A 56,196-nucleotide genomic window follows, 5' to 3' on the forward strand; every position below is an offset into this window, starting at 1 on the left:
TTGTCTCATTTAGTTAAAACTGGTTTATTGGGAAATAAAAATGTTGTTTCTAATGCCTCTATGCCATGTTATGTTTGCAAATTGGCTAAAAGTAAAACACTTCCTTTTCCGTCTGGTGCTCATCGTGCTTCCACTTGTTTTGATATGATTCATAGTGATGTATGGGGAATGTCTCCTGTAACTTCTCATGCTCATTATAAATATTTTGTTACATTTATTGATGATTACAGTCGTTTTACTTGGATATATTTTCTTCGGTCCAAATCTGAAGTGTTTTCTATGTTTAAGAAATTTCTAACATATGTTGAAACACAATTTCAAGAAAGTGTTAAAAAAATTCGCTCTGACTCTGGTGGTGAGTATATGTCTCATGAGTTTCAAGAGTATCTTCAGCAAAAAGGTATCTTGTCTCAACGATCCTGTCCAAATACCCCCTAACAAAATGGAATGACAGAACGTAAGAATCGTCATTTGCTTGATGTAACGTGCACCTTACTTCTTCAAGCTTTTGTACCATCTCGATATTGGGTGGTGGCTCTTTCCACATCTGTCTTCCTAATCAATCGTCTTCCTTCTAGAGTTATTGATCTTGACTCTCCTTTTTTTCGTCTTTTTAAAATTCAGGCTGATTATAGTGATTTACATACTTTTGGATGTGTGTGTTTTGTTCACCTACCTCCCTTTGAAAGACATAAGTTTGGAGCACAGTCTCCTCAATGCGCATTTATGGGATATAGTCACTCTCATAAGGGTTTTGTGTGTTATGATGTTTCTAACCAGCGCTTTCGCATTTCTAGGAATGTGACATTTTTTTATAATCAATTTATGTTTCAATCTATAGAACGTTTTAAACCAGGAAATGTGGATGTTAGAAAACACAAACAGCAGGTTATAACCTCCCTTCTCGACCCTGATCCACCACCTGATCCTGTAGCGGTTGCACCACGACATTCTGATAGAGCATCTCGTGCACCAAATAGATATTCACCAGACAGGTATAATTTCTCACATACCTCTTTGTCTGCATCTCTTTCTAGCATATCTATTCATACTTGTTACTCACAGGCTATTAAAGATGTGCGCTGGATAACAACAATGAATGAGGAACTTCAGGCTCTTCAAGAGAATTTCGTGTGGGATATTGTCTCTTGTCCTCCTTATATCAAACCCATAGGCTGCAAATGGGTGTATTCTATTAAATAAAATTCTGATGGGTCCCTGAATCGATACAAGGCTCGATTGGTTGCTTTAGGAAACAAACAGGAATATGGAATTGATTATGATGAGACATTTGCACCGGTATCCAAAATGACAACTGTTCGCATTGTACTCTCTATAGCTGCTTCTAATGGGTGGACTCTTCATCAAATGGACGTGAAGAATGCATTTCTTCACGGTGATATCACTGAAGATATTTATATGACTCCTCCTCAAGGTCTATTTTCTTCATCTCATGGTGTCTGCAAGCTCAAACGCTCTTTATATGGTTTGAAACAAACACCTCGAGCATGGTATGAGAAATTTCGTTCCACTCTACTTGGTTTCTCTTTTACTCAAAGTCAGCATGACTCCTCTTTATTTATTCATCGCACATCTACCGGCATTGTTCTACTCCTCCTTTATGTTGATGATATGGTCATTACTAGATCTGATCAGACATCCATCCGGGAACTTAAACATCAATTGCAAACTGCATTTCATATGAAAGATCTTGGTAACTTGCAATATTTCCTTGGCCTTGAGGTCCATTCTACCCCCAAGGGTATATTTCTTCATCAACATAAGTATGTGACATACCTTATTTCTATGGCAGGCCTCTAATCAGCTAATCTAGTAGATACTCCTCTTGAGGTTAACGTGAAATATCATCGAGATGATGGTGATCTATTGCCAGATCCTTTATTGTATCGACAACTTGTGGGTAGTCTTAATTATTTGACAATTACCCGACCTGACATATCATTTGTTGTTCAACAAGTAAGTCAGTTCATGCACTCTCCTCGCCACCTTCACTTGGCTGCAGTCCGTCGCATAATTTGTTATTTGCTAGGTAGCTCTCAATGAGGTCTCTTATTTCCCATGGGAACAGTTCCCAAATTGATTGCCTATAGTGATGCTGATTGGGTTGGGTGTCCCGACACTCGGCGATCTGCCACCGGTTGGTGCATGTTTCTCGGTTCTTCACTAATATCATGGAAAAGTAAGAAACAAACACGAGTCTCTAAATCATCTACTGAATCAGAGTATCGTGTTATGTCTACTGCTTGTTCTGAGATAATTTGGCTTCGTGGTCTTTTGGCTGAACTTGGATTCCCTCAAACAGAGCCGACGTCTCTCTATGCTGACAATACAAGTGCTATTCAAATTGTTGCAAATCCTGTTTTTCATGAGCGCACCAAACATATTGAAGTAGATTGTCACTCCATCCGTGAGGCCTATGATAATCAGATTATATCCATCCCTCACATCAATACTCAGTTTCAAGTTGCAGACATTCTTATCAAAGTTGTTCCTCGCTCGCGCCATCAGTTTCTAGTTAGCAAATTGATGCTCCTTGAGCAGCCGCATCAATTTGAGGGGGGATGTGAATTAGGAAATAATATTAATTTGTAATTATATTTATCAGATTTCCAAAAATAAGTTAGACAAATCAGGATTTGATTTGATCTCCTTGATTTGTAATTATGAGATGTAAATGTGGTAACAATTGTTGAGACAAACTCTCTATTTTAAAGTTTTGATGAAAATAAACAAAGGTTAATTAAGAATATTAATTATGATTCTAAATGTTATGTTAATTTAACTTGTGTTCTTGAGTGGTTTTAATTAAGAGCAGAATCAAGCAAATACAAGAAAAGACAACAACAAGATCATTCTGCATCATAAACAGAGAATGATCTTCAGCTTCACCGAACTATCTATCACAGCATGTTGTTCAAAGTTTATCTACATCGTTAACAAAGAATCTGCTCTGGAAATCATTCATATCTAACAAGTACATGGCAAGGAACAAGTACAAATAATCCAGACTCAAAAAGGACATTTGATCGCAAAGATCAAAGAGTTCAAACATGGACAAAAGTCATGACGACTTAAGAACTCCAAAATTCAAATGTCAAGAAAACTTGATCAAACTGGGTATATGACAAGACAAGAACAAAAGAAATACAGAACATTCAAAACGGGAACTCCAGAATGATTATTGAAGCTCAAGAACGTTCAAACTGATAAAACCAAGAACGTTAATCATTCTCCGTTTTCTGCACATCAACAGCAGCCTTGCATCCTCTCTGTTTCAGTCTGCAATTCGATTCAAATCTTCTCCAACCTCCTCTAGCTACACTCAAGACTCAAGACAGATAATGTACCATCCAAGATCAATGAAGAAATGTCAAAGAAAGGACAGAAATGCTTTCAATGCTAAAACATCAAAAGTCAAAAAGCTGTTTTCAAAGAAGTATTATTTTTATTCTAAAATAATGTTTTAGTCAAAAAAGCATGGCCTCTCCAACAGCTATTTCGTACATCTCCAGCCTATAAATAGAAGGCCATTATCTCAGTTCTAAGCAAGAAATTCAAGTGCCAAGTAATCAACATTATACAATCACACTTAAGCTTGAAATTCTGCAAAACAGAGGCAACATCACTTTCTGCAATTCGCGAAACAGCCACTGCTGCTCATTCATATATCAGCTGCAAAATTGTCATTAGATACTCTGTAAAGAATCTATTCTCAAACAAGAGTTGAGCAATATCAGATTCTGTCAAATTCAATCATTTGTAAAAACTCAAACTATAAGAGTTTCTTTATAGTTTGTTTAAGATTGCTTCCTATCAAGGTTAGATAGGTGTTGTGATTGCTTTCTGGGTGGAAAGTAATTAAGAAAGAAATAGATCAAGGTTGATTTATTCTAGGTGTTGTAAGATTAAGAAGGTTCTTCATTTTAAACACTTAGTGGAAAATCTCACAGTGTGAGGACTGGACGTAACCCACGTTGGGTGAACCAGGATAAATCTTTGTGTGGTATTCTCTTTCTTTTCTCCTTCTTTATTACACTGCATTAATCATTTGAGATAAAATATAAACTGATTTTCTGCTAATTAAAGAACGTTCTCTGTTTTATAACATAAACCAAGAACGTTCTCCGTTTTCTGTTTCATAACCAAGATCATTCTTGAGTTATTTTCTTAAGTTTTAACAGGAATTTTTAAAAAGGCATATTTACAATTCAAACCCCCCTTTCTTGTAAATCGACATTGTTACTTCAACGATTATACAGAGAAATATCAAAGCAAGAGGGACATCAAACCCTAAATTGTGACATATACAACAAGCATAAATTGAGAAATAATGTTTGTAATCCATTTCACTCCCCTCTCATATTACTATCACCATTGTACCCTTGCCCATAAATATTTAAAATATCAAGACCATGTCGAGAAAGAACATCACAAATGGTACTTTTAAGAGTAATAGTCATTTGCTCCTTTAAAGTTTCATTACGTGGCTCATATTATGCAAAATTAAGAATTCTCAATCTCTTCTCGAATATAGCTTTTCACTTTACTAGACATGATATGGAAAATTCCTTTTGAACTTTAGGAGAGGTATACTTTAAATTATATGGAGCATTCTCTAGCACTACTTTTGCAAGTTCATCATTGTATGATGCTAAGAGTTTGACCAATTCAAGAAAGTTTTTACCTCTATTTTTTTCTCCCAATGATTCGTCATGGCCTCTAAAAGCACAAGCTTGAAATGTGAGACAACGAAATGAATCAATTGAGCTATTGAGACAAAGTCTACTTTTGTGATTAGATCGTCACTCTACACATTTAAGTCATTTATGATGTGCATAAATTGATTGAACAAGTCTTGAGATGTTTTCATTGCATTATTGTGAAACGAACAAGGATTATCTCCAATATGTTTAAGAATAGCACAATTGTTTCCGACATTGACCTTTCTCCATGTTTTAAATCATTTTTTAGTGAAGACGCCGGGGGTAGAGTTCCCACTTGATTTTGTATTGAACAAGTAACAAAACAAACAATAAGTAACATCATTAGTCGGAAAGTACTCTAGCCATGAAGGGAACGTTTTGAACCAAGATGCTTGAAATCATCTTAGAAGCTTGTCTCCATTTAGGGGATACTTTTCAACTACACATTGATAAGGACCTCAATTAAGATAAGCTCTTTGAACTTCATCTCTTTGATTCATCGGATAATCTCAAATTCGGAGACGTTTTCTGGGGTCACTTTTAAACAACTAACATCAAATTTATCCATGGTGACTTTTTGAATCTTGCAAAGCTGCTCAATTGGTTGAACTGTTTGATCACAAGAATGAGGTTTTTCAAGTGTGGATGTTGAAGCTTTACAATTCTCATATTTGTCAGAAACTTTCTTCTTGAAAAATGTATCAATTTTTTTATGTTTAAATATTGTATCACTCGTAAAAACAAACACAAATTAATTACACAACACTAACTTAGTACATAAAAAAAACCGAATTACAAATACATTCAGACAAACAGTTCACAATTCTCAAGGTTACAACTCACATTCACAAAGTAAAACAATTCACAATCATATGTCCACACTAACAAAAAACAGTAAACAATTTACAATCACAATACACACATTAAAGTTTACAATCCCAATTTGCACACTAAAACCGTTCACAATTCATAAAGTCACAAATACAATTCAGACACTACTACTAGTTCATAATTCTAAACTAAAATAATTCACAATTAACAAATAGTAGAATAAGAAAAAAAATAAGTAAGAACCTGAAAACCATAAGAATCAGATTGAGATAGTCCAAAACTGCGAAATGAGACGGAGAGGCAGAGAGAGACGAGCAGGCGGCAGCGCTGGTCGCAAAAGAGAGAGATCGAAGAATGGAGATGTCGAATGTGAGAAGGAGAGACAAGTGTCATCGTCGTGTCACGTGTGGAATATGAGAGATGGCTGAGATGGAGAGATGAGAGAGAGGTGTGTCGTGTGGAGGCCGGTCGTGAATGAGAATGAGAGACGAGAGAAAGTCGCCTCGTGTGGACTGTGGAGCCAATGGAAGCCGGTTGCGAATGAGAGAGACGAGAGAAAATCGCGTCGTGTGGACTGTGGAGCCAGTACAGGCCCACCGTGAATGAGAAGGAGAGACGAGAGAGATTATTTCAAGTTTGATTAATCGTGTAATTTGACTTTAGTTTCTATCATTCTTAACATGTTTTGTGTTAGGAATGTCATTAATATATATTTAGTTTAATTGCAGTTTTTGTCTCCTATTTTAGTTGAATCGCGAAAGTAGTCAACTTATTCTAGCAAAAGCGATTCCCATAGTAGCGGCGAGCGAAATGAGAACAGCCTAAACCGTGAAAATGGGATTGTGGGAGAGCAATACAAGCGTTGTGTTGTTAGGCTTTCTCTCCAGTTTTGGTCCAAAACTTGATAAAATATCATTTTTTTAAGCCACACCACATCATTTATGAACATAGATTCTATGTACAATTGTTGCACTACGAGATCTTGAGGCATGGTGTGACTTAAGTAAGCTCAAAAAATGACATTTCATCACGTTTTGAACTAAAATTCTATTTGAGGGACCAAAACTGAGAAGAAATAAAATGGAGGAACTATTTTTGTGATTCAACTAAAATAAGAAACCAAAGCTGCAATTAAGCCTATATATTTTAACCGATTCGAAAAAATATATATTTATCAATATGAATATTAAATAAGAGTATCAATATGAATATTAAACAACAGAGATCATAATTTAAATTTGTGACATTTTATTAAGAGATAGGCACAATTTTAACAAAATATTGTGTGAAATCTAAATATGATATACTATACTTCTTTTTGTACTTGATGCTAGATATGATTACTTATTAGCATATTCAACCGACGATCCCATATTACATTGAAGTTCAAATTTAATTTATATACACTATCCGTGTAAATAATTTTTATATTATCAATCAATCACAATTGTTAGATCATTATAAATATTTAACTTTTGTTATAATTATTTTTAAAATCACGCACATAGTTGGTCATAATTTTCCGTTTTGTAAAACCTTTTACATTTGACAATTAAACTCTTGAAGTCATGAGTGAAAATAACATTTGAAATAGACTTATTATAGGTAATATTTTCAAAATATGTTATAATCACGTCTTGTAAAGTATAATCTTGTCTATTATCACCCCCTAATGGAGATTAAACAAAAAATGTATGAAATGTGATTTTGCAATAATTTCCATTTGTAAATCTATGCAAAAATGAAACAAAAACAAAACCAACAGCCACAAATATATAACATAACAAAATATACAAGACAATAAATACACAATTCATTAATATTTTTTTTTCACTTGTTTGTGTCTATATTTGCCACCATTTCCTCCTTTCCATGGTCTTGACGAGCTCATTTGCTAATGATGCAAAATTTTCAGCTCCATTTTGCAGTTCTGCAGTGCGCTGGCTTATTCTCTGCATCAAATTGAACAGTAAAAATGCAGTTTAGTGCCATTTAGACTCATGGTAATGACACTTTCAAACGTAACAGTTTGATGACCTTACATGTATGACTAGAGAGAGCACAAATTTGTCATTTTGTCAATAATTTAACAATAATAATTGAAAACAAAAAGAGAAACATGGCAAACTTCCAAATCAAGGAATTGAGGGTTGGTAAAAAGTCTTAAAATTTAGGTTGGGCTTCATTCACCCTTACAAAATCAACATGTAAAGTGAGGGTTATCCATCACTTAAAAACGCATTTTCAAGCCTTATATCATCAAATGTGAGACTCTTAACAGACCCAAGACTAAATATCTTGAGTGCAACCCGATAGCCATTGGACAGATAGAATGTGGCCAAATGGATAACTCAAATTTGGGTTATACAAAACTATTTTGTAAGATGAGGACTACCCACATCTTATACACATATCTTTAGATCCTATCTCATCAAATGTTACTCTTAACAAAAAGCAACCTAGTTCATATATACCAATAATAATGATACCAAAATTATCATCCACCAATGATCACTTCGTAACATCATTCTAAAAACAAACAATAGCCAAGACTTTTGGAAAGAACTTATCTTATGTCATAAGTACTTAATTAAGTGTTTCAAAGAGCTAATGAAAATAGCTTATTATATATCTATAAGATGTTTTCAACTTATTTTCATAAGCTATTCCAGATAGCTTATTTTTATAACCTGTTTTCAACAATAGCAATGTTTACTCTTATTCCCTCTTCGAATGCAGAAATAGTTTTTTATTTAATATATAATATAGGGGTTCGCTAATTTACACCCATCTCTTTTTTTGAAGTGTTAAATTAGCAATCTACACATTTTTATTTGAACAAAAAAACCATTTCTTACTATTTTAAATAAGTATAATTGAAGGGTAGTTTTGTAAGTTTCATTTTTATTATTAATGATTAGAAGGGGTGTAGGTTGTTAATCTACACCTTCTAATTTTTAGGGGTAGATTAACAACATACACCTTTTCATTTGGACAAAAAAAACCCTCTTTACTATTTTAAATAAATAAAAAATTGAAGGGTAATTTTGTAAGTTTCGTTTTACATGGGAAGTAGACAAAATAAATTAAAAATAGTAAATTACATCTTTACCCCTCATTGATGAAATTTTCTATAACAGATGGTTGGATTCTTTTGTCCAAAACAAAAAGGTGGACATTGTTAATTTACACCAACTAAAAAATGAGTGGGTGTAAATTAGCGAATATAAGCTCTTAACATCAAATGCCCCCTTAGTGCATCATATTCTTTTCATTTGTGTTTTACATGTTTGTTTTGAACAATTAGGTGCAACAAATTTTTTCATAAAAGCTATGTAAGTTGAGATGATTCTCATTTAAAGCGATATGTATATCAGATAAATTTCTACCTCCAATTTTTCCTGCCTCTCCATAAGTTTGTTTCTCGTTTGAGCGGCAACCGAAGCAGCATCCTGAAATCAGGAGTTAAATATTTAGCTCTTTGAAATCAATAGAATATGAAAAGAGAGAAAGGATAGACACAACTTAGCATTACCCCGGTTTTTCGATAAGCAGCTATAATTTCTTCAGCTGTTCTGACCCTTGGTGTTACATCATCATTATTAGTCCCACCTTGAAATAATTTATCCCTATCACTTCGTAACTTATCTGCAAGTAAAAGGAAAATAACTGTCACTAATCTTTGTAGATAAAATATGAAACAAAATTTTGAAAGTAATTTACCTTTCTGTTTGTTTTTAACATCAGGAGATGAAGTAGAAGGCATCGTTACAGGCTCATCAATGTGAATGTCATCTGAACCAAAATAGAGAACAAGTTTTTTAGGTTTCCTTTACAAAGTGCAGAACTGTTCAAATTATTGAAGAAAAAAAACTACAAATAAAAAGCAAAATAATGAAAAGGCATTTCAGCAGCAAACCTATATCAAGCTCCACTACTTTTTCATCAGCCACCACCGCTACTGTTGGAAGTGAATCTGGCAAAGAGGGCTTGAAAAAAATGTTTTCCAAATGACCAAAATTGGAGGTTGGAATTTTAGTTAAATCTACTTGAGAGGCTTTTCCTCCTTTCAATCCTTTGACAATACCCCCTAGAATGGCCGGTACAGTTGTCTGTTCCAAAATAGTTAAGCTTATGAAACCGGTTTCTAAAGATGGGAACTTTAGGATCTAGAGTAAGACAAATCCGAGAAACTAAAACCTGTTTCTTCTTCTGATTTGAAGTTGAGAATGTAAATGCAGCGTCAGCAGCAGCTGCAAGAACTTCATCGTGAAGACAAGGTAAATGGTCCAGACTCCTAAAACAAAATAGAATTGTTCGTTCAACCTTTTCTTCCTTGTATCCACATTTTAACAGCTAATTTACACTGTTAATCTCTTCATTATTACAGAATAGCAAAGATACCTGAATTCATTTTCGCCGGCTAGTAATGATATGAATGCCAATTCAGAACCATTAGCCTGTAAGTTATCATCAACATAAAGTTGGTGCTTTGAAGCAAAAGTTGCATGCTTTTGAGAGAATAATTTTGGCCACAATGCTAAAATATGTTTTAACATTGTCCCAAAAAAATAGGGAAGAATTAAAGAAATAGATAGTTTTGAAGCGTATTTTACCAGCACAATCTGTCCATTGTCATCAGAACACATAGTTTTATCCATGTTCACTTTATAATTCCACCTTAAAATCGACAATAACGAGCTTTCTGTTATCAGTTCCAAATCCGGTAAAGATCTGTACACAGCCAATTGCAAGTTTATAAATTTATCAATTTATTAATTGTACATAATGGACAAAACCAATAAATTTAGTATTGCAAAGTGAATTTTAATTTGCTAGCGCATTCACCTTATTTCAAATGTTCCGGTCTGAAGCAATGACAGAAGCCCGCAAAATTTGTCATCTTTCTTCAAAATTGTAGTCCAACAGATAGATTTCGAATGTTTCACTTTTCGAATCGGTTTCTCAATTCCCTGTAAGAATATAGCATATTTATATCAAATTCATTTCCGATAAGACTTACAGTGTGAATACAAGTTTTAGGCAATAAACTGATAATAGAGTAGATGACCTGTATCAATGCTTTTGCGGACAACAAGCGCAATGAATTTTCACAGCAAAGCAGGACAAGTGGATCCAAAAGGACTTCTCCAGAGTGTGTGGTTTCTGAAGAGGAAACTTCAGCCTCTGATGAATTTACCACAGTTGAGCTACTTTCTTTCACAGGCTCTTCGGCGTGAGCACCAGCAGTATTCTTCAACGATTCCTCCTGCTGCTTGTCGTTTGACGTTTCGAAGGTTGAGATGCTATCATCTGGAGTACAAAAAATCTCTTAGAATTTCCAATTATATGCCGAGTACAATAATACTGAATTCATATTGTGTTCGAGATGAAAGTTGTACTTGCCTATAACATACATTGAGATTGCAGTTGACTCCTTCACATGTAATGGCCGGCTAGAGACCATTTTACCGGTATCACCCTCAACTACATTCATTTTTCCATCCCTAGATAGGATAAATAGTATCTCTTCAAGAGAGTTGCCTGAAGGTGTCTCTGGTTGCTTTGGACTATTTAAAGCATTTTGCAAACATGCTTCTTGTTTCCAAACCAATGAAGTAATTGGTGAGGTAGAGCTAGGTACACCGTCAATCAAGAACAAAACCGACAATGATTTTGTATCGCAGACTGCAACCTGAAAGAAGCAATTTATCCAAGATTAATTGATTGAGAAATTCGACACATCTATTTATTATCAAATTTGTATTAAAAAAGGAAATGTGAATTAACAAGTAGTCAGATTATACTCACATGGCCACTTAAAAATCCAATAGCGAGTTTGGTTCCAGAATTTGCAAAAGATAATGCTTGTACTGGAGAACCAACAAGAGAAAAAACAGCACTACAATGAGGTCCTTTTCCTTGTGGAGAGTCATGGACTGCATACAAGTTATTGAACAATATAAGTCAAGGGTATAATTTTCATTTTTATGCACAAATATCATAGTTTGGCACACAAGCTGCACAAATAGGAAAAAAAGAGAACTTGAATTAAGAAGGTAGCCTTCTACAATGGTGACAGAATAAATCACCTTCACTTTTTGATTCTGTGACCAACTGGAATTTTTTCCCATTAGAGCCATCTTTAAGGTCATAAATGCGGACCTACAAAAGTTGTCACAGCGAAGGAATTAAGTATAGAATAATAATAAATTGCCTCAAATAGGGTACCAATTAAGAAAGATTTCTGACAAGACCACATTCATTGCCCACAGCCAAGAGTAAGGAAACAGAACAAAAGTCCAATTTTGTCACTGGAGCATTTGATCCAACCACTTTTACACCATGAACCTACAAACACAAAAAGATTGTGAAAAGTAAGTAAAATAAACAGAACATTTATTGAATGAGCCAACATAAGGGTATTGTTTTTATTCCTATTTATTTGGGGACAACATGGGCCTGTTTGTTTCACTTTCAGCTTTTTTTAAGAAAAATCACTTTCCTTAAAAATAAAATATGTTTTTAGCATTTTTTTTCATCTGTTTGTTATAGCTATTAAAAAAAAAGTACCAGAAGAAAAAAAAATATAAAAAAAGCAATTTTTCAAATGATTTTTTTATATAAAAAAGCGATTTGTATTATGGTAAACAACCATAAAATAGTTTTTGCTTTTCTTAGAAAACCTCTAAATTATTGAATAACAAAATCACTTTTTTTTATAATTCGTAACAAAAGGGCCCAATATTGTGGAATTCATACCTCTCCATCTATGTAGCAAATATAAGACAAGATTGGATGTGTGGCATCACACAAAAGGACAGATCCATTAGAATATCCCACAATATAAACTCTCTCAATGCCACCTTCTTTAACTATGGACAAGTGGCTTGGAACACCTCCAGTTAAGGGCCAATTTGCACTACTAGCTGAACCAGGTGTTGAGCAAGTTCTCAGAGCCGGGGCTACCTACGATAAACCAAATAAGAAGTTGAAAAACCACACTATGGACAAAGATCAGCTGAAAGTATTGGCAGACAAAAAAAAACTTACTTCAGCTAGAGCTTTTGACGAGTTTGGCTGAGTAGGCAACTTGATAAGTTTTGCAACAGTCAAAGATGGATCAGCCATCGGTACTAGCATTGGAAACTCCTGTGAAGATACAGACGATGTCCTATTCTGCTGAGACATTAATGCAGACAAGCTATCATTGTCATAAAAGTGTAGTTGTCCGGGATTTGTCAGTACAAAAAGATCATCTTTGCTATTTAAACCCCTTGCTCCAGGACTTGGTAGTAAAATCAAGTCTGAGAAAGTGCCGTTAAGTATAAGGTCTGCACGACCAATGCAACTTAATGTCCCCATCCCAGATGACCATTCAAGAGTTAAAACCTGTAATGAAGAGATGCGTTAAAGTTTAGGGGACCAATACTGACAAACTAAGGGCCCATTTAGTTTCTAAAAACATTTTCAATTTTTACTTTGTTTGTCTGTGGTCGGAATGATATTTAGTTATGAATTCTTCTTTTTGATTGTCATAGAGAGAAGATGGAAGCTAACTTGAAATAATTCATTTTTGGAAACACTGAAAACAATGTTTTGACGTTTGTTTAGAATTTTCATAAAATGCAATTTCAAAAACTTCCATAATGCCTTTTATTAATGGAAATGGAAACAAGAAACACTTAAAGTAAACGGACCCTAAGAAAACTTTTAAGCGGAGAAACAATTCATGAACTTAATGGTATCAAAATGTGACCAGAAATCCCTATTACTAAGTTCACAAAATTACAATTGTTTGATGTAACCAGGGCTTAAACTTCACCTTTTAAATTAACCAAAGAAATGGGAAGAGAGTGATTAAAACGTGTGGACATTAAATCCTCGATTTAGTAAATAAAAAGTAAAGCTTTCACTTAATATGAATGTCTAAGCAAATAAAACAAACAAAATCAATTAAAAAAGGACATAATAAATAACAATAAAACATAAAAACTCACAGTCAAAACTTCTTCCGATCCAATTTCATCACCACCATAGACGAACAACTGACCGATACAATCATTATGAGATTTATGATTATTGGACCATTGCAAGACAATGACTGGGATTCTTCTTTCTGCATTGGACAGTTGTAGCTTAACAACATTTTTAGACGAAGAAGTTTGTTGACCTTTAGAAGGTGCTGAAGTCGAACAGTTCCAGAAAAGGATATCACCATCTAAGTATCCGACAGCAAGAATGGATCCATCAGAAGATGCCCAACAAAGAGCACTTATCTCTTTGTCACCGAGATTTTGTTCTAAAACATCATCTGGAAGATCAGTGTTTGTTTCAGTTGAGTTACCACCCTCGTCCTTTAACTGAAGATCCTTTCCACCACCAAGGAACACAATTTTAGCTTCAGAAACATCCCATAGAATTAGCAGTCCATCCTGAAATGCAATCAACAATCTGCAAAAATATAAAAATATAGAATTCATTCTTCATCAAATTGAGAGTGATGATAAGTATACATTTTCCCTAAACTTTTTAATATAAATCTTTGACATATATATGGAATTAGGCTACTAAATGGTAGATATATAATTATAAGTCCCAAGATTTCTTTCCACAGCTTCAAATTCAAAGGGTGGAGACATAGACTTAAAAACTCTGTGAATGAATATATATCTTGCCTGTTCCCAGAAGAATAAGGCTGCGAAAGAATTCCAACAATTGGTTGATCGCTAGACTCTGGAAACCCGGCAGCTTCTATCAAAAGGAACAAAACAATGGCAATGAGTAATTCTTAAAGCAAAGAAAAACATCTTTACACACTGAAGCATAGAGATGAATGATATGGAGAAGACATTTGGACATAGTGATTACATAGCAAGATACTCCTTCTGGTCACTATTATAAACAAAGAAAATGTCTTAAATCTTGATCACTATTATAAGCAATAGTTAACTACTTTTGACTCATTTAATGCTATTACTTCCAATGCACCCTTCATTTAATTTAAAACATTTAATGTTGATAGTTATATGTTTGACATTTAAAAGGGACAATTTAGTAATTTTAACTTGTGTTTTACATGAAACCTAGAAAATTAATTGCTCTTAACTATATTCCTTAATACCCGTGAAAGTAATCTTTTTTGCTTAGAATAGTGACCCGAGAGAGTATGTATTAATTATCGATCATCATCAAAATATAAAACAAGAAACTACCCCTTAGAAATTGTGCCGATAAGTTATTTGTTGACTTCAAAAGTTGTCCTTCCTCGACATCAAACTTTATCACAGAAAACAAGCCATGCTCATCCCCAACATAACTGCACATTATAATAGAGTAGTAATGTTAATATTAATAATCATGAACTCGAAACCATTTTCAAATAACTAGTAGCAAGCGGTAAAGCATAGATATGTACTAAATTAAAAGCATTTCTCTAGCATACATGAAATGTGAGCCACTGATTACAGAGAAAGCGGTAATATTGGATTCCCATTGCAATGAACAAATAAGACTCCGATTCTCGAGATTCCAAACCTGCCAAAAAAACAAAGACTAATTGAATGGTTTCCATTTAGACATATAAATCACAATGTATAATGAGCAAGGTGATCCAATTAATGATATCAACTATAACTTGATGTGCTAAGTTGTTCATTCAATTCATAACCAACCAAATATGTAGCAATTATGTCAACAATTTATGATGTAAAGTCAAAAAAGACAGAAAATCAATCACATAACTCAGAGATATCAAAGATGGTTAAGAAAAGCAAGAGAAACAGCAAAAGATGTTAACTTTTTTTAATATTAATTTTCTGAACTCCACGGCGCCTTTATTAGAAAGCAACATTGACATAAATGGAAAATGAAATCTAGAAAAAGAAATTTACCTGGATATCATTATCATTTAAAACCCCAACTAGATGCCCCTGGTTTTGTAGAAACTGCAAATGCCAAAAGAATTCAAACATCAATATTACATTTATATATTAGCAATTACATTTATCACAAGCTTAGCTAGCTAACATTTTGATAATTTGCATAATAGAAAATCAAAGAACATCTAACTCTATAACAATCTGAGAAGTGCAAATGTAGTCTACCTCCAAGTATTTGTAAGGCAATTGCTTAGAAGAAATCAAAAGTCCTTCAATATTATCACCACCAATCACCTTAAGCCTTCCATCCCTGCCATTAAACTAAGCAATATGAGCAATCAAGGCACCGACAGAAATCGTATTATTCCAGACATCACCAAATTGGAAGAATCAGACATTATGGTAATAAAAGGATCCTGTCATTACCACACTGTCTACCTAATCATGCACAAAGATTATTTAAATTTAAATTAACTTAACAGAATGCCTGCACCTTATAATTTCCAAATGCATGTATATAACTGAAAGAATCAGAAAGAATCGAAAAATACTGAAAAAAAATAAAAACTCAGGCACCACCTAACTACTAGACAAATCTACTTTACTCACCAACAAAACAAAGCCTCTTTTTTGTGAAATTAAAAGGAACTAAATAATCCAACTTGGATAATTAGAATAACCCAAGTTAACATTTTTTTCTAAATTGCTGAGTCCATTTTAACTAACTAACATTTGTTTCATGCAATGGAAACAGTTCAGAGTTCAAACTGCAATCACTAAACAGTTATACTAGCATTAAAAATAAATATAAATACTTATCAATCAATTGTCATGGATATTTAGGATAACCCAAGATTAATTTTTTCAAAATTCTTACAAGTTGGGTTGCGCATATGACAATATGGACCGTGACTTGAGTAGCCCAATAAAATTGGCTCAACAGATATTGGATAAGCTCTGATACCATTTTAAAATTTAGGTTGACCTAACTCAACCGTACAAAATCAGCTTGTATGATGAGAGATGTCTCCACTTAAAACACCCTTTTGGGCCATACGTCATCAAATATAGGACTCTCTACAAAAATTGTTAAATCCATTTTACTTTATTTTTTACTTTTTCCATTTTTCTTATGCAATAGGAGGCAATGCTATAATAAATGAAAATGAGTAACAACATTATTTGTAGCTGGCATGCATTGTATAATTACACCAAAAACATCAATAATCAATCATATATAGAGAGAGAGAGAATGAACTAACAAAGTCCCAATAGCCAAAAGTCGCTGAATAGGGTCAAAGGCGAGAACTGAAGCAGTAGATGGAATGCCATAGTGAATCACAATTCTGGGATCTAATTCACTTAACTGCAAACTACTATTCTGCAACTTGTGCTGAAAAAAAACAACCCCAAAATTAAAAAGAATCGGAATTTCAAAACCAAAATTCAAAAAAGCAACAACATCATAAACCCAGAAAGAAAAGAAGAAAAAAAAGGATTTTTGTGTTTATTACGTTAGAATGGTGATGCACAGCTTTGTGTAACAATCTCTTGGCAAACATGGTTGATGATGTTGGCGTAGGTTGTTGTTTCGGAATATGGTTTGCTTTGTTGAACTGATTATTCCAATGCTTTTTTTAATTAACAATTTTTGAATTAAAGAGATCAAAATCAAAACTTTGTATTTTCTAGCTCATCTGTTAGTCAATAATAAATAATATTACACTACTTATTTGACCTTTTCTTATTTTAAAGTTATTATTAAGATTTAATTTAACTATTATGCAGTTTTGGATATAAAATTATATATTTAATTTTGATAATGATAACAACATGGGGATGTAACTCAGATGGTAGAGCGCTCGCTTAGCATGCGAGAGGTACGGGGATCGATACCCCGCATCTCCAATATTTTAATTATTTTAATAATTCTCACACTTTGCAGATGGCCAGAAAAGCATATCCAAAAAATAATAAATACCCCGCATAATTTGATTAAAAATCCAACTTATCGATACCCGATTGGATTTTTAATTTGAAGTCTATTTAATTTTTTGTTTTTTAAGTTTATTTAATTTAATCACATTGATATCTATTTTTGATTTCAAATGTTTTTAAATGTTACTCGCAATAAAATCAACTATAATATGTTAGGTCTGTGATAGTGATTTTACTATAATACTTAGCATACAAAATGTTGTAATTTAGATTGTAAATCCAATTGAAATTGTTAAAAAAATTATGAGCATAAATCAAAATTGATTCTATGACATTTACAATATTCATACACAATATAGATAAATTATTGTACAAATTGATGGTATCGAAATTTGTTATCAAAATTTGTTGTGCGCAATTAGTCACAAATCGAAATAATCAGCCGCTCAAAATTGAGAAAAATTTATCAAACAACAACAATTAAAGATAGAAAACAAATAAAAGGTGCAAAGACATCTCAAAGAAAAAGATAGGATCGCAACACCTTGGATGGATCTGGGAAAAATACTAAAATCTAGTAGTTGACATTGATGTAAAATTTAGTCAACTATGATCCGCTGTTAAGGCAATTATATCTTTTGGTGAATCACTCTACAATTAAAATATTTAAATTTTTTGTAAAAGTAAAGTACTCATTGAGATTATAAGGAGCGATTGTTTTACGATACAGAATTATATAGACTTAATTGTAATTTTAGTCCATCTATTATTATCAATTTACGAAAATGATTTTCTTATTTTAAAAGTCGACAATTTTGTTCTCTCTCGGATTTTTGAACTAAAAAAATGTAGAATTGACATATTTTTAATGACGTGACATATACTGCGTTTTATTATAATTTCATGGGTGTTAATCATTTTATATTATTGTATCATATGTCACGTTATTTAAAATATCTTACGTCGTCATTTTTTAGTTAAAAATAAGAATGAGATATCAAAATTGTCGACTTTTAAAATAGAGGGATCAATTTGTGAATTAGTAAAAATAGAGAGAATAAAATTACAATTATGTCATTTTCAATAATATTATTTTCACAAATGTGTTCAGTAAGTTATTGATATTTTTAGGAATTTATTTAGAATACATTTTAGCTCAAAAATAGGAAAGTAAAACAAAAAAGAATAAGATAAATAGATAAAATTTGAAATTTTCTTTTTACAAAGAGAATTTGATACATTTTATTAATAATCAAATTCTTTATACAAGTTAGAATATCACTAAAAAAATTGAGAACAAATATTAAAAACGAGTTCTTTTAATAAATCACGTTAGTTTGTTTGTCTCTTAACAAATCATACATGAGAGTTACCATATAATATAAAGTAAAAAGCATGGACGGCGTCACCTCATCCTTCATGAGGGTTGGAGCACCCACTATCTTTTGATTTTTTCTAATGCTACATATATACACATAGTAATTTTGATAATTTAATTGAATAATTGATTACCCAAAACTCCATATTAACACATAATGTTTAATTTTGTAGATATTGGGTTTAAAAATTACTTCAAAGTCATTATCATAAAGTTGGCTAATACTTAGCAAATTATGTTTTAAATTATCTACATATTGGATATCCTCTATTTTGGCAGAGTTATTTTTTTCAATAATACTTTTTCCTTTAATCCAACCTTCCATCCTTTTTCACCATAGAAATAAAGCAATGTTTATCCCTTGTCATATGTTTTACGCAACCATTTTCCAAGAACCTAGACTTTCTTTTGTTGGTTAGAGAATGTTCTTGGGTCAGAGTTTAAAAGTGACTCAAGTACCTATAGAATGTTGGGTCCTTGTTGGTTAGTATTTTCTCTTGTAAGGATTTTCTTTTTGTGATAACATGTAGAATCAAGATGCTCATACTTGTCACAAAACGAACAACTTTTCTTGATTTTGTCAGCCCTTTTCTTGGCCTAACAATTTTTAAGAATATGTCCTGGTTTTTTACAACTAAGAAATTTTGGTTTATCCTCTAACTTTTGAGGTAGAAAGAAATTTTCATACATTATTTGCTTTTGAGAACTTTTGAAATCAATATCAGCGTTGTCAAATATTCCATATTGAGAACCCATACTGTTTTGAAAAGTTTGAGTAGATTTAACAAAATTGATAATGTCTTTTTTTAGTTCTTCAACTTATGTTTTTTGTCTCCTCTTTTGTTGGAGGATGGATTTTGACATTCCTTTTGTTAAGAATCTTTTGCTGCTCAAACATTTTGTTTATCTCACAATGTTGATTTCTAAGAGAACCACATTTATGAGATAAAGTATTTGAGTCATTTAATAGATTGTCAAATTTTATTTCTAGTTTTTCACATGAAGGACATAGTTTTGTTATGATTACCTCTTCAGTGTCTGAATTCGCCATAAGACAGAGATTTGCTTCTTCTTCTTTTCCATGTTTAGAGGATAAGTCATCATCCTCAGATAAAGGGTATTCAGGGTTTTTTTTTTATTTTTTTTTTTTACTTTTATAACTTCTTCAACTTGTTTAGAGGATGAACTTGCAGTTTGATTTATTTTGAGAGCAACCAATTTTCCTTTTTTGCTTGGTTTGTCTGAAAGTAATAATGGATCATGTGCTCTTAATATTTCAACTAGATCTTCTAATTTCATGGTAGCTAAGTTTCTTGCTTCTGTGCTGGCAGTTACCATAGGTCTCCATTCTCTTGGTAGGCTTCTTAGAATTTTTCTTATCCTCTCTCGGACAGAGTATATTTTTCCAAGAGACATTATGATATTTAGTATAATAGTGAGTCTTAAAAACATTTCATGGATAGTTTTTTCTCTTTCATCTCGAATAGTTCAAATTCTTGTACTCTTATGTCAATCATTGCTTTTTTTACGTGAATTGATCCTTCATGATGAATCTTCAATGTATCCCATAGCTTCTTTGCGCTTTTTCATTCTTTGATTCTATCATGTTCTTCCTTGCTCAAAGCACACTTTAGAAATAAATGAGCTTTCGAATTTAGAAGTACCTTGGCGTTTCCTAAGGCTTTTCATGTGAGGTTGAATTTGTATTATTAGTTCTGATGACATGATTTCCATTTTCAACCACATACCACATGTTATTATCTTGTGATATGAGAAGCAACCTCATGTTTCCTTTCCAATGATAGTGATATGTACCATCGAAGTAGGGTGGTCTACTGGAGGATCCTCCTTCAAGTGCATATTTAGCTTTTGACATTTTTTATCTTTCTCTTGATTTTTTTCTCTTACAGTGTTAGATGTAATTCTAGATAACTTGACTTTGATGCCAATTGAAGTAGCTAAAATATCACTAGAATGAGGTGAAGTAGCAATGTCAATCACAAGAAAGGGGGTGTGAATTGTGATCCTTTTAAAATTTTGATTCAAAAAGTATATTGGTTCACCCAACTTGTGCTAGAGCAGTTCTCACAATCGTGAGATTTTCATTATGTGCTTCAGAACCAGAATATTTTCCTTCACACCTTTTCTCTTGATCACACTTTGATCAATTATAATCTTCATCTTTCAACCTAGAAATGATTTTTACAATCACCTTTCAGCCTTGAAATGATTTTTACAAACACATTCAATCTAACATAAAAGATATACTTGAGTTACAAATGATGTGTATGATAAAATTGTTTGGGATCTTGAAACTTCTCAACACTTGTTTGAGATAAAGGAAAGACAAACTCAATAAATAATTATCCAAAGATATAGTAAAGAGAGCTGGAGTTTGCTTGAAGAGTTTTTGACTTGTTATTACTTGAACAATTGTTGGTAGATTTGTAAATTGAACTCTTGCCTTCATCTTCCAATTGATCTTCAATTTATAGATGATAAAAGGCTCTGAATATTCAGTTTAAATTGAATATAGTCGTTGTACACACTTCCTAAGTGTTAGATATATTTTAAACCAATTAAACATATGTTTATATTGTTGTCAAGAACGTTCTTGACAATTGAATAACGTTCTTGTTTTTGGGTTTGAGTGAATGAGCAGTGAAATGTCAATTTGGTATGATTTTCAATCAGAATTATGCAGAGCTTTATGCAAAATATTGTAAGTACAATGTACTTGTGTCCTTGCTCACAACTCGTCAATTTGAAGATCGATCTTTAGGTTGTTTTCCTCCTTTGGGCATCCAGCTCGAGTTCCGAGTTTCACAATTGATTTGAGCAGTCTTGATACTCGTTAATATGTGGTTTGGACTGTGGAAAATTATTTGTTTTGATTTTATCTTTAAAAGAGAATAACTATAATGTTCTTTTGTAAAACAGGAACATTATTCGTTTTTGTTTTGTATGAGTGTTGGATTTTGACAGATGTTGAGTGTCATGTTTTTTCTATTCTGTACACGTGTTACTTTTTGCAGAGATGTAGTGTTGGTATTTTTTTTTCTTGTTGTACTTTTTAATCATCAATCTGGAGATTGATCTTGTTGTTTGTTCTTGATTTTTGTTTTGCCTTTGTTGATCCTCTTTCAACGAATAATTCCAAAACCATTTTATGTAGATTATTAAATTCCTCTGTAATGAATATTAATTATAGATGTACTTTCTTAGCCCATATCGATCTTAAGTTACATCAGATTTTACTCTTTATAAACTAGAACGCTATTGGGTTAAAACTGTGAAAATCATAATGATATTCGTTTTCTTGTTTAATAACGAGAACAATCTTACTTTCTCAGGTTTTTGTTTTTAATTAACCAAAATGATCTTGTCATCAATTTTTTATGCACTTTTATGAAGTGAATGATTTCTTGCTTGTTCACTTATGCAATTCATGTTCCGTAAATAAAACTCAAGTGCAATCATTAGTAGATCACCATTTATAAAACTTAATCATTTATTTCATAAAGTTTGTTGTCATTAAAACATACATTAAAAAAGTTTTTATCTCAACATATATAGATTTTTTTAGAGATTTGATAAAAGGGGATTCTTGCATTATGATATACTTTTTAAGAGGATGATCCAAAGATATACTTAAGATTAGTAGAAAGTATGATGAGGATGAGATTGCTTTTCACAACTTTTATATTTTGCTTGTATGATAATTCTTATCTATTTCGAGGATGAGGTCATTTGAATTTATAGAAATCACGGTGCTTCAAATATGAGGAGAAGTACAAAATATTTGTTGGAGACTTACATGATTGTCCATGCTCTTTGTTTACAATTGCAAATATACCATTTAATTGTCCTTGTTATAAGAAAGTTGAGAGGATGAACGTTGTAGTCTATCCTCATATCTAAGTTGTAGGAGGATGGAGCTTTCATTAATTCTGATGTTACTTGTGCTTTTTGGCTTTTTCTTTTCCCAACAAATTGAAGTGGCTTGCCTTACAAGTCAAAAACATCACTTTTTGTACTTAGGTACTTTTACTCATTTTCTTAGGTGCGAGGATGCATAGAGAACATAAATTCATTCTCTTTTTTGTGTTGTTTATCCTCTGACATAAGTACTAATATTTTTTATCAGTATTTTTCTTAGATAGCTATCATTTTTGTTATTCAGATTGTTTTGTATGTTTAGGCTACAAGTATCATTATACTCTCTTAAGAGGACATATTAATATGTGTAAAAGCTTTATATGATTAAGAATATAAATGACCTGACTTTTTTTTAAATTGATACACTCAATAGCACAAATTAGATGACACATATAATAAGAATTTTTAAAATGATTGGGATATTTTTTCTCAACAACTCTAAGTACTTCTCAATATCCAAAGGGATCTTAACATCCAACAACGATGTCATTTCCTCTTTTGTAACCTAAGGCACATTCCTACTATAAAATATCTCAAATATTTAGAAGTGGACATGGTAACTTCAAATTACTTCATAAGTGTTAATATTTAACTGCAAACAATAAATACAAAACTACTCTACAAAAAGGAGACAAACGGTTCCCTAGCCTAAGCCCTCTACCAGACACTATACGACTTATAACTTTTTTATTTACCATCACACAATATTCAATTGTTTCCACACACATCATGATCAAATGGTTTCATTTAACTTCAAAACCCACCTTCAAAATTTCCTTCAAAAAACCTCCAATCCTCGATGTGGTAAGCTTTGCACATTTCTAATTTAAATGCCACCTAACTTTGCTTACCTTTGGTTTTACCTTTAAGATAATTCAAGATGAACCTATTCGGGACAAAAGCTAACCTAAATAAGGACACACATTTGTGCATCACGACATTTAACATGTTAGCAAACACTTAGGAAAGTAGCTCATAAACCACATTATACAAGGATATTTGACACAAATCTTTCATTATAAGTGGGTTATCAATCTTTAGAATAAGAGTAACATTCATACTATAATCAGTTTATGGAAAAACACTACTCTTCGACCAATTACACACATGCAACAAAAATATCTCACCTCAATTATATCAATTATTTTTTTGTAAAATCCTAAATTAAAGCCATAGGGCCGAGGTTTTGTTAGATTCCATTTTCTGCAAATTTTCATAAAATTCCAAACTAGTAAATGGTTGCAGAAGAATCTTGTTATCACCAATAAGAATTATTGGAGTAATTACATTCATCACCTGCCAACAATTACCATTCACCTATAGAAGTAAAGAAATTCTCAAAATAACCTAGTTATTGATTATTGTATTATGATATTATTTCTGATAGGGGTAGACAAAGTTCAATTCTTAATTAAAACTGTTTGAAAATTGAACCTAATTAATTTTTAGTTCGAAAAAATTGAATCTAATTAGTTTTTAGTTTAACAAACCGAATTGAACTGTTCTACAAATTGGTGAACCGGTTTATTACTCTGAACCAAATCAAATTGATTTTAACTTAATTTTTGTTTGTTTTCATAGGTTAAATTTTACATAATTACCCCTAATTACTTCTAAAATAATAAGTTCGATTATAGTTTTTTTAACTAAAAATCGGTTCAGTTTAATTTTTTTGAACAAAAAACCGGTTCCTTCCATTCTAGATCTTAAAAATCAGTTCGGTTAATAAACTGTTTTCGAAAAAACAGTTTAGTTCTCAATTTTTATAAGCTAGTTTAATTTTCATTCTCAAATATTCATATCTCAAATTTCAAAAAAAAATTTATAAATCAAATTTCATCAAATTTATATCTCATATAAACTCATATTTTCATTATTTATTGAATGTTATTGGAGATGAAAATACGAGTTTATTTGAATATTTGAATTATGTATTTGATTAATACATGAATTTTCTTGATATTGAACTTTATGAATTTAATTTAAAGATTTTGATAAATTTTTTAAGTTTATGTAAAGAAAGGATAATATTATCGACATTTTAAGATATAAAAGATTAAATTATTACTTAAAATTAATTATTACTTAAATTTAAATATAGGATCAAATAAACAAAATTAAAGTGTTTCCTAAAATTACAAAGACCATTTAAATAATTATACCTATTAAATTTGTTCGCAATTAATATTATATTTAGAATTAATATTAAATTAATATGTTGTCGTTATCCGGATGGGAAAATAGATGTCGTGGAAATATAGTGTATAAGTAAATATAATATAATAACGTGTAATGTTTCGTAGCCATCTTCTCCTTCTTCTTCTTCTTCTCGTGTTTTCCATCATTATCAACTTCACTCTCCCTAATCATGACTCGTTCCAATTCAGGTTAATTTCTTCAATTCCAATTTCCATTTTTATTTTAATTTCTGATCCGTTCAATACGATCCTATCTATGATTTCTCCTTGTTCCTCGACACAGATGATAATAAGAAGAATAATGGAAAGATGCCTTCGTATTTTGATTTGCCACCACTTGATCTTTCTCTCGCATTTCCACAAGCAACTCCAGTCTCTACTTTTCCTCCTTGTGGTATGCTTATCTATTACACTATTGTCATTCATGTCACCCAATTAAATGTTAGTTAGGGATCATGTATTTTTGGTAATAATGATAACAATTCTCAATATGCAAACGAATTTCCCTTCAAAAGTCTTTTATTTCATTGTTAGAGACTAAAGTTAACATTCATTCTCGAACTTTATGTTTTCTGCGCTTAATGGTTAGTTGATACTCTATAATGAAAGCTTCGTTTAAAGGAGAAAATTTCGATGTTTATGTAACTATGTATGTATGTGCTTTTGGGTTGTGTAGAATATATTTTATGAAACCCAACAATTGACTTGCATTTTGTATTTGTGTTGATTGTTGGAAAGTGCAGCTTCAGATTATTTTCAATTTAGTGACTTGTTGAGGCCGGAGGAGCAGGCCATTAGGATGAAAGTGAGAGAGTATATGGAGAAGGAAATTGCTCCCATAATGACCCAGGCAAGCTCATTTTTTAGTTTTTTTTTTTTGCTTTTTGAATGTATTCAATTTCAAAATTAATATATCTATTTTGGCTCTCCACGAGTAAATATACAATTCGGTTTCAGAAAATATCTGTCTGAACATATTGATTTGGTCCTCAAAGTTGTCAATTTGCTATCAAGTTCATCCCTTCATGAACCAAGTTGCGTGGACTTAATTTTTTAGGGAATTCAAGCAACAAAAGTAGCTCTTTGAGGGATCTGATTGTATATTTAGTCATGTGTGGGTGTGTGTGTTGACAATGAAAGACCAATTTTGATGTAAACAAATTGAAATGAAGGGATTTTCTAATGTGTTTATTATTTGATATTTGTATCTTTTGGGATGGAGAGTGAAGGGGTTTAGTATATATAATATATTGAAAATTGAAAATTCTGTAATGATGTTACCTCTCCTCCTACACTTAACCTCATGCTTTTTAGCAGTATTGGGAGAAGGCCGAATTTCCGTTTCATGTTATTCCGAAGTTCGGTGAACTGCGTATTGCTGGTGGCACAATCAAGGTTCTCTATTTACACATTCCCTTACTTTTTTGTCTTAGTTAGGTCTGAGACAGTTCAAAGAGTTTTTAGCTAGTTGTTGTGATTGATTATCAGGGTTATGGTTGTCCTGGTCTTTCCATACTTGGAAGTGCTGTTGCTGTTGCAGAAGTCGCTAGAGTTGATGCAAGCTTTTCAACTTTCCTTTTGGTTCATTCATCCTTGGCAATGCTCACTATTGGTAATAATATTAATATTTGTTAATAATAAATCTTTGAATGGTAATTGTTTTGCCAATAATTATTCGTAGTTCCTGATCTTTTATATCCTTGATTGACCACCAAGTATAGCATTGTGTGGGTCTGAAGCTCAGAAGCAAAAGTATCTACCTTCATTGGCAGAGCTAAAAACTATAGCATGTTGGGTAAGTTGGCTTCCTCGGATTTGGATGATTTGTGTAGTTTTTCTGTAGTCACCACTTCTTCAAGAGGTTAATTTTTTTTACTAGGCTTTGACTGAACCTGACTATGGAAGTGATGCTAGTGCTTTGAAGACCATAGCAACTAAGGTCCAGTTCCTCCTTACATGTCTTTTATTGTTATTTTGCTTTGGTTGCAAGTTTCATTTTCCTTCTTTCTGACTTATTTGTATTTTTAATATGACATGCTTTCACTGTGTTTAATTGTTGTTCCAATGTTCAATGATGTCTTGCTTTGCATTGAAAATGTCAGGTGGAAGGTGGTTGGATCCTTGAGGGCCAAAAGCGATGGATAGGAAACAGTACATTTGCTGACTTGTTGGTTATCTTTGCCAGGAATACCTCAACAAATCAAATAAATGGGTATGAGATATGTCTAGTTAGTCCTGTTATTTATTTATTTTATTTTTTTGACAAAAATTAGTATTGTCATTGTTAAATCCTTATCTACAAGCATGCCTATATCTGGAATTCTGGACAATTAGCATTGACGATTAACTAAAGAATTGGTTATTATGATTTCGAGTGAGTCGCTGTGGTGTAATTGGTAGACACGCTGCTCTTAGCTCATCTAAAGGCCACATAGATCCTAATATCTGTGAAATTTCATGGACTGTCCTGTACTATTTCCTCGCACCCAAAAGAAAATAGAAATGCGGGAATGAAACTATAAAAGTGGCATTGTAGTAATTATTAGTGAAAATACGGAGTGAAAATATAAAATGTTCTCTCAAACTAAACAAACCCTTAGAATACTAGATTATTTTTCTTATGTATTTCTTTTAAGCTTTGTATAATTGTATTTTTTAATGCTTTTATGTCCTGCTTCACAAATACTCAATTTATTTACATTTTTCTTATATACATAATATTTCAGATTTATCGTAAAAAAGGACGCACCGGGTTTAACTGTTACAAAAATAGAGAATAAAATTGGACTTAGAATTGTACAAAATGGAGACATTGTTCTGAGGAAGGTGTTTGTCCCTGATGAGGACAGAATAGCAGGAGTTAATTCTTTTCAGGATACAAACAAGGTAACATTTATGTGGTGTTTTTCTACTGTTATTTGAATAACAATTGTGTGGTTTCATCATTTCAACAACAAATGACTGTTACATGTCTGGTTCATATAATTTCTATTACCTGATGAAGTAGTAGGGATTTAATCAATCCTCGTACATGCGTTCTCCTTTAGTGCCAGTTGCTGAGCCTTTGTGTGATTCTGCATGTCTTAGGTTATGACCAAGATCAGCATTTGTTTGGTTCTACAGCCACCCTTTTGCTGCCAGTGCACAGGAAGGCTAATCTGTTGAATATGTCACTCTAATGCATGTTATGTTTATGCATTTTTTTGTTAGGGGAACATTTTATTTGTAAATATTGTCACATCTGCTTTTGGAAACAAGAACAGCCTGATTTTCTTTTTTCCTTCTCTCCAAAGCATTGGACATTGGAAATTAGATGCATTGTATAATTTTTTATATGTATATAACGGACTAGTGTGATTTAAATTAACTCCATTGTTGTAATATTGTATTTTTTCTGCAATGCTTATTTGTTTTAGCTATCTCTAAACAGGTACTTGCTGTTTCGCGTGTGATGGTTGCTTGGCAACCTATTGGTTTATCAATGGGCATCTATGATATGTGTCACAGGTATGTTAAATAGCATACTAATATTTGTCATTAAAAAATATAGTATGCGAATAATATAATACTTTCAAGTTTCAAAGCTTTCATTGTACATCATTCTGAATTGTGTGCGATTTAAAGGTACCTAAAGGAGAGGAAACAATTTGGAGCACCATTAGCCGCTTTCCAAATCAACCAACAGAAACTTGTTCAAATGCTCAGTAATGTTCAAGCGATGATTCTTGTTGGTTGGCGTCTATGCAAGTTGTATGAAAGTGGTAAAATGACCCCGGGTCATGCTAGCTTAGGGAAGGTAAATAGTAAAAATTTATTCACATATGTAATCACCATGCCCCCAAGAAAACTTATCTATTGGTATAATCACTTGTTTGAGTTTATAGAAACAACTTATGATTTTATTTTATCCATAAACTGTTTTATCCATAAACAACTTATATATTGTCCATAAACTGTTTTCGGCTTAATATCATAAGCTTTCTAGGATAGCTTGTGAAAACAATTTTGCTTTATTATCTTTTTGTTATAGAAATATCTTGTTCATAAACACTTAATTAGACTGTTTTTCAACCTCTGTTGTTATTATTAATTATAGATAACTAATAATAAATTGTCAAACTTTGTAAAACAGCCTCTGTTGTTATTATTAATTCATAGGTAACTAATAATAAATTGTCAAACTTTTTTCAGTCGTGGATCACCTTGAGGGCAAGAGAAACAGCTGCACTGGGGCGAGAATTGCTTGGTGGCAATGGAATTTTAGCTGATTTTCTAGTGGCTAAGGTTCTCATTCCTTAATTCCTAATTTAATCTTTATTTTGTTCAAGCTTCAATCTGATCTTTAGATTAAATTTTTAGGTTAAATAAGTTTTTGGTACTATAAATATGCCATATTTTGTTTAGTTCTTTTAAATTTTTTCTTCAAACAATATTTTTATCAACAATTTTAGTTCTTACTTTTAAGTCAACTCATGTGTTAATCAAATTTTTAAATGATTTTTTGTAAAAATGTTTAGAACAATATACAAATCTCCCCTATAATTTTTTAGAAGTTTTTAACAAAAGATGAATTAAATAAAAAAATTTAAGCACTAAAAGTTTAAAAAAATTATATTTAATTTATCATTTGTTAAAATACTCTAAATTTTTGTGGAAAATATTTTTATAATATTCTAAGTATATATGTAAAAAATCATTTAAAAAATCATAATACCTATGAATTGTTTTAACAACAAAGACCAAAATTATTTATAGAAAATATTTTTTGGAAACGATTTTTAGAAGGATTAAAGATAAAATATAATATATTTATAAAGATCAAATTCTTATTTAATCAAATATAAAATCCTAAAAAAAAAAAAAAAACTCCGAGGTCCAAGAATGACTTTTATTAGAATGATTGGATATTGGTGGTGCTGATAGATTTCCTTTAATTCCACATAAATATAGACCTGCATAAAATTTATTAATAACAATAAATTGGGTTTATGGATAAAGATGGAAATGTGGACCCAATTGTATCATAATTATTTTTTCTTCATTCGAATCGTTATCCATTCAAACTACCCAAGTTATTCACACTAAGACCTATGAACCTACCTACATCATGCAAACTACTTGTGGCTTTCTTTACTTGATTTATTGGTGAATGCTTTAGTAGGCTATACTTAAATTGGATTTGATTAAGTGACACATCCTTGGTGCGTCTATTCTTTACAAATGATTGATCACATTTGTGTATACTTCAATTTTGTTTGACATTGGGATGTTAATTGTGCCAATATTGGGCATTTTGTTTTCTGACATCTTTTCTGTTTTTCTTCTTTAATTTTGCAGGCATTCTGTGACTTAGAACCTATCTACACCTTCGAAGGCACGTATGAAATCAACACTTTGGTCACAGGAAGAGAAGTTACTGGTTTTGCCAGCTTTAAGCCAGCTGCTCAAAGAAGTAGAATGTGAAAGTGTAAAAGTGTAATATTATTGAGTACCAAAACACAAACATTCAATTAAATAATAATTATAAAAGGTTTGGGTGACAAAGCAATGAAATACAAAATAATAATGATATTGGATATTCTTGAAGTCTACTCTCTTTTTCTTTTGTTGTTGAATGCTATGGAGAACAAGCTGCCGGATCACCCTTTTCCACTTAATATAACTACTTCATTTTGAATCTTTGAGACTTTGGCATTCAGAACTCTCTTGCCATTGCTATGTGAAGAATGAAACGTGTGTTGAGGAAAGCATAAAAAAGACCTAGCTGGGAGAAACCTGTTATGATGCTAAATGTGCAAGTGCATGGGAAATTGAAAATGTGATTCTTTTTAGGTTCCGCATGTTATGCATCACAGTTCTTCACTCACAAACATGTCTTAATATCACAAAAGAAGAAAAGATATCTACTAAGCTAAATATATACTAATAATAATATAATTAATAAACAAATAATTAAATCTGAGGCAGCTGTTTGAGATGAGATCCTTAAGTCTCTCTCTCAAAATTACTGATGCTTGAAAAGTGATATTCTAGCTTCCAGATAAAGCATGCATTGCATGGCCTGATCTTGCACATCATTTTTCAATGATCATCAACGAAACATCAATAGTGGTAGAAAACCTGAGTTCACACTGTCAATGCACATCATCACCACCATTACTGCTAAGGCCTATACATTACTCCTACACAACTCAAACTATTTAAAAAATATAAATAAATATATAAAGAAAAACATGAAGGAAACAATAAGAGAAAGGAGAAGGAAAACCAAAACAACCTTGTAGAAGAAAAACCTTAAAATTCCCATGATTTCATCCTTGGTTTCCACTCTGAGCATCCTTATCCAAACCCAAAGACCTGATCTTGATTTGAAGCTCAGCCACAGCAACAAAAAAGTTAAGAACTTGAGCTGGTTTCAGTACCTGAACAACTCTCAAAGCTGTCTCAGTCCTCAAAGCATCAGCATTTGTCACCAAATTCTCCAATGTTTCCTTAAACGTCATTGGAACTGTACCCTCCTCTGCCATGAATGACCTACTCAAACAAACCCTTCCATGGCTTCTAATCATGTCAACAAGAGGTGGTGCAGCCATACTCTCATGAACCTTAGCCAACTCATCATTGAGTTCTCTTTCCTTCATCTTTGTCTCTTGGTTGATTTGACTCAACCTCTGCTTTTGATCCTGTGACAAATCCTCCAAAACTCTGTTCACAACATGAAATGCCATTCCTGGTTTGAACCCTGCCACCCAAAGAAACGATTTTTCCAATGAACTCAACCAGGGTGGTGAAAAAACAAGAAGAATATTTTGTTGGGCTATCTTTGATTTCTCTTCATAGTATTGTCCATAGTGACAGAGTACTCTGTTTAACAAACTCATCCTATCGGAATCATCCAACTCTTGACGCTGTTGTTGAGCTGATAGAAGCTCTTCAAGGTAGTTTCTTTGACGAACCATCCATCCTTGGATAAATTCCTCAAATGAAGCAACATTTGCATCAGTCATCTATATATTGTGATTGTGAGAAACAGAGGAAAACAGAGAAGAAGAATATGACGTTATTTACAACAAGTGGTTTAATGGGGTTATTGTGAAAGCGATTTTCTTGCAAAAGGGTGTAAGAAAGTGTTGGATTTCTTAGAAGGGAAGCATTGGTAATGATGGTGTAGTGTTTGGAAGAAAAGGGTAATGGCGAAAACAGAGTCATTTGGATGAAAAACAGAGTTAAGCGGTGTTGAGTTAAGATAAAACAGAGATAAATATAAAGAGTAATAATAAATAAATATAAAATAAATAATGGTGCTTACTTGGAAGTGGTTTTTGGTGAAATTTGTCGCCACTTGATATTTTTATTGTGAGAAAAGTGTGTTAATAAAAATAGACTCATTTTTGTGTGGTCACAAACATAGTCCACACACAAATGAATAAATGTAGAGAAAATATATTTTTTATATATATAAATGATTTGAATTTATGGTTGTGATAATGTAAGAATTACTTAAAAAAGAAAACAAGAAAATGAGGGTAGAGGGGATGAACTGTTGTTAAGGATTTTGATTGAGATGTGGGGTTGGTTTATTCATGTGAAGGGTAAGAGTCAATTATGATAGAGTGTGTTGTGTTGGTATTTGGGATTATTTTTGTGGTTTGGATTTATTACTTGGCTATTGATTAATCAATTGACACGGTGACACATGCAAAAATAGCATGGTGCCGTTTTTGTATAGACTATTGATTTGATGCCAAGTAAGATATAGGAGTTGAGATATGGAGCCAAGTAAGAGAGAGAAAAAAAGGGGAACATTGCTCTTTCTTTGTGTGAGAAAAAGATCTTATTCTATCTGACTTGTGTGCTCTGAGATGAATATAACATCTTATCCTACAATGCCATTTAAGGAACAATTGTTACTTTAGATGCAAATTGACACACTTTAAAGTTGTAGATTTTTCACATTCAAGTAGTTGTGATATTAATACTCAGTTTGATTAAGATTAGATCGTATAAATTTAAAATTAGTAATTTAAATTATAAAATAAAATTTTACTGTTTTAGATTATTTAATTTTGATTGAATAATTAACAATATTTTAATTTGAAGGCATATTTTTTATGGAATGGAATCCAAATTTCATCCTTATTTTAGGGTGGTCAACACTTAAAAATAACTAGGTATAATGATTTTTGTGATAAAATGATAAGTTAGAATTTAAATATTTCTTATGAAAAAGAAAACATCACATTAATTAAAGTAATTGAAAATAATAGTACACTAACCTGGTGGATTCAATGTTTAAATAAATAAATAAAAAAGGTCTGGTTGAAAAAATAATAAATATTGTTTTAATATTATTAAAGTGATATTTTATAAGAAATATTTCAAACTGAAAACTTAATAATTGATATAGTTATTTTACAAGAATAATTGATATGTTATAACAGATTTTTTTATTGACATTTTGTTGAAGAGTTATAGAAACACATTTTTTAATATTCATTTTCTATTATATTTTTTATGATTGATTAAAATTGACATGGATTTCATTAAATTATATGGGTCTCATTATAATATGATGGAACTTAGTGAAATTTAGTTGATCAGATTAAAAATCATTATTATTATTGTTTGTGGCTACTTCGTTAGTCGGTAAAAAAAACTATTAGGTTGGCAGCAGTGACACATGAAAATAAAGAGTGAACTTGTTACTCCAAGACTTATAAAATTAAATGGTTAAATTATTCTTTTAATTTTTTATTTTATTTTATGATTTTATTTTAGTCTCGTAATTATGTTCTTTCGTTTTAGTCTTTAACTATATTAATATTAAAAAAAAGTCAACTTTTGTCATATTCTATATTTAAAATATTATGAATTTGATAGTTTATAGATTCGAAGATGATAAATTGGATGAATTTTCTAAATTTTAAATTTAATGAGATAAAAAAATATGGATTTATGAATTCGAAGATGAGTGAGACAAAATAAATGGTAAAACTTAGTATTTTTTAATAGAAATTACCAACTTAACTAACATAAATATAGTTAAAGAAAACAAAACGAAACAAAAAATAATTAAAAGATTAAAGTGAAAACAAAAAATAAATTAAAGAATTAAAAGAGTAATTTAACCAAATTAAATTCATCAAATAATAAATTTATAATAATGGATGAGTGACCAACACTATATATGATTCAATATAGAGTAGTATATATGATATTTTTTCGGAAATAGAAACTAAAACAACCCTCTTCATTTTAAAAGATACATTTTTTATTTATTTTACTTTTATTGAAAATATATCAATCATGTCCCTCTCTTATCCTTACATCACATTTTCCTAAAAGCATTTCCGTAATTTCTAATTAACTGAGATTCTTTCAGCAGAAAGTCTGTTCTTTACTTTTCTGGGGGGTAAGCATTGGTATAGAGTCTCTAGACGGTTGTTCCTATCCTTTTCTCTTTTTCTGTAAAGTTATCTCCAGTAAAATTATCCTCACAAAAAAATATTCTAACTTCCACATGCAAATTGTTGAACTGTCCAATTTTGATTCGAAGTTCTAAGTCATATGACTGCATCTAATCAATGTTTAAATACCAAACCAAATAGTATAATTTAGCATACAAAATTGCTTCACACTTAATTAAATAAAAAAATGTGGACATTTTAATCCATTCATGCCTCACTCATACCATTTGATCATTACAATGGTATAAATTAACTTGAAAAACAAAATTTTCATCAATGATACAAATTTAAATACTACTTTTCTATCCTTTTGTTATTGATTCTCACCAACAGCTGGACAATCCAATTGACAACTGAGTGTCTGCATGCACTAACAGATTATCAACATAAAGCATCATATTTACAATCTCTAGAATGAGAACACACAAGTTTTTTTATTTTTGAAGTTTTGTTCGAAAGGAGTAGTGAAATATCATTGTTTCTTGCATCACAAGAGACCACACAAACGAGGCCTTGAACAGAATTGTCTTCCATTAGCTTTGACAATGGCCATGACTCCAGCAGTTATTCCAGCACATAGCACAGAAGATACACAATGCTGTGCATTTCGACCAGCTATAAAAATAATAAAGAAAATTTATATAAAACAAAGTAAGCATCAAAGACCTTTTATTCAGATGGAAGAAACACATAATTAAATACCTTGCTGAAGAGTGAAAGTGGTTGCTGTCAAACCACCAATTATCAAAGCTGATGCTACAGGGAGGTACTGCATGTTTACAGTTTTCTATAAAACATGTCAATGCCACATAAAATTCATATCGTAACCCATTTTAAAAAATGAATGTAATGTTCTGTCAAAAAAAAGATGAATGTAATGTACTCCCTTCGGTCACAAATATAAACAAAAGTCGAAGATGTATTTGATCCAAAATTTGGGCCAAATACATTTTGACTTCTACTTATATTTGTGACTAGAGGGAGTATTTTTCTACGTCTGTAAACAGCATTAAACTTATGTGTGCTTGAATGGTTTGTTAAAATTGGTTATGTTTTGGGTATGAGTATGCTTTCTTGTGAATCTGTTACAGTTAATTATATACGATGAAGCACTTAAACAGACACGACAATGACCCTATCACATCAACACTGGTAATAGTTTGAGAAAACGAAATTAATTGAATGTAACTACATGTGCCCGATACTGGCACGTGTCAGACAGTTAACATGTCTTCAATCTGAAGTGTTGTTGCTACACATATTATATACCAGAATCCTTAGTGTAACAAATTTTGTTATTCTATCAAATTAGAACTGGCTCTCCTAGGTAGATGGTCACCCAATTTATCTCAACCACAAGCTCCAAAAACCATGTGTGTTTGGATGGTTGTTAGAGTAAGTCAAAACCATGTCCAAGTGACAGAGAGTTTTGATTGTCACAATTTGTTTTGGGGAAAAGCACAACGCTATTTTAAACCTTAAACCAAGATAAGAAATCACGATTGAGTAAGTAAAATCAATTTTATACAAAATCAAGTTCACAAACTCAATCCATTTTAGACCTCAAGCAAGACAAGATTAGATCATTTTCTTTTTCAAACCATTAAAAGTTTTCATGATTCAGTTGGTAGATAATAGATATATCAGGACCAGACGCTACTTACAGATAAAGGTTCAAAGCTATTCCGCTGGAAGGGAGAAGGAATGTTTCTACTGACGGTATAGTGACCGCTTATCAAATCCAGCGCATCCTGCAGAAGACATGAAACTTATTAATCACTTCTCGATTAACTGCCATTTATTTATTGAGTCAAAAGAATAATGTACTTGCCTGCCGAATCCCATCGTGGAAGTTATTCAAATAATAGCGCGAAAGTGCACTGATTCCATCTTTAATTAATCCAGCTAGTGTTTTCTTTCCATATCTACACCATAAATACAAAAATTTACCAGTATCAAAATAAGGAAACATACAAACACAAGATTCATTACCAAAAAATTCATACCTAACTAAGTCCCCTTTAAGAGCATTAGTCCCAGCATACTCGAGGCTTATCTCATCACCTTGCTCTGCCCACACTAAATAAAAATTACTGAGTTCAAATAAGCAAGGTTATATAATTCATAAAGAAGAATGGAAGAAATTATCCAAAAACTTCATACATATTCTAAATTTTCCGTATTCCTCTTCAAACATTGAAATGCACTCAGAGTCTGTAAGTACTCCAATCCTATGCAGTTGAAGATTTATTGACTTCTGCGCCATATAACACTGCAAACAGTGGCACGACGATCAAAATAAGTAGTTGTGTAAGGACAATCAGACAATGATTAAGAAACTACAAATCAAATTATCATTTGTTGGCGAACCTGAGTAACATTTGTTCGATCAAGGGAATCGATGCAGTTTGATCTGATAATTCCTTTCTGCTCCTCTAGTATATCTCCTTTACTATCTATCAAGAAGTATCTGCTCAGCTGAAACAGTAATGATTAAAAATCTGAATTATAGATTGCCAGCATATCGGGATTGTGGCAACTAGCTATTATATTTGTAAATACATACTTGAATTTTTTTATTTCGTTACCTTTGTTTTTCAAAATCCTCTGAAATTTGATCGTAGAGGATTTTCAAATTATCAAAATTTGAGCTCCCGCAGTGGAGATGGAAATCAAACGGCACATATCTGCCATAATCCGCGAGTCATAAAACAAGAAAGGTATCAAAGAAAAAACTGAAACAAAGTAATCATAACAAACACTGCTACAGTTTAAAATATACCATAACCAAAGCACATTCCCAAACACAAGGTTGTAATAAAAGAGTATGAGGAAAAAAGAAGTCTAAATTCTCACCTCACACTTTGCTGATTTTGCATTTCGGCAGCATATGCTGCACTTAGTTGACCTTCTACACCGTGCTTCAAAAGTAAAATTAAGAAGAAATTGCTCAAAATAGTACACACAATTAACAAACACTTGAAACTTGAAAGCGAAAATTCGCTGTAGAGATTGACTAAGTGGTAAATTAACATGATTTTATATCCAAAAGGACATGCTAATCAATCCACGGCCTCAAATTCCACACTAACATTTTGTGCGAAAGAAAAATATTTGAATATGATATCATGCAAAAATCCCCTAAAGCATCGAGCTGTTTGAGGCCAAACAGAAACTAAAATCAGTTTGACTTAATCATGAATATCCTTGTCTCCCAGAAAACATCAAGGAGATGCTACATGTCTTTGGACTTGCTATAAATCTGAAAAATAAATTTGGGAGAGATTCAGATCTGCGTTGAAAGAGAATGTATAGTAGAAGCCTTACTTTGTCAGTTAAATCAACTGCTAATATCTCTCCATATCTTTGTGAGAGATCATGGAAATGACGCTCCACAATAATTGGCTGAAGCAGACGTAGTAGAAGGGGAAGAAAGCAATAAGAAACATGTATAAATATAAATTATGTCAAACCCATTTAATTACAAGAAGATTTGAGAAATAGAAGTGTACTGTTTGCTCATGACTAATAACTCTAAGGCTTGGTTTGTAGCTTAGATCAACAATCTGCTCCCACAAAAGTGGAATTGAACCTCTAACCTGCAAAACAATTAATTAGAGTACAAATCACAAACAGGGTGGTGAACAATCGATATTGTAACACTCCCTCCGTCTCATTTGCCATTTTTCTTTGTCTCAAATTATTTGTCATTTTACAATACCAATACAACATTAATTACTTTTTTCCATTAATATACCATAATTTATTGAATCTCAATTCATCAAACTTCTCAACTAACTGCAATTACTAAGGGTATTTAAGTAAATGAAATTTATTTTATCATTGAAATCAACCAAACTAATCGTTTTCTTAAGAACCACACACAACTCAAATAAGACAATTAAAATGAGACGGAGGGAGTATAAGTTATAAAATATACATTGACTTTCTTTTTCTTTAACTTAATTTACAAGGGTCTAAAAACAGCTTTAAATTACAGCTATTGATTGATATTAAATTCATTGGATTGCGATATCTAGAAGAAGTAAGGAGCACTTAACTTCGAATTAAAACTAGAAAATTTAAAAACATTCTCCAAATACACAAAACTAATACTCCTTCGGGTTTCATATATATGCAAATAAAAGATTACTTCACATTCTTTAAGAAAAGTAGTCAAAGTAACAAAAAAAGTAATTGCATTTTCTAAATTGTCCCTCATAGAACTTGTTCCACAATAATAAAATCTAATTAAATTAAAGGATATTTTATGAATGATAAAATTATATATGGTAGAGTTAGTTAAGTTTCGCTTATAATTTAGACCATAAAATATGACTTTTTTGTTGCTTATATTTGAAATGAAAGGAGTATTTTACAGAAAATAAAAACAAAAGTCAAGCTATCTATTCTGCACATCACGGCATTACGTTTTTCTTCTTATGAGATGAACCATCCATCCATATATGGGTATGACTTCACCAACTGAACAATTTTTAAAATCTATATTTGAAACACCAGAAAATTAAAGTACTAAAAACAGTACAAATTCCCATAACACAACATACTAGCATGAAAACATAACCAACTGTAAGGAAAAACTATCAAAAGGAAATATTGGAAGTACATACTCATTAATGTAAAATAATACCTGCAAAAATGAGAACCTGAAGTCTTCAATTTCAAGCAACTGTTCAGTTTCAATGAAATTGGCAGTGTCACCTTCAAAGTTGGCTCCTCTTCTCCACATTCTTGTTCCTATTTCACCATATTGCAATACTATAATGAGCTATTGCAAATTTATTGAATGACCACTACATGAAAGAAGCGTCATTGGACACCATACCTAGACGCCGTGTACATCTCCTTGAAATTAATGTGAGTTTAGCACACGAGTCTTTTAGCTTCAGCTCATCTGTTTGGAAGCTTAAGCCCCGGTTAAGGGAGAACATAACAGACTTATTTAAGTGAATGCATACTTCAATTTCATCACTTTTCTTGTACCGACATTATGCAGAGAGTATATGCACACACAAAAACATTCATACAAAAAGGGGACGAGGGAGAATAAGTAGTTTAAATTTCAGGATATTCCCTTGTACGAGAGGCAAGATGAATCTGTCAAGCTGCAATAAAAAAGATAGGTGTTAAGAGGACAAATTTATTATCCTATACTAAAGAAAGACCATTGATCAAATACTAAAGAAAGACAAGATGAAGTTCATTAAAACTTTGAGAAGACTTGCTCTTTTAATGATATTAATGGAACTTTTACTAAAGCAAACAGCAAATGCTGGAAAAGTATCTGACCTTAAACTCAATAAGCTCCTCCATAAGATGTTTGTTCCAGACGTATCGCGGGTCAGCCTGACATATAAATGGAAAAAAGGCACCTAAAATTTTCAGCAACTTCTTTTCTTCTTCTGATTGCATCAAATGATGTCAACAGGTTTAAGAGGCTTTTCTTTGATCTTTCCTATTCTAGAATTAAAAGCATAAGAGAAGTGGTTTGAAAGGAAATTATTGTGACACATTGCAGTGACATCATGGCAGAACTAAGCAGTACAGTATCAATGTTGTCAAATAGCGGCTATAGTGGCAATATAGTGTAGAGGAATTTGAATAAATCACATTTTTTTTCTTGATATACTATTTAGTACAAAGTATTTTTACATAGTGGCTAAACGACACTATAAAACTGCAACATAGCGGAATTTGAACAAATTGCTATTTTCTGCAATCCACGATCGACAACACTTTATAGTATAATATAATGGACCAAAATGAAGTAGTATGTGAAGGAGAAATAATATGTCATAAATTTTTGCTATAACTACAAAACTACTCAATTATGTACGAAAAGAACGTTGGTGGCAGAATGCTTTGCTCTCGATTATTCCCAGAAGATCAAGCATTATGTCAACTAACCTGCTTCCATAGTGGCTTACTCATCCACCCTTCTACTAACTTGCTTCTTCTCTGCAAGCTGGAGGATAACATGAATTACATCTTATGAACATCAATCTTGCAATAATATGACTATTAAGGGACTAAGATAATAATAAACCAGAAAATTTAAGGACCGTGACACTCACTTTAATGTAATATCAATTTCATAAGAATAGTATAAGCCTGGCATTGACTCCACTATTTTCAACAATGTCAAGAAATACGCCTCGTCCTTTTTCTACAAAAAGATAAAACCAAAAGGGTGAATTTAGTATGAGTATGAATCGCATGTATAACACTTAATTGATCCCTCATTAACTTCTAATTCCATAACCTCTTACTTCTTGAGAAGTTGAAAACCTCAAAGCCTCATTACATGCAAGTACTCTCATAGATGTCAAGCGATATACCGGAAAACCAAGGAAACTTCCAACTTCCTTCCGAGAAGTAATTACGATGGCATAAGTTCCTGCCCCAAGAGAGCATGATTAAACCTTAATTAGTATAAACAAAGTTATGTCGTTAGACTAAGTGGTTACTTGGGAAAATAAAGAATTTTTTTGTCGTTCATCTAAATTCTTATAGCTAGCTTAACTTCTTTCTGCTAAACCAAATGATTCAACATAATCTACTTGAGAAGAAAACTTTCCTTAACAGGAAAATGAAAGAAGAACAATTGCAAGATTAATCAATACCATTAAGTACCAAAAGAAGTACATGACTATGTAGTATGTACAAAGAAGACTATGTTTGTTTTTTCCATAACCAACAAACATCCCAAATGAACAAACAGGACGAGATTAGGTTCTAATTAACAGCCAATAATACAACATGTTTAAATGCAAAGAGATGAATAAGATAATATGAAGAAAAAAAATGCATATGCAAGTAAATATAAAAGAAACTCAATAAAAAAATATGAGCATATCTACCTACAACCAATCTTATTGTTCCCACCACACCATAAATCGTAGATGTCATTGATGGAGTTTCTGAGATTGTGTCATCTGCAAAAGATTAATACAAAAATAAATGATTCCAATAAAATGGTCAACAAACATCTTCTTTGGCACCAATGATGTAAAAATGAAGAAACTAAAATTAAACAATAAATAAATAAAAAAGAAAATTACCATCAATTGGATTGATGTTTCCATCAACACGGCTAATCCAAAAGCCTTGATTGGGAGATTCATGGGATTTGATCACAAACTTGTCTTGAAACTCTTGTAATTCAAGCTCATCATAAAGCTTGAATCTTTCAGCAGAACCCGAAGGAGATTCAATGTCCATTAAGAAATGATTCAACAAAAACAAGACAACCCTTTAATAATTGAACACGATGATAACATCAAAACTCAATTTTTTTATTTGGGTGTTTGCATTGATGAGAAAGTCGTAGTCATAGGTAACGATCTGTTCCTCCTCTTCAACAACTGAACACCATTTTTTGGTACTAGATTACATGTGTACCCTCAAATTCTAATAACTTAATTTATTAGAATAATTGTAGATGTTGAATTTAATTTATTTTATTAATTATAGAAGATACATTTCTATATTACGTTAATTCATATCTCAGTTTAAATAATTCAGTTGATTAGTTAAGAGACTTTAAATGAATTTTAAAAGTAAGTTTTACTTTCAATATTTTATAACCAACTATTAATATTTTGATAATGTAAAAGTTCTTTATATTTATAAATTAAATTCAAATTATGATTACATAGTAAAACTAAAAATTTTAAACATTTATGTCAATTTTCATTCGCATCTAAATTTTATTTTAAAACTGTGGAAATTAAATCATAATAAATAGTGATGATTGTGGTGATAATAAGAGTTCATTTTTCAGTAATAACATTACATTTTTAATAATAGTTCATTTACAACTTTATTATATCCTTAAGACATTACATCCTTAATAATAGTTCATTTACGTCCTCATTATCAAGGTTGGGTGCAAATAGTTAATGCACTGTCTGAAGTGACAAATGCTAGTAATATTTGAGTTCATTCACAATGATAAGATAATTTATGCTGAAACTTTATTTACCTTTCATTAAATAATATCGGTCGTTTAATCATTTTTAATCAAATTAAACTTCTTTACAATATTAAATTAAATATTTAAAAATACATAATATAATATTCCAAATTTGTTAAATAAAACAAAATAGTGATAGAAAAATACAAATTTGATGATGATGTTGTATATTTGACAGACTAACTTAAAAAAGAATCAACGAGTCATATGACCACACTTAAAATTTTGAGGAGTTTTCTATTGACAAAGATGTTATGTAATTAAAGCTATATTTGGATCTATGCTATGAAATGAAATAAAATGAAATAGAATAAATTAATGTTTTATTGTTTAGATTTCTGAAAAGAGTATGGAATAGAGTGAAACATCATGCAATGTATTCATCATATTTCCTTCCTTCCTCTCCTCCATTAAAATTTCTCTCCTCCACTCCATTGAACCAAACAATTAATAATATAGAACTTATGGGTTTATATACACACTTAGAATGTGAGAAATTTCACTGGAATCAAACTAAACATTATAGAGTTTAAGCACATGCAAAATAAAGCTAAGCATCTTCACCATCTACTATCTTATTAGACATGTACATCACATTGACATAAAAATCTACTATGTTTTCTATTTGACATCATAAAGTATGTTCTTTTATTCATTCACATGATAGCACAAAGCAGAAAATTCTAATCCCAAACTAGAGATTACTTGGCATCATGTAGTAATGATGTGTGCGAAGGCAAAAGTGCATTCTTCTGAATTGCAATGGCAATCTTTGGGTCCATAGGTTTTCTCTTAAGAAAATTTGAGTACCATTTAGCAGAGAGTTTAGGCTGTCTCTTCAAACTTGGATCATTCATATCTATGTAATATAGGCCATAACTTAGTTCATATCCACCCAATAATTCGAATGCATCCAACAAGGACCATACAAAATAGCCTTTTACATTTGATCCACTCCTTTCAATGTGTCAAGAATAAAGGAGAAAAAAATTCAATTAGTATTCATGATACACTTGATAAATATTTGGCAAAAAATACACTTAATAGTCCTTTAAGTTTAGTTAAATTACCACTTAGGTCATTTAAGTTATATATTTTTTTTCGATTTTATCTTTTAAGTTATATTTTGTTTGCTCCGTTAATAATTTGTCTCACTTTCAACAACGATTAGTGCAATTGAAAACATTTAATCATTAGAAATTCTATCAAATATTACAACAAACAATATGTCTCTCATACTGATATTTCAAAAACCATTCATCAAACCTTATGAATAGTTTACATTTATTGATTTTCTTTATAATCATTTAGACACATGTATAAATTAAAAATTTAATAATAAAAGTCTATTCACATAATTAATGTTATTAACTTTGTCCACTTGGATAGTCAAGTCACTACGATGTTTAGTTTGAATTTTAACATTTAATGACACTAATCCGTTAAAATTGTCAAATATTAAAGACTATATATAATTTAATATATCTTAAAAGTTAATAATACAAACAAAATGTAACGTTAAAGACCAAATTAAGAAAAAGTAAACTTAAATGACCTAAACGGAAATTGAGATAAATTTAAAAGACTAGATGTATTTTTGCCTAAATGTTTTAAATAAAGTGGAGATATAACATTTTATTATATTTGAAAATCAAATTAGAAGTACCTTAGTGCAATTGACATGCTTCCAATGTATTCATACAAGTATTTCACCCTATGCCAATCATCCAATGATGAATTACGAAGTGTTTGTTGGCCTGCAAAACATGGAAACTTACCATACAATAGATAATAGGAAAGTTGTATTTGTTGATAAAATACACACTAGTACAAATTTACCCATTTTAAGTCGGTTAAAAAATTTTCGTACCATTTTCATGTATGTAAATTGGAAAATTTCCATATTTGTTCTTCACCCAGTCTAGCACACCTTTCAAACTCCATGTTGTAATCGGAACCTAAACCAATCAACTTGATTAGTGGACAATATTGAAACTTCTTGCTTAAAAAGATATATAGAATTAAATAAATGAATAGAGGAACAACTTGATGTTACCTCATACGTTAATGTATCATTTGGTGTAATTTCTACAACCAAAAAGACATATGTGTTAATGTTAACATTATGTGACATGGATTATAGAGGAAAAAAAAAATGAAAGTAGGTGAGTATCAAGAACAACTAAAATTTCTACATTAATACTTATGTTTGTGTGATAAAAGACATTGATTGTCAAAATTGGAAATGTTTCCCTAAAAGAATGAGAAAAATTGATAAAATAATTAAAAACCCACAAATTCTAAGACTCATAAAATAGAACAAAAGTTGCATATATTGGAACACGGTATCTGGAAAGTCACTACTGTAGAAAACAAGGACTCGTTTACTTTATAAAAATATTTTTATTTTTAAAAATTGATGTGGTAGTTTAATTATCTAATAAAGAAAACAAAAGACTCAGTAAGTGAACAATTATTTTTATAAATGTATCATCTCAAAGGTTCATTTAACTTGAGATGCAAATAATTATTCACTTTACAGTTTTTTTGTCTCTTTTGTTTAATAAAACTACCACAAAATCAATTTTAGAAAATAAAAATAGAAAATATATTTATATATAAAAACCCTAATGTAACAAGAAAATGAATCCAACTTGGTGAACAAGAAAATGAGTCCAACAAAAATTTATGTATAATTAGTGGCTTGTTAAATTAAGCTTCCTATGTAAATTAGGAAATAATATCTCTAGTTAGTTGTATCTATCTGTTTTCCTAGAATAGATTAGACAAATTTAGAATTGATTTGTTTCCTTTAAATTGTAATTAATAGCATAAGTAGCAAAAAGGCATCAAGCTACACGTGACTTCTTGGTAATCCTTCGTGACTTTCTGTTTTCGACTTCTGTGGGTTTCGAAGCTTCATGATTGTCGGTTGCTCTTTGTGTTATCATGTTTCCAACCACCACTTTCTCATTTTTAAGAATTTTTAAGAATGTGACATTTTTTTTATAATCAATTTATGTTTCCTTATCTTACTCGTACTATGAATGATATTGCTATTCGTTGCGACTTTACTATTATGCCTCAATCTATATAATGTTTTAAACCAAACAATTTATATGTTAGCAAGCATATGCAAATACGCTAATCTACCACTTGATCCTTTACCAGTTTCCAGACAAGTATGATTCCTCACATACTTCTATTATTGCCTCTCTTTCTAGCACATATATTCCTACTTTTTACTCACTCGTTGTTAAATATGTGTGCTGGATAAAAATGAGAAACTTTAGACCCTTTAATAGAATTCCACATGAAATATTGTCTCTTGTCCTCTTGATATCAAACTCATAAGCTGCAAATGAGTGTATTATGTGAAACTAAATTCTAATGGGTCCCTCAACCGTTACAAGACTTGATTGCCTTAGGAAACAAACAAGAATATGAAATTGATTATGATGAGACATTTGCACATGTGGTCAAAATGACAATTGTTCGAATTGTGCTCTCTATAGCGGCTTCTAATGGTTGATCTCTTCATCAAATGGATGTCAAGACTGCATTTCTTCATGGCAATCTAATTGAAGATATCTATATGACTCATCCTTCCGGTCTATTTTCATCTTCTAAGGGTGTGTGCAAGCTCAAAAGCTTATTATATGGTTTGAAACAAGCTCTCAAAGCATGGTATGAGAAATTTTGTTCTACTCTACGTAGGTTTTCCTTTACTTAGAGTCAATAGGACTCCTCCTAGTTTATTCATCGCACATCTGCAGGTATTGTTCTCCTTTTTTTTGTATGTTGATGATATGATTATTACTAGTTTTGATCATGCTTCTATTCAACAACTTAAGCAACAATTACTGGCCTCATTTCACATGAAAGATCTTGGTAACTTGCATTATTTTCTTGGTCTTGAGGTTCATTTTACGTCCAAGGGAATCTTCCCCCATCAACACAAGTATGACAAATATTTGATTTCTATGGCTAGTCTCCAATCAGCTAATTTGGTGGACACTCCTCTCCAGGTTAATGTTAAATACCATTGTGATGATGATAATTTTTTACCCGATCACTTATTGTATCGACAACTTGTAGGTAGCCTTAATTACTTGACTATTATACACCCTGACATATCCTTTGTTGTTCAGCAAGTTAGTCAATTCATGGATTCTCCTTGCCATCTTCACTTTGCAGCGGTTTGACGTATAATACGTTACTTGAAAGGAACCTCTCATCGTGGATTATTCTTTCCCATGAGGATATCTATTCAATTGATTGCTTATAGTGATGTTAATTGGGCTGAGTGTCTCGACACTCGATGATCTATCACTGATTGGTGCCTGTTTATTGGCTCTTCGCTAATCTCATGGAAAAGTAAAAAGCATGCAAGAGTCTCTAAATCTTTTACTGAATCATAATATCGCTCCATGTCTGCTGCTTGTTCTGAAGTAATATGACTTCATGGTCTTTTGACTGAACTTGGATTTCCTCAAACAGAACCAACCTCTCTTTATGCCGACAATACAAGAGCCATTCAGATTGTTGCAAATCTCATCTTTCATGAGCACACCAAGCATATTGAAGTAGTTTGTCATTTTATTCGTGACGCCTACGATGACAGGCTTATATCACTTCCACATGTTAGTACTCAGTTGCAGGTCGCATACATTCTTACTAAAATTATTCCTCGCCCACGTCATCAGTTTCTTGTTAGCATACTAATGCTCATTGATCCGCATCAATTTGAAGGGGTGTGAATATAGAAATAATATCCCTAGTTAATTGTATTTATCTACTTTCCTAGATTAGATGAGACAAATTAAGAATTGGTTTGTTTCTCTTAAATTGTAATTAATAGGGTAATTACTCGGAGATGTTGTAACCATTATTTAAAGAGAGGAATAAGAAAGACATCAAGCCATAATTTGTGACACCCTATAGAATTGGTTATGCAATTGAAAAAAGTAAGGGAGAAAAGTTAAGTCATACGTATAGTTTCCACATTCATATCTTCCATGTAATCTCTATTCTCCTTGTGCATGATGCTAGGACTTTTGTTCTTGACATAAAATGAGTAGTAAAAGTTTATCCCTAAGAAGTCAATTGAGCCTTTAACAAGATTTGATTCCTTTTTGGTGAAGTAAGGAAGCCTTGAACCAGCATTCTTTTTCATTATATCAGGGTAATCACCATATGTTAATGGTTTTAGAAACCTGCAATCACAACCGCAATTTAGAACCATGAGAACTCTTGTTTTAAGAAACTTATTAGATATATAAAATTTGTGAGTTTAAGAGTTTTTATTTATTTTCTACATTGAAGAGTTCTTTGCAATCTTAGAATACAAAGTTTGGTAATGCCAACATACAGAGATATCATGATCAACTTGTTACTTACTTACCACCCCATGATGAATTCTTGGGCCCTTTTAGTGGCAATTATATCTTCACTATTATTTTTCAGTGGAGCAAAACCAAAAGCAAGGAGATTAAACCCAACAAAGCCATGTTGGGTGCCCTGCACTTAAAGGGAAAAAAATGTTTGATTTTCTCGATAAAAATAATAGAAGTTATAAAACTTTACAGAATTTTGGTAATTATATATCTAAACTTATAAACGAAGTGTAAAATTGAAAGGAAATAATGTTATACCAAAATTTGGTGTGATTTTATTTATAGGTTTAGATATTTTATAAAAGTTCAGTTATTTAATTGAAAAAATAAGAAAGATAAAATTGTAAATAAATGATACGTAAAATGAAAAAAAATAGCCACAGAAGGACTAATGCATTACAAGTTGTGGTGCATATTCTAGATAAATTTTACCTTATAGTTCTTCCTATACAATCTTGCAGCTGAAGCATGTGCTAATAAAATATGATGAGCTACCAAATATGGCTCAGTTGAGGAATTTCCCCTTGTGCAGTTAGCTTCAAAGGAAGGAGAACACCTCTGAGGTGGTAAGCTTCCAGCATCATAGCCAAAAATTGAATACACATTAGCCTCATTCACTGTGGTCCAATACATAACTCTATCACCAAATTCTTTGAAGCATACATCAGCATATGCAGTGAAATCCTTTCTACAAGCATATAAATAGAGCTTATGATTTATTTGAATTTATCTACTAACATAAGTACTTGTAAGATTGTTGACATAAGTACTTGTGAGACTCTTTAAGAGAGTTTATGGAAACAACTTATGATACATAAACACTTGTGATACTATTTAGGAAATATTATGAAAACAACTTATGATATGTCCATAAGCTATTTTCAACTGATTTCTATAAGATCTCTATGACATCTTATACCTTATATGAAAACAATTTGACTTTATTTTTTTTTTTTTGTAGAAATAGACAATTATAGTTTATACATAAACACTTATATGGTAAATGTATGTTATAAGGTACGTTTTAAGCATTTAAATATACTATTTATCCAAATAGGACATTTGTGTCAAGTGTATTTTGCATCATTGTAATTTAGGACAAGATGGGAATGCGAGTAGAGACTTGAAGTATCAGAAGCTTACACAACGCTTCGATTAACCCATCCTCCATATTCATCCTCAAGTTTTTGTGGTAGATCCCAATGGTGTAATGTAACGTGTGGTTGGATTCCTACAAGAATTGTAAACATGAACAAAAATCAAAATACATTAGCATTGAAAGAACCTTCTTAAGTACTAATCAAAATCTAAAAGGAAAACGTAGTCATCACAAGAACCATGGCTTATCAGTTCATTTATAAGGTTGTTGTAATATTGTAGTCCTTTGGTATTGATTGATCCTTTTCCATCTGGTGTAATACATTAGAACAAGATTATCAGAACAATAATCATGAACATCATAATTTAATGTAAGCAACTATATTCAAATTAAGTTAGAAATTTATGCACTTAAACCAGTCCAACATGTTTATAAGCCTAAAACAAATGTTGTAGTGAAATCTTTTTAAATAAAAAAGAAATAACACAAGACTTATATATAAAAAATAAAAAAAGAATCAAGTTTTGCAGCATCTAAGTTCGAAGATGAGTCTAGACGAACATGAGATTTTTATCTTAAACAACTGAACTAGATGAACATCTATAACTAATATAACATAATATATATTCATAACTAAATTGAAGTTCTTTAAGCCTTTTTTGGATCCAAAATTTTGAACCTAAAGCCCGGCGGGCCAGCCCTGTAGTACAAATAACTTTTGACATTATTATATTAATTAATTAGACATTGGTTAAAGAATCTCTTAAACAACATATTAGTGATCTAACCTGGAATAAGTCTTGACCATGATATTGAAAATCTATAAGCCTCTAAACCCATGTTGGCCATGAGTTCCACATCTTCCTACAAAAAATTAAAGCACTTTTTTGTTGTTGTTTTTAATATATATATATATATATATACACAATATGCTCACAGACCTTATATTTGTGATATTGGTCACATGCAATATCTCCATTACCTTGGTACCTATTCCCTGAAAATATAATTTACCTATTCAATTTTTGTTTGAATACAACAGTAGTATTAAAAAAAACTTACATAAAAAATGAAGTACATTATATATGTGAGTATAGGATAATACCATTTCCACCATGGGAGAAGGTATCCCAAATGCTTGGCTTCCTGCCATCTATATTTGCTGCACCTTCAACCTTTCACAATACCCAAATTCTAATAGATACATAGTATGTAGGACAAAACCTTAAAAAAAAACTAAAATGTAACCAAGATTGTTTTAAAATTTTAATTCTAATAATATATCATTGGATGATAAAGACTATGAGTTCATTTGTTTCAGATAGAAAAAAAAATCATTTTTAGAAATATTTTTTGAAGATTTTTATTTAAAAACAAAAATTTATTAGTGTTTCTTCACAATTAAATAACTGACATTCTTTGTACCAAAAAATAAATAAATAAATAAAAACTTATATTCTTTCTTAGTGACCATACTGATTATTCATCAGAAACTACCAAAAATAGTTTCTCACCTTCATGATCAGATTTTCATTTCTTTCTAGATTCTGATTATTTCTAAAAGCAAAAAAACAGAGGTACATAAATGATTTCTTTTTTTTACATATAATATTATGAGACAAACATACTCTGACTCTTGTCATAAAAAATGCTCTAATATGTTATAGGCTTCCTAAACATATTGTTACTTACATAATCAGAAAGAGAATCAAAAGACTAATATCATAAAATGATTAATAATTATCATTAAAAAATGATTTATTAATATACAATAGTCATAAATTGCAACATAATTTATAAGAGCAGAACATTATTATTAAGAATTGAAAAGAAAAAAAAAAAGAAGAAGAAACCTGATAAGCAGAGGTTGAAGCACCAAACACAAAATCAGAAGGGAAATCATCTCTGCTTAAACTATAAGCATTAGGGATGATTACTACTAATAAAGCAAATATCTTCAAAATCACCACCATATTGCTTCTGTTTTTCACACAATTAATTAATCAAACTTATATTATGTATTGCATTTCTTTGTAGTTAACGCCTATGCTTTTTGTATGTATGTAATGAATTTTATTTTATTAGCTACCTAATTAATTTACTTTATTATAATGTCAAGTGAAGAATATACATGTCAAGATTCCAGTTCGAGAGCTTACTAAACGTGTCATGTATATGGCTACGTGTTAATTTGTTACCATAAAAGGAGAACAGATTAATATTCAAAAGTTTTCACTATAATTGTTTTATTATGATTCAATGATAATATTATATTATATTGTCGTTGTCAAAATCATAATATTTGTAGGCACTACTGTATATGAAATGAATTTCTAAAGGGATGTGTAATTAACCAATGTAAGATGACTCTGTAACTATCATGGATAGATATTTTTTCAAAAAGTTCTCTTTATTAAAATGACTTCACCAAGATACAAAATCAATTTTGATACTTCTAATAATATATTGAAGTTTGTTGGGTGATTGGGGTTGGTAATCATTATATTAGACTAAAATTCATACAAGTGAATTTTATATCTATATTCAAAATTCTAAAACATTGATATAATTTCATTTATATGTTGTGATAATAATATTAGAGTTATAACAATTTAATTTAGTTTTATTTTTAAAATGATTAAAATTAAAAGTAATCAGAATAAAGTAGTAATAAATTGTTTGAATAATTTAGTTTCAAATCTTAACAAAAATAATTTTTGATCAAATTTTATTTATCTCACGGTCGATTTTTAGATTACCAAGTCCTTTCTCTTACGATCTGAAAGGTAAAAAGAAAAATTAAAATTAATTTTAGAAGTGTAAATTGTTTTTGACATTTTCAAATATTTTGAGTCAAGAATTATATTTGACTTGAACCTATAATTTAGATATTTAACATGTACAATTAACATTTAATCTCAAAATTGTTATTCAATTGACTTTTATATAAATCTATTGAAACATAAATCATTTTATATTTACTTACTTTTAATCAAAATTAGTTTTATAAAATGAATTAATTCAAATTAATTTTTATAACTACAAAAACATGTCGGATATTTTGACTCTCTTCCTTCATGGAGAAAGTCAAATAAAGTTTGCTAGAAGATAATATTTTGGAGATGAGAACAACAATAAAAAAGAGAAGAGAGGAAAATATATTCTCATTTTCTCACTTACCTACCACTATATATAACTGTGGCCGAAGATTCGTTCATCATTGAATTAGGCTAATTTTTTGAAAACAAGTTCAAAATAAAACACGTAATTCTTTATTTTCAATAGTTCAATTAGTGAAAAGACTCAAGCATATGTAACTGTGATATCTTAGTAGATGCGATTTTGCTATTTTTTATTCTCTTGTTCTTATTTGTAAGTATATGTCTATTGTTGGTACGTTTGTGTTGTCTTTTGTTCTTATTCTCTTGTTCTTATTTGTAAGTATATGTTCTTACTTGTACCATCATTTTATTATACTGGAGCACAAATCGTGTCAACAATAAGACAAAACAACAAAGCACAAAAATTTACAAATAAGAACAAACAATGAAAACTACCCAAAGCAACTTTGCCAATTAAACCATTAAAAACGAAGAACTACGTCTTGCAAACCTTATGTCCGAAACTTAGTTTGATCCAACAGTACAAAAATCATTAGTCGTAATTTTATGGTGACAAATTATGAGAAACTGAAAATGACTTTTTTCTCTCTTTTTTTTTCTTTACTGTTTTTCCTTTCAAAATACTCTTTTTTTAACCTTAATATGACTATCTCCACTCAAATAAATAAGATACGTAATAAATTAAAATATTTGAACTTTTCTCTACTTAAAAAGGAGGTCAATATCTAATAATATTCTTATTTGATAATCATAGAACTATTTCTTTGATTTGTACTAATTGTGCTTTTTATTTTACTTTGAGAAGTTTTCAATGTTAAATTTTTGGTGTCCCTTATGCATTTGATTTATTCAATTTATTTTTATATATTTATTTAAGAATTGATTCTTACCAATTATTTGCAAGTTAGTAAAATTTTATTCTATTACCTATAACTTTATTATAGTATTTGTTAGTATCACCCTTAAAATAATTGATATTACAACAAGTTTGATGAAATCACGATAACACTATAATTTTTGGCTAAGCATAGTGATCGAATTTTTAGTGAATCAAATTTTTACCTTGGCTAATGACATTTAATCTTCCTAAAATTTAACTTAAAAACACGATTGTTTTTTTATTTCTCAATAAAACAATGAATATACGACGTATTAGTTATACATGTAGATTTAGTATAAATTGTTCCATATAAATGTTTTATATTCGTCTTGACTCCTGTTCGAAAACAATAAAACTTGATTTTTTTTTTTGACATTGTTATTTTTTATTTATCGTAAAAAGACTTTATTACAACATTCACTTTAGTCCAAAGAACACGCTATGGATCTATATATAATTTAAATTTCAGAGGGATTGGTGGATGAAATGATTTAAAATTCCATACTATACATGCTTAAGCATTTTTCCACTCTCACGTGCGAAGTGTGAAGAAATATAAGCAATTAATTACATTACATTTGACCAAAATAGTAATTGTAAGTGTCCGTATCAACATTATTCTGTCTTTTTTTGTGTTGTCATTATGTCACGAGACCTCATTATTATGTCCAAAGTAAATTAACACATTATTTCTTCTTAAAAACTATATGTTCGTTTTAATTACGAGATAAATTTTCATTCAATCTTAATACAAAAGTTTTTGATAAATTCCAATCATATAAATGTGGTTTTAAAAATAGTTATGAATAAAACTAAATATTTTTTTGAGAAAAGAAATTAAAATTTTAATTATTAAATAATTATAACCGGTTGACAACATAAAAAATTATATATGAATACCTTTTAATATTTCAAAAACACTATACGATTAAGTATATACAATTCAAAATACTAATAACACATATCACAATCTAAGTCAACTAAATCTTAGTTGGATTTTGGTTCATAGTTTCTTAAAACATGTAAAAATATGTGGCTCGAATACCAATTGAAACATGATAATTTGGAATTTAGGGATGAATTCAGTAAAACTCAGTTCTCAAGCGTATGAACTCTAACAATTTAGAATAGAATCGAATGCAAAGAGAAAATACATTCAGAGAGAATTAGAGTTAAAGAGAAGATGTTTTTTATTTATTTATTAGATCTTTGGTCATAATACAAGAATGAACCCTTAATTACAATAAGGATAATATTCTAACTTACCATCCTACACTTGCCAACTCATCAAATAAAATTAAATAAATATAAGTGTTAATATCACATCATCACTATGCATGACCAATTAACTGAAGAGAAATATTTATATGGTCGCAATTCTAAATATAAAATTATTTAGATAAAAATAATACACATTATTCAATTATTTTAAAAATATACATTATTTAATTATTTGTTCTACTTTATTTCTTTTTTGTGTGTTACTTAGATGTTGTGTCTAAACTTTATTACTACGCAAGACTTTCTTATTAGAGATGAAAATAGGCTGGACCGAGCTACACTTTGCTAGACCTAAGTTTGGTCTTTCAAAAAAAATTCAAGACTTAAGTCTGGTCCGTGGTCTGTGGTAGACTTATTCTTTAGATTTGAGTCTGAACTTGATAGAAGTTTGATATGGTATGTTAGCCTACTTAAAAACCTATTTCATTTTAATATTTTTTGAATAATTAATCAAACATATCTTTAAATAGATTAACGAGTTAATATGTCAGTAAAATTAAGTTTTATTTAGATATTTAACATCACATTTTGAAGAATATAACTTTATATAAGTGATACTTAAATTATATTTTATAATAATACATTTAAATATGTCAAAAACTAAATGAAGTTAATATGCGTAAATTACTGGAAGTTGAATATATAACAAAAATATCAAAATTTAATATAATAGTTAATGTAGTACAAAAATATTATTTATATTTATTTAAATAGATCGGTCGAAAAAGCTTATTATGTGACTTGTATCCAGACCTTTTAACTAAATAGGTTTTTTTAGAAGCATTAATCTTATCTGTTTAAAAAAAAGTCTAATGTAGCTTGAACCTGACGTAGGTTAAGTCATAAACCCCTATCGGTATAACCTAACATATTTCCATCTCTATTTCTCATGAACCAAAAGGCAAAGATGCATCATGTAGTACCCCAATTTTGTCCATTTTGGTTAAAGATAAATAAAAAAGGAAACATATATTAAAAAGGGAAATAAAGTAATTAGGCTCATCAATTTACAAAACCAAATCAGTTTACAATTACAATTCTAAAATTACAATCAAATTACAACCAAAAATAAAACCAAATTAAATTACAATAAAAATTAGGTCAAACTTTTTCAAATTAAGCCTTTGGCTCTGTTTTGTTGCTGTTGTTGCCTCTATGTTTCTGATGCAGTGGTTGGCTCTGTTTTGTTGCTGCCTTTCTGTTTCAGATGCAGTGTCATTGACTTTTGCTGTAACTATTTTGAGAAACATAAAAACATAATTTTTTTAAATCAGTCTTGGTACACATTGTGCAGAACAAAAAGACAAAATTTTGAGTTTAAAAAATAAACTAATGGACAAATTAAAGCTCAGCAACAAAACATATCAAAACAAATAAGTCAAAACCATGAATGCATCAGAGGTGTAGAAAAAACGCAGATGATGAGCAAAGGAAATGAAACATCAAACAGGAAATAGATAGAGAAAACAACTAAACATATAAAAAACTCTATAAAAACACCTTATGAAATTTCAAAAAGAAAGGAAAAAAAAGGGAAGACCACTGATAAAAAAAACACACAGAAATAGAAGAGGAAGAAATAAGAGATACTAGTAACAAACAACAAATAGAAATCGCGAAGGTACTTTTTTTACAATAAATCTTTTTTATTATCTTCACCATACAACTATTATTTTGCTTTAAAAAAAATGTAGTTTTTCATTTGTAAGAATAAAGATTGATGAATGAAACACATAGAAATAAGATTAAAAACTTGAACCTGCGCTTGACGTTATCCTGGTCGTCGCCGTTGTCATTGCTCGTCCTGTCGCTTGCTCTCCGGGGTCGCTGCTCGCCGTGGTCGCCGTTTTCCGTCGTCACTGCTCGTCGTCGTCACTGCTCGCCGTGGTCCCTGCCTGCCTGTCGTAAGCTTGTAGATCATTTTTATTTATTTATTTATTTATTTATTTATTCATGTATTTATTTATTGATTTATTTATCTATTTATCTATTTATTTATTTATTATTTATTATATGTTTATTATCGTTATGAAGTTATTGAATCATACTTATTCTACACCCTACAC

At 30.9% G+C, this 56,196-nt stretch overlaps 5 protein-coding genes, 2 long non-coding RNA genes and 1 pseudogene across 12 annotated transcripts; 2 read left to right on the forward strand and 6 right to left on the reverse strand.

The window, feature by feature from the left end:
* Positions 1-4,367: 4,367 nt before the first annotated feature.
* LOC113784274 (uncharacterized) lies at positions 4,368-5,948 on the reverse strand (annotated as a pseudogene).
* Positions 5,949-7,246: 1,298 nt separating this feature from the next.
* LOC101513772 (uncharacterized) lies at positions 7,247-17,119 on the reverse strand. The gene is made up of 24 exons (XM_004514161.4): positions 16,951-17,119; positions 16,699-16,829; positions 15,662-15,746; positions 15,449-15,502; positions 15,001-15,092; positions 14,771-14,874; positions 14,234-14,309; positions 13,556-14,009; positions 12,609-12,947; positions 12,318-12,524; positions 11,808-11,906; positions 11,648-11,720; positions 11,367-11,494; positions 10,962-11,250; positions 10,627-10,868; positions 10,404-10,528; positions 10,172-10,289; positions 9,960-10,015; positions 9,756-9,852; positions 9,475-9,667; positions 9,279-9,350; positions 9,091-9,203; positions 8,945-9,007; positions 7,247-7,507 (listed from the first exon to the last, which is right to left on the reverse strand). Exons 1-24 carry the CDS (start codon positions 16,996-16,998, stop codon positions 7,400-7,402), a joined length of 3,366 nt encoding a protein of 1,121 aa, XP_004514218.1. The 5' UTR covers positions 16,999-17,119; the 3' UTR covers positions 7,247-7,399.
* Positions 17,120-24,941: 7,822 nt separating this feature from the next.
* Positions 24,942-30,475, forward strand: LOC101514661 (acyl-coenzyme A oxidase 4, peroxisomal). The gene is made up of 13 exons (XM_004514163.4): positions 24,942-25,078; positions 25,173-25,283; positions 25,633-25,739; positions 26,207-26,284; positions 26,378-26,501; positions 26,611-26,684; positions 26,769-26,828; positions 26,992-27,101; positions 27,616-27,775; positions 28,320-28,396; positions 28,514-28,685; positions 29,081-29,173; positions 30,227-30,475. The coding sequence occupies exons 1-13, from the start codon at positions 25,060-25,062 to the stop codon at positions 30,350-30,352; spliced, it is 1,311 nt and encodes a 436-aa protein (XP_004514220.1). The 5' UTR covers positions 24,942-25,059; the 3' UTR covers positions 30,353-30,475.
* A 316-nt stretch (positions 30,476-30,791) lies between these two features.
* LOC101514340 (protein ZW2-like) lies at positions 30,792-32,118 on the reverse strand. 2 transcript variants are annotated; one of them, XM_004514162.4, is made up of 2 exons: positions 31,167-32,118; positions 30,792-31,020 (listed from the first exon to the last, which is right to left on the reverse strand). In XM_004514162.4, the coding sequence occupies exon 1, from the start codon at positions 31,894-31,896 to the stop codon at positions 31,201-31,203; it is 696 nt and encodes a 231-aa protein (XP_004514219.1). In that variant the 5' UTR covers positions 31,897-32,118; the 3' UTR covers positions 30,792-31,020; positions 31,167-31,200. The 2 variants fall into 2 exon arrangements, with proteins under 2 accessions (XP_004514219.1, XP_012575244.1); XM_012719790.3 differs by having other exon boundaries at positions 30,917-31,085.
* A 2,413-nt stretch (positions 32,119-34,531) lies between these two features.
* Positions 34,532-41,783, reverse strand: LOC101514988 (phosphoinositide phosphatase SAC8). 5 transcript variants are annotated; one of them, XM_012719794.3, is made up of 20 exons: positions 41,439-41,781; positions 41,238-41,312; positions 40,647-40,774; positions 40,452-40,543; positions 40,285-40,342; positions 39,667-39,723; positions 39,449-39,482; positions 39,203-39,283; positions 39,008-39,114; positions 37,869-37,955; positions 37,684-37,761; positions 37,213-37,277; positions 36,945-37,043; positions 36,727-36,826; positions 36,520-36,628; positions 36,363-36,435; positions 36,188-36,281; positions 36,021-36,107; positions 35,059-35,125; positions 34,532-34,971 (listed from the first exon to the last, which is right to left on the reverse strand). In XM_012719794.3, the coding sequence occupies exons 1-20, from the start codon at positions 41,596-41,598 to the stop codon at positions 34,844-34,846; spliced, it is 1,779 nt and encodes a 592-aa protein (XP_012575248.1). In that variant the 5' UTR covers positions 41,599-41,781; the 3' UTR covers positions 34,532-34,843. The 5 variants fall into 5 exon arrangements, 4 of the variants coding, with proteins under 4 accessions (XP_012575248.1, XP_012575247.1, XP_073222687.1 ...); XM_012719793.3 differs by having other exon boundaries at positions 35,059-35,143; XM_073366586.1 differs by lacking the exon at positions 37,684-37,761 and having other exon boundaries at positions 35,059-35,143; positions 41,439-41,782.
* A 1,003-nt stretch (positions 41,784-42,786) lies between these two features.
* LOC101488394 (beta-glucosidase 10-like) lies at positions 42,787-51,006 on the reverse strand. Its single transcript, XM_004514168.4, has 13 exons — positions 50,701-51,006; positions 49,953-50,022; positions 49,789-49,844; positions 49,636-49,711; positions 49,086-49,157; positions 48,892-48,979; positions 48,181-48,436; positions 47,757-47,872; positions 47,345-47,568; positions 44,409-44,440; positions 44,223-44,310; positions 44,019-44,109; positions 42,787-43,309 (listed from the first exon to the last, which is right to left on the reverse strand). The coding sequence occupies exons 1-13, from the start codon at positions 50,818-50,820 to the stop codon at positions 43,054-43,056; spliced, it is 1,545 nt and encodes a 514-aa protein (XP_004514225.1). The 5' UTR covers positions 50,821-51,006; the 3' UTR covers positions 42,787-43,053.
* On the forward strand, positions 45,103-47,288 carry LOC140919549 (uncharacterized). Its single transcript, XR_012162210.1, has 2 exons — positions 45,103-46,380; positions 46,504-47,288. It is a non-coding gene; the product is annotated as an uncharacterized lncRNA (long non-coding RNA).
* Positions 51,007-55,080: 4,074 nt separating the features above from the next.
* On the reverse strand, positions 55,081-56,190 carry LOC140919548 (uncharacterized). Its single transcript, XR_012162209.1, has 2 exons — positions 55,890-56,190; positions 55,081-55,364 (listed from the first exon to the last, which is right to left on the reverse strand). It is a non-coding gene; the product is annotated as an uncharacterized lncRNA (long non-coding RNA).
* Between the last annotated feature and the right edge of the window lie 6 nt (positions 56,191-56,196).

The sequence above is a fragment of the Cicer arietinum genome, chromosome 3, assembly GCF_000331145.2.
Source record: "Cicer arietinum cultivar CDC Frontier isolate Library 1 chromosome 3, Cicar.CDCFrontier_v2.0, whole genome shotgun sequence".
Taxonomy (NCBI): domain Eukaryota; kingdom Viridiplantae; phylum Streptophyta; class Magnoliopsida; order Fabales; family Fabaceae; genus Cicer; species Cicer arietinum.

Coding starts and splice junctions, on each gene's coding strand:
- LOC101513772 (XM_004514161.4), bottom strand. CDS start 16,998: ATGTTTGCCAAGAGATTGTTACACAAAGCTGTGCATCACCATTCTAAC. Junction 11,907..12,317: donor TTTGCTACATAGATGGAGAG/GTATGAATTCCA, acceptor TTGTGTTTGTAG/GTTCATGGTGTAAAAGTGGT. Junction 10,869..10,961: donor AATCTCAATGTATGTTATAG/GCAAGTACAACT, acceptor TTTGTACTCCAG/ATGATAGCATCTCAACCTTC.
- LOC101514661 (XM_004514163.4), top strand. Junction 25,740..26,206: donor TTGCTCCCATAATGACCCAG/GCAAGCTCATTT, acceptor GCTTTTTAGCAG/TATTGGGAGAAGGCCGAATT. Junction 27,102..27,615: donor TCAACAAATCAAATAAATGG/GTATGAGATATG, acceptor ATAATATTTCAG/ATTTATCGTAAAAAAGGACG.
- LOC101514340 (XM_004514162.4), bottom strand. CDS start 31,896: ATGACTGATGCAAATGTTGCTTCATTTGAGGAATTTATCCAAGGATGG.
- LOC101514988 (XM_012719793.3), bottom strand. CDS start 41,598: ATGGACATTGAATCTCCTTCGGGTTCTGCTGAAAGATTCAAGCTTTAT. Junction 40,544..40,646: donor GGTTTTCAACTTCTCAAGAA/GTAAGAGGTTAT, acceptor ATCTTTTTGTAG/AAAAAGGACGAGGCGTATTT. Junction 36,436..36,519: donor ATACGGAAAATTTAGAATAT/GTATGAAGTTTT, acceptor ATTTTTATTTAG/TGTGGGCAGAGCAAGGTGAT.
- LOC101488394 (XM_004514168.4), bottom strand. CDS start 50,820: ATGGTGGTGATTTTGAAGATATTTGCTTTATTAGTAGTAATCATCCCT. Junction 49,712..49,788: donor ACCAATATCACAAATATAAG/GTCTGTGAGCAT, acceptor AATTTTTTGTAG/GAAGATGTGGAACTCATGGC. Junction 49,158..49,635: donor ATGGTCAAGACTTATTCCAG/GTTAGATCACTA, acceptor GTATTACACCAG/ATGGAAAAGGATCAATCAAT.